Source organism: Pangasianodon hypophthalmus, chromosome 13 (assembly GCF_027358585.1).
Source record: "Pangasianodon hypophthalmus isolate fPanHyp1 chromosome 13, fPanHyp1.pri, whole genome shotgun sequence".
In the NCBI taxonomy this organism is placed as follows: Eukaryota; Metazoa; Chordata; class Actinopteri; order Siluriformes; family Pangasiidae; genus Pangasianodon; species Pangasianodon hypophthalmus.
Window position 1 is genome coordinate 8,318,351 of NC_069722.1, and position 72,089 is coordinate 8,390,439.

At 38.2% G+C, this 72,089-nt stretch overlaps 1 protein-coding gene across 1 annotated transcript; it reads left to right on the top strand.

Moving 5' to 3' along the window:
• The first annotated feature begins 1,944 nt into the window (after positions 1-1,944).
• On the top strand, positions 1,945-49,274 carry ngfra (nerve growth factor receptor a (TNFR superfamily, member 16)). Its single transcript, XM_026917167.3, has 6 exons — positions 1,945-2,218; positions 7,785-7,947; positions 18,767-19,135; positions 29,308-29,521; positions 30,398-30,606; positions 44,305-49,274. The coding sequence occupies exons 1-6, from the start codon at positions 2,183-2,185 to the stop codon at positions 44,355-44,357; spliced, it is 1,044 nt and encodes a 347-aa protein (XP_026772968.1). The 5' UTR covers positions 1,945-2,182; the 3' UTR covers positions 44,358-49,274.
• Positions 49,275-72,089: the final 22,815 nt, after the last annotated feature.

Genomic DNA, 72,089 nt, shown 5'->3' on the forward strand with positions numbered 1-72,089 from the left:
GGGAATTGCAGGGAGTGTGGGTGAGGGGTCAGATGAAAAATACAAAAAAAAATTTAATAATGTAATTAATGTAATATATGTATATATAAATATATGGTCAGGTATATATGGCCATATAGTGTATAAAAAACTTTTGTTTTCTATTATTATACTATTCAGTAATATAATATTCATTATTCTTTCAGAAATTTTACAAAAACACATTTCATTTTTATATTCACTTACAGCTTCATTCCAGTCTCCACTACACAACATGATCGCAATGGAAATGTATAGCCTGAAAAATATACATGAAAGCATATTGCCCAGAAGAAAAACATTTAGAAAAAATCATTTGTTGAAAATACAACAACAACAACAACAACAACTGTGGATCCAGGCCATGGATCCAGAGCCTCTTCCTGGCGTACTGGGCAACATGGAACCAAAAACCCTGCACATACACATTCATTCACAATTCAAAGTAATGGATATTATTCCTCTAAATAGTGTCAGAAGAGTAAGAAAAAAAAACTCATCCTCTTCATCTTTGGCTGGAGAGCTACCATGCGTCAGTTTTGAGTGTACTACATAAATGCACTACATTATTACTTTTCCTTTACATTATACTTCTTTTTTCAAATGCAATGGGAAGATGTTGGTATATGTTGCAGAACAAAATAAAAAGCAGTGACATGATGACATGTAGTGCATACAAGCTCTGAAGGGGTTAATGAACTGCAGTAGGCTGTATTATAAAAAAAAAATTATTTCAATACAGTATTTACACATGTCAGAGCATGTAAGTACTAGGACACACACACACACACAGACACACACACGCACGCACACACCGCTTCAGTGCCTCTGCGCGCCCCCTAGTGGTACTTTTTATTAGTACACATAAACCACACGCTTTCTAGGAGTCTCGTGACGTCATACCGATTACATTCATTCACTCTGCTTTTTTTTTCTAATTCGCCCAAGTTATTACCCCAGGTATTAACTTACAGGTGGTAAGACATATAAAAATATTAGACATTTTTCGATAATATGCACTGTGAAAGGTTCATGATATAATAACGCTGAAGCGGAACAAAGAAGCATAAACATTAACAAAGCTGTAAAAGGAGACAGAAAACAGAGAGATAGCATCAAGCATATGAAAGTGATATCAAGAATAAATATTATCTCACGCTAAAGTAGGCTATGTGCAGAAGAAATGAATTAAGATCTAATAAGGAGAAAGAGAGAAAACATTATATGCTGTGAAATGAATATTAGATGATGTCATTATTAAAGCCTGTGCCAATAGTCTGACGTTCAATTCAGTCATAAGCACGAAAAAAAGCAGAAGTATCTGTATGCAGAGAGGCAGATATAAAGATAGCAAAAATATAAGCTATATAAAACTGATATCAGAGAATAAACAATCTGACACTAAAACAGGCTACTTCACGCGCCAAAAAGAGAAGAAAGGATCGAAAGAGGTGTAAAAAGAGCAACAACAACAACAACAACAACAACAATAATAATAATAATAACAGCACCAGCAACAACAACAACAACAACAACAACAATAATAATAATAATAATAATAATAACAGCACCAGCAACAACAACAACAACAATAATAACAGCACCAGCAACAACAACAACAACAGCAATAATAACAGCAGCAGCAACAACAATAACAACAACGACAGCAGCATAATAATAATAATAATAATAATAATAATAATAATAATAACAAGCACTCCAAAACAGAAATATAAGCTAAAAAATAAGCAGAAGCAAGAATCTACGATCTAAGATTTGAATGTGAGAGAGCGAGAGAGAGAGAGAGAGAGAGAGAGAGAGGTGAGGATGAAGGTGATGTCGTGCCTCCTCCTCCTCTTCCTCCTCCTCCTCCTCCTCTTCTATCTGCTCCTCGTGCCCGTCTCTCAGCTCCGCAGTGCACTGGCGGACAGCACAGCGCGGGACAGGACACACACACACACACACACACACACACACACACAGGACGGGAGCGCGCACGGGCGCGCGCAGAAGGAGGAGAGCACTCCAGTGCTGAAGTCCCACGCACGGCACTGAGCTCGCCTCGTCTTCCACACGGGACTTACTATGAGCTGCTCACGCCTCGGTGACCGCTAGCTGCTGCGCCTTCAGAGAGGAACGAGGCAGGAGGAGAAGATTTTCAGTCATGGACACTCTAACGTGGATGGTGTTGTGCGCGGCGGTAAGTACCGGGACACTTGCAGCGCGATGCGCACGACGGGATGCAGTTAAAGTGTTTTCCAGCTTGCAGCACATGACAGCAACAGCATCCGTGAGTTTGCTTAATGGACAGGTCTGTCTTTCTGTCTTCAGGCTGGTCTGCAAACCCTGAGGCTGTTTATCCCATAACTAGAGCGAAAAAATGATAAAGGGAACATTTTATAGGCGAGGAGTGCAAGTGACGAACCTTTCACTGGTTCTTGGAATGGATGGATTAACACAGTATGGATGGATGCATGTACTATGTATTATCTGAGCATTAGGGAAAACTCATGCACACACACACACACACACACACACACACACAGTACAGCTTTAACTTTTCCAACCTCGAGCTCAGATCTGCGTTGCTTTCCAGTGATGCACCAGCAGTAAGTGCAGATGAACAGAGGAAGCAGAGTTCAGCCCTCAGGGAGCTGCACATTTCAGGCTTTGCAGATCTGCTGCGTTAATAAACACGCTGAAGAACTTGTTCTTCCATACCATGTATTCCCACGATTTCTTCACTCGTTTTAGTGTGCTGACACATTATTGCGTAATCCCAAGAACAGGTACTGTTTCTTTTTAAACCAACCTTCTTTCCTTCTTTGTTTAAAAAATACTTAGGTAGAAATAATTAAGTAAATTGTTTTTGCTAACATAAAACTGTCTGGATGAAAGAAATCATGTTCATCCCGGGAAAGTCAACAAGCACTTTATATGGGACCATGGCTCTGGCGACAGGTGCTTTAATCCCAATGGCAAAAAAAAAAAAATATATATATATATATATATATATATATATATTAATCGCTTCTTACATTTAACACTTAAAATGGACAGCCATGTTTTAAAAATTGATTCACTTTGAGTTGGACCTGGAGTCTAAGCATGCTTTTTTGCTCCATACTTCATTTGATGTCTTGTAGACTATCCGACCACAGAAGCCGTTTTTTCTTCCCATAGCAATAATTCATGTACACTTAATTTAACACTTATATTCATCTGGATCACACACACACACACACACACACAACACCAAAATCATGTCCATCCAGGGAAAGTAAACAAGCACTGTAAATGGGACCATGGCTCTGGGGACAGGTGCTTTAATCCCATTTTATAGTCAGATCATAAGAAACAAAACCCCCAAAACAAGGAATTAATCCATTCTCACAACTCACTTAAGACTGACCAAAAGACCTTGATATGTTTTTAGTTTTATACTGAGTTGGTCCTGGTGCCTCAGCATGCTTTCTGGGTCCATATTAAGTTGGAGGTCTTGTAGACTCTCCTACCAGACAAGTCGTTTCTTTCTTTCTTTTTTTTTCCTGCGTAAAGATGGTTTACACGTCGTTGTGCTCAATGCCAGTGCTGTTCATTGGGGTACAGTAGGGATGTGTGCGGAGGGTGGTGATATTTAACATTAGCAGGATGCTCTGGGATTGTAGAGCTGTCACTCTTAACAGAAACCAGCGCACGGATTTGAACCACGCGGCGCGCGCGCTGATTCCCCGCGTGGCGCGCGCGCTCCACATGACCCTCTCTGCCTCTTCTGAGACACGAATATATTCTGAGACCTGTTTCATCAGTTTATAACCCATCTAATGAAGTGATCCTAAGTCGTTAACAGGCACATGTTTTCACGTTTTTCCCTTCCAAAGTGTTAAGTGTGCTGCTTCAGGTGCGTGAAAGTGTGTATCACTCTTTGTACATCATGTGCACTCAGAAACGGATAAAAGTGGCTCTGAAACTCTTGTGCAGAGTTGGATTGGTTTTTATTCAGTCATTCACAATTTAAAAAGCTGTAGTGTGCTCAGCTCTGGATCAGCAAAACCTGATCTTACATGGTGTAACTGAAGAAGTCCCCACGGGTGGAAGTGTGTGTGTGTGTGTGTGTGTGTGGTGGGCTTTACTGCAAAATGGACAGCTTGGCAGGATAGAGTTGATCAGCAAAGGGTATTGATACACTCTCATTGTTTAGCGCAGTACTCACACCATGCATTTGCAGGTTTTTCACCCTTAGTCAGAACCAAATGCATTAATGCATGGAAATGTATCTATGAAGGCATTTGGCTGCATTCCATAAGAAAAGTGATGAATTCTATATATTTGCATGCTTATTTAAACACAGCATTTATTTGAAAACCCAAATCAGCCCAGTGATCAGTCTTTAGGGTGCTGAAGTGAAAGTTAGGCATTAGGTTTAGGTGTAAGCAGAGCATCACTGAGATACTGTAACTCAAAGTCAATAAAAGACTCTTAAGACAGTAAAACAATGTGTGTGTTCTGACACAAAGAGAGACAGACAATGGCAAGATACAGAAGAATATGTGCTTGATTAGTCATACATACATTAGACAAAGATTGGGAAGATATGTAACAAAACAAGGGCTTGTCAGCAACTGAACTGAAGTGAACTTAACTGAATCAAATTAAGAAGAGAGAAGCAGGAAAAGAGGGGGGCAAAGAAGAGAGTAAATGAGGGTGCTAAATTGGTCCCTGTGCCTGGGCATCTGCTTCTGAAAGAAAGTGGGGGTGGGAAGAGGAGTGTGGGGGCAAGAGAAGGGAGGGAGAGAGAGAAGTCTGAGAGTGGTGAGGTGCATGCATTCAAAAAGAGCTGAGAAAGAGAGAGAGAGAGAGAGAAAGAGAGAGAGAGAGAGAGAGAGAATGTAACAAAACATTTTTGATGGCAGAAAAGTCTAAATTATAGAAGCTTTTCTCTCTCATATGGTGTTGATAATTGCTTCCTTATTCCGGTTCTTATGCAATCAGCCTTGGTTCTCATGCCAGGGAGATATTTTGTTTGCATCAAAGGCAGTTTGTGTTTATATGAGTATCACTTTATATATTTTCCATATGTATGTAAATACGCACATACAGTAGATGGGTATATCTTCAAAGAATAAGAAGGAGGGAGTAATATGAATCAATTAAAAAATTCAAGCAAAGCTAAAAGGAAAGTTCAGAAAAATGTAAATGTGTATTTGTACTTTTTTTTTGTTAAACCTTAGGATTGTGTGTGTAAATGAAAGCATGTGTGTGTGTGGAGTGCCCTCAATCATCCAGCACCTGGTTGGTGGACACAATCTTAACTGTCAATCATGAACACACACTGTGCACAGTTGTCTTGAGCAAACGCTGGACTTTAACTAAAAGAGTTGAGGTGTTAGACACACACACACGCACACACACACACACACACATTCTGAGGAGCTTCTCAGTCCTGGAATTGCTCTAATTGAGGAGAGTGTTTCTGAGCGATTATGTTGGATTTACAAAAATATTCAAGTCACTGGACGATCATTTTCACGTGTATGTGCTAACAGCTGGGTTAAGAATGGTCTTGGGGACTATAATCATATACATGTAGAAAGTATCAGTGTGTGGCCTATTAAGGCTGCATTCTCTGACCAGTGCAGCGGAAACAGCTGCGAGCAAAACTGTGTACCATCCCTCCTGCACACACCCTGATTTATGGACCGAGTGTTGCAGTAAAGTCCACTCCATGGGCTCCATTTCGGCTCTTAAAAGCCTCTGTTCCCTCAAAGGAGTGAAAGGACTTACAGTCCACTTATTCTGTGGAGGAGTTAGGGTGTTTCTGCAAAATGAGAGGCCATGGGTGCTTACTTTTACGTATTTGTGTGTTAAAGTGCGATGTCTTTTTAATGCTGTCCTCTTATTACCTCTGATGTGTAATAAAAGCCTTGAGATAAATCACATCAATAAGTACAAGTTAAAGGAATACTTCATTGCTCCCGTCACCACATCTGTAGCATATTTGCAGTCACCACAGAGAGTAACTTCTATGTTTTCCTGTACTGTACTTTACTGTACTGAGTAAGGAAAGGAAACCAGTTTATGCACAATATGCTTGTAATGGAAGTCTAAAGGCAATTGTTAAACTTGAACAACAAACAATAAATATTTATTTGAAATGCAGATTTTTGTAGAATGTTTTCATGAATTCTTCACTCAAAGATTTAGATATTAAGTAAAAAAATGTAAATGTAAGCAAAATATATAAATATGTAAAATGTTCTGTAAGAGAGAGAATTACTTTTTTAGAGGGAAAAAACATTGTGCTTTCTAATGGAGCAAATGGAGTGCCTCAGTTTCCACCCGATCACACATAGACACCTTAGAGAGAAAAAGTGTGTGTAGCTGGAAGTACCTTTTACTATACTGCTTGAGTTGGAAAGTTGGATAAAACTACATAAAGAAAACAGCTTTGGGAAAAGTTTTGGTGCTTCATCCTAAGATCTTAACCCTATTTTCACACTAGCGAGCAACAAAGTGACACATGACCTGTCATTTCCTATGTACATGTGAAACACACAGCTGTGATGGTGCGACATAGCTCCTGAGTGGTGCAGCAGGAAAGTGTTCAATCTATCATCTGATGTAACAGCCATAAATGGCCAGAAGACAAGAGAGAAAATTGGCAGTGCTCGCTGGGTTGGAGGGATGGCACACAGTCTCTCTTCTGTCAATCACAGTCGCACTAGCCAATCACAGCTGTCTGTAAGCTTGAGTATGTGGAAGAGGGTAGACAGCGCTTTCCTCTGAGTGTCCTATGATCATCAGCTTGAAAAGATGTGGTTGACTGGCTCCACATGTCTTGGAGGAAGCACAGTGTAGCCTTCACCCTGCCTGATTGGTATGCTGTATGATAGGGTAGTTGGCTAATTGGTGAGAATTGGCATTGACCAAATTGGGGAAAAAAAGAATTGCGATTTTCATTAAACCAATCTTTTAACCAATTCATGTGGTCCAAAGTTTCTTCTGTTTCCCACTCACAACTCCTACCTGCAAATAGAGACATTATGAAGAAAAAAAAGACCTTGGAAGGAAGTAGCAGAGATTGTTGGGAGCTCGGAATGTATAGAGCTAGTTCAGTTTGCTTGCTCTGCTAATCTGTCAATGAAGCTAGCATGAAGCCTAGCATATAACATAAATCCAACAACCAGTTTTTACTCTGATTAGTGCATATTTTCTTTTGTGTGTAACTAGTTAGATTTTGAATCTATATATACAGTAACTACTACAGTCATTCATCAGAACTAAAATAAAATGCTGGACAGTGCATGGCCACAGGCGACAACAGTAGGGGTCAATACATGCCCACAAGAGAGAAAATACAAGCAATGCCTGTGACTTGTTGCTTGCTAATATGAACAGTGTAAAAATTGTGGTTTTAAATCTGCATTACATAACTTCATATTTTGAAAGTTTATTGATGGAATTCAACAGCTGCCTATAGACGTCCACTGTATAAGTGCCTTTGGAATTTTCTGTTCTTTCCTCCATACTGGAGGAAAATCTTGTCAAAATCTATGAGTCAAAATCTTGTTTGTGGTAATCACACATATGCTGGTATATGAGATACGTACAGTGGAGACAGATATTCCTTTAAATATCTATGTTAGTCAATTCTATCAGTGGTGCTGACATTAAGCAAAATGAGAAGAGCTTGATTGAATCAATGTGATGAAATGATAAACACTGTGTGTGTGTTTGTGTGTGTGTGTGTGTTTGTGTCTCCATAGGTGGCAGTAGTGTGTGGCTCTACACTAGAATTTCCTGTGGACGAGGCATGTGAGTCTGGTCAATACACCAGCAGCGGCGATTGCTGCATACAGTGTCCACCGGGGGAAGGGGTAATCACCCCGTGTGGAGATACGCAAACTGAGTGTGGCCAGTGCCTTGACAGTAAGTACATACTGCACACACACACACTCACACACACACACACACACACGCACACACACACACACACACACACACACACACACAGGGAGAAAGGCAGTCATTATGTGGCTTCATGCAGCCTCTTTGATGTGTGTGTGAGGCTGCAGTTAACAGCATACGTGGTGTCTGATTACTTTCATTAGGAGCATTTTTCTGGGTAGTGCACTGTGTCCTCTCCTACCTGATCCCTGATGCCTTAAGCTCTGTTTTTGTGTTGTTTATTTGATACAATGCTTGGAAAGATAAAACCAACGCTGGTGAGTTGGGATGCTTTCTATAGAAACTGCTGACACATTTACTGTGAAGTCAGTGTCAAGTAGTTTGGGCATGTTCTTCTATATTTACTCACTGTCATAAAAAAGAAATCTTCCCTTTGTCCTCTTCTGTAATAAATTCCTGATGTAATGCAAAGAGAAGGGCCAGGGACTAAATAGGCCTCTCTGTGCACCTGAAACAATTGGATCGATGAATAAGATAAAAACAGCACAAAGGCTTTGAATAGCAGTCCCAAGACAGCTCACTTGTTTTTTTTTTGCAGCACAATGGGTGTGGAGTGATTCATGCGAAGAAAGAAATATGACCATCTCAAGTGGTGGAGCTTTCAGCTTTGGGGTGGAGACACTTCTCCTAATACCCAATCCATAATATGATTACATTTTTATTCTAAACATTAATAATAAGAACATTTTTCCTCAGGATATTCTGTATTTGTAAAGTCATAAGGCTTTAGCATCAGATAGCTTCAAGGGGTTGATCTAAATTCCTAACAGAGCTATACTTTAACAGATGTGACAGCAAGAATGAGTCTTGATAGTTATCATCGTAAACTATCTGCTGCGTATACTTTGTATTTACCAAGGCAGCTATTTTGGTTCCTCAGAGTTATTATCATGCTGGCTGACATTAGAGATGAGGAATAAAGCTTTTGTTAGTTAGGCTTAGCTAATGTTTTCCCAAGTTCCTTGGCTCTTCGGTGAATGGGTCAATAACATGCCATTAGTGTGATTCCAGGCAGACATCTTTTTTGTACTTTTAGTAAAAAGGCATTTAAATATTTCTCTGAGAGTCATGGCTACATGAAAAGGGAACTCCTTTCTCTTAGCTGTAATGACATCCAACGCTGGGCCAGTATGGCTTAAATTGGGTTATAAAAAGATATTAGTGGTCTAGTTTTGGTCAGACCTGGATCTTCCCCCAAATATACAGTATACAGTCAGGTCCAGAAGTATTTGGACAGTGACACAATTTTCGTAATTTTGCCTCTGTACCCCAGCACAATGGATTTGAAATGAAGCAATCAAGATGTGATTTTAGTGTAGAGTTTCAGTTTTAATTCAAGAGGTTTAACAAAAATATTGCATTCATCGTTTAGGGTTGCATTCAACGTCTACAATCAAGAGACGCCTTCATGAACGTAAATACAGATGGTTCACCTCAAGATGCAAACCACTGGTAACACTGGTAACCACTGGTCCATATTAAGTTTGACAGCTTGTATAGAAGACATATTTTAAAATTTTAACTTTGGTCAAATCATCAAAGACTTTTTGCACATCTTTTAAACGTCCTTGTGCTCACTTCTCATCTCCTCAGAAGTTAGTCTTAGACAGCGTATGTACAGAGTTAAACAGAGTCACTTCCTGACTCTCCATTGCACTTAAGTGTTGAAGTCATTGCCCTTTTTTCCATCATGTAATGAGATGTCACACATTGTCAAGTCCGAACACTGTCAGAAAATTCCGGCTACCCAACTGGTAATTATAAGTTATGAGACAAACACGTGAACGCTTTGCAACTCGGAAGCTTGTAATTACCGTAATCCTGGCATGACGTGAATATGCTATACTTATCATAGAACTCAGTGACAACGGTGTTGTTATGGTTACAATATGTGAGACACTTTTTTTAGCAGCATAAAAGTGATCCAGGCAACACGCTCTATTCAAAAGCGCTCTATACTAGTGTGAATACAGACTTAGACAGAAGACTTGGGATAAATTACCTAGCGCTAACATTTTTATCTGCAGCTGTAGTGTTTTTTAGTTAAATCCAGGCTAACCATTCTGCTTGCATGGCAATCTAAGATGCCGTCTGTGCATGAGATGGAAATTATAGTTACATATGAGTTGTAAAACTAGTTAACTAGTTTTTATTCAAATGGTATAACAACCACAGGTCATCAGAACTTATATTAAAAGTTAAAACACTAGGATGCACTGAACTGATTCCAAGTCCAAACCTATGAGCATATCAGTTTCAGTGGTGATAATTCACAAAGCAGACTTAATGTAGGAAGCCATAAACAAGGCTTCCTTTAAGGCCTCTTGCATCTTCTTGCTTTCTACCTAAATAATATTAAACGTTGCTCTTCCCCAAAAAATAGTTGTAAGACATGCTGTTGTAATCATAGATGCTCATACTAAACATTCTTCCAACACATTTCATACTGTTTTAATTTTATAATATAAGAGTAATGATTTATAAGTGCACTATTTTGGGATCACCTGTCTGGTTCCTCACAAGGTTCCTTCCTCATGTCTTCTCAGGGAGTTTTTCTTTGCTAATGTTACCTCTGCCTTGCTCATTAGGGATCTAGATCTACAGTATATCCTGATTTCTGTAAAGCTGCTTTGTGACAATGTCTATTGTTACAAATGTTTTATAAACATAATTGAATTGAATAATAATATGTTGGGCCACTATGAGCTGCTAGAACAGCTTCAGTGTGTGTTGGCATAGATTCTACAATCCTCTGGAACTGTACTGGAGCAATGAACATCATTCTTCCAAAAGATATTCCCTCAGTTGGTGTTTTGATAATGGTGATGAAGAATGCTAACTGATTACTCCAAAATCTGCCATAGGTGTTCAATGGGTTGAAACCTGGTGATTGTGAAGGCCATAACATCAGGATAGAAATGTTTCAGCAGTTAGATCACTGATAGATTAGTCTCAGTTAGAGACTTCCCTCCAAGGGGACAGCAAAATTCTTCATATAGCATAACAGAGCTGTCGGTTTCATTCACCCTTCTGTATATCCAATATTACTATAATATATTATGTAGACGTACATATATGTATATGTCTATGTATGAGTGAGACACATATGGAAAGCAATATAAATGGTAATCTTGGTATTTTGAAAGATCGAGGTGATGCATTAATATTACAGAAAAGGTAGTTGGTTATAAAAAATCCAGGCTTTCTTTCACATGCATAGACACATACACACATGCCCTGTCCTCCCGCAACTATCAGCAGATAATAAAAAATTTATCTGTCCACTCTCTGTCTCTCTCTCCCTGTCTCTCTCACTCTGTTCCCTAAGCAGACACTCAATGTTCCCTAAGCACATATCATTATTGGCACATTTCACTCGTCTAAAGACTGAACAAAACCTCCTCCCAGTTGTGCTTGAGTCTGTGTTTACAGTCACACTTTGTACTCACCTAATGAAGTGGAAATGAAGGTGTTCAGTACCGCAGCTCTTTCACACCAACAAGGTCTTACAGTCTGGAACTCCAGCTGACTGGTAATGGTGAGAATTTGGCAAAAGCACCTTTATTTAATGAGGCATTTACAGACAGGTGAGAGATAAAACTGTGACCCGGGATGTTTGCCTGATACGTATTTTATTCATGTAAGCGAATAAGAGAGGGAGAGTTTTCATTAATCCATATGTTCGTTTCCAGTAAATGCTTAATCCTGCTCAGGTTCATGGTGAATCCATAGTCTATTCCAGGATCACTTGGCTTGATGTGGGAATACACTCTAGATGGGATGTTACTCTAGTGCAGGGCGCCATGCACCACATTCACACACTCGTTCACACCTAAATAGTAAGAAAATTTAAAATTTAAAAATTTTAAATAAATGTAATGCTTAACACAAATGGTCCTATATTGCATCAAACCATTTTCTAAATTTTTTTTATTAGTTTTCCAGCATGATGTTGTAAAGCTACACCTAGCCAGGGCAATTTTAGCTATTCTCAAACTCAAAAAGTAATTTCACATCAATATAGGTGTGGGCAGTCCCCAGTTATCATTGGATAATTAAGGGTTCTTAGCTAACAAAATATTTTTCTTTTCTGATAAGGAAACACTCTATGGTTCTACATGGAACCTTTAAGGGTTCCCCCAGAGTGACAGCCCTTAATACTGAGCTTTGATACCAATTATATTGTTACTCACACTAACAGCTTAGCAGACAATTTGTTGAAATATATTTTCTTTCTATCATTTTTGCTTCTTACCTCCTATTCCTGTTTAATTTTTTTTTTTATTTTTTCAGAATAATTGGACTTTCAGCTTTCACTCACTTTTTTTTTATGTGATACATGTGATTGCAAGTAAACTTGCCCAAGTGTACATAATTGCAAACAATTGCAATTGCAAATGCAAGCAGTTAAAATGTTTTTGGTTAAAATGACTTTGGTTATCTAGATCCTTCTGGTTCATGTTGCGCTGGGTCATAGGCCATAAGTCAGCCCATTAACTCTACTCATGAAAGCAATCTACTGCAATCAAAATAATAAAGGCAATTAACACACCATTTTACAATGTACACTCATTATCAGGGCTTGTAAAAATGGCTATATGTGCTGTTAGTCTCACTGTTTTGGCAGTGTGGCGGGAAGCAAACCAGGAAATTAGAATATGTAGTTCTAGCATTATTCTTAGTTGGATAGGAAGTGGAAAATACATCAACAATGACTTTAAATTATTTCTATTCCAGCACAAGAAATATGTGAATTTCTTTGAGCATGAAGTTTTGAACACAAGTGTGAGCACAAGTAGAACACAAGTAGAGTACTTGCACTATAAATGCATGCTATGTGTCATATGTAGGTCAGAGTGATAAAGTGAATACTAGTTTGTAGAGCTGAGAGTGCTGATCTGTCAGAACCCCAAAGCTGTAAGATGTTGTAGTGACCCATTCATAATTAATGAACGAGAGTGGGATACATGAAGAGAGAGAGATGGGTTGGGTGTGTTCTTAGCTGACTACACAGTTTTGTAACACACTAGAGCCTAGTTTTCCTTGTCCATATGCCAAGCAAGCAGACAGACCAGTTTGGTCTCAGCTTTAATTGGTCAGCACTAACTCTGAATATGTTTATGTGAGTGTGGGCAAAGTCTTTTCCCGCTAGCATGGTTCGAGGGCAGCTGGCATCACAAGCAGGACTTTCGGTATTGTAGCTATGTGTGACACATGATGAAAGGGCGTATTTGTTGTGCGTATCATTCCACACCCCCCTCTTATGTAGCAGCTTGTAGCCTTCTTGTTCATGGCATGTACAGATGTTTGGATGTAATGGCTACCATCAGTGTGTTGCCCTCGTTATTCAGTGTAAATAGGCACTTCCGGAGCTCTCACGTCGATGTGACGCATTTTAAACCTCCGGGTATAAATAGAGTTTTGCTAACAACCTGCCCGGATGTGTTTGTGTATTTGCATGTGTGATGTTGCTTCATAATAGCCTCCATTTACAAGCCATGGAATCATTTAGACATCGTGCATTAGTGAAATGAATACTAAAGAAGGCCTGTTTCAAATAAGAATCAGGCATTTTTCCCTAGCTAATCAAACAACACCAATGAAGGGGTTTATTGGTTTGTATGGTGCAGTCAGACTGACTCAATTCTGTTTCTCTGTGAATTTATACCAAATGCAATCTTGGACCTGACAAGGCATATTAAAATAGCTATTTCTTTATGAGTAATGGTTTAATTAGCAGTTAGAGAAGCATTCTGCATATAACAGTTATTATATTGTTTGGAATATGTACCTGTACTAAGTGATAGTTCAGAGTGAATAAAGATATGAATACCATGATAGTAGAATAGTAGGTTTTATTGGGAGTTGGGTGGGTAAATGTATCAGAATCAAAATCAGAAGTGGAGAGTATTTGTTTGGGGGCTGATATTATGATATTATGCTTAGAGTATCAAAAAGCCCACTACTATCCAGCATTCATTCAATCTTCTTGGTCATTTTATTTTGGTCAGGGTCACGGTAGATCAGGAGTCTATCCCAGGAACACTAGATATGAGGTAGGAATACAAGCTGATTGGGATGCCAGTTCACTGAAGGGCACCTGGGGTAAATTAGTGTAACCATGGCATGTTTTTGGGAGGTAGGAGAAAACCAGAGAACCCCGAGAAAACCCACATGGACATGGAGAGAATATTCAAAACTCCTTACAGACAGTAACCCAAGCTCAGGCCGCTGTACCAGCCTTCCAACCTGTACTACCCAGCATATATTACAGATATGTGTCATACAACTATGGGGGAATCCCTTCTGCAATCAACCAGTCCGAATGACTAGTGGCATAGCGCTTACTGTAATCACATTGCTCTTGGAAGAAGATACATTTTTTCTTCATTGAAGATATAACAATTGTCTTACAAATTGCTATTGGAATGCAGTGTGTCTGACTGTGAAAAATATGAAGAGGCAATATGTAAAGGTGATGCAAAAATGAACTAGCTGTCCATCTTTTACTTCAATACTTCAATGGCATTAGCTAATGAACCAGGCTGACCATTACAATTTGATTGTAGGCCATCAGTATTGACTTCCACCTTCCATCTTTATCATGAGAAGGGGCTTTCACAGTATTCCAACTAGAAAAAAAAACTTGCTGTATAATGTGCATAGACATGTTCACACCAATGGTATGGAGAGTTTAAGTACTTATTTTGGCCGAGGTGTCTGTTGAACATGGCAGCTGGCTATTTTTTTTTTACATTGTTTAATTCTGTAGAGGTCAGTATCTCATGACTTTTGTCCTCAATGTCAGTTGTGAAATCTGTTTTTACTTGGCTGAAATACAAATGTCTTGAGGGCGCCAGTTTTAGAACAGAAAAAAAAAACAGTTTCAGTCCATGTCATAGTGATGAAGTGCTCTTCAGGAGTAACAAACCTGTGGAAATATTCAACGTCAAAGCCAGAGAGATATACAGAGAAGGATGTATCTATGAATTACATGTACAAAGGTGTGTGTGTGATTGTTTTGGGTGGAGGAGTTTGGTGGTTCTGGGACTTTGCTTTAGGCTTTTTCACATCAGAAGTATTCACCTGCTAATTGGCAGACTGACTACCTTCTTGCAACGATTATTCTTTTGACTATGATCATTAAACATAAATACGTCTTACAGACAAAAAAATAGGAGATGGATGAAGTTCTGAGTGTGTGTTTACCAGACAAAACCAGTCTTGCTGCTGGAGTCCACTTGCACTGCACATTGTAGAATTTTTCCCTTTCTAACATATTTCACTCAGCTCATGAGCTTATGAACAAGGGTGTGGGTGTGTTAGAGAAGGGAAAACATTTGCAGTGCATCAGAACAAGACTTGGAAACACACATGGGTTTGTGCAAGATGCCAGGTGTAGGTCCTAGTGACCCTTTCAAACCCCAAAACAAGCCTCATGGTCAATCAGAACCTCCCAAACTTTAATTTACTTCAATTTTATCCATATAGGGCTTTTAACAATAGACAATGTTCCAAAGCAACTTTACAGAAATTAGACTCAGAAGATTTAGATTCCTAATGAGTGAGCCAGAGATGACAGTGGCAAGGAAAAACTCCCTGAGGAAGAAACATTGAGAGGAACCAGACTCAAAAGGGAACCCATCCTCTGGATGATACTGGATAATGGGATTATAAATCATTATGCATATACAGCTGTATACTATAAAGTCAAACAGTACTAATTTAGCTGAAGAATCTTCAGTATGCAAAGCAGTTCTTAGGTATCCATGTGATATTATCCCGTAACTGAAACTGAGACAAATTCTATATTAAACTCAAAATCATGACTACCGTTGCCAAATGTATTGTAAAAATGTACAGTGTTTTTAATAAAGCAGCCATAAATTCATGCAGTTTTCCTAAACGTCATCTTTAAATGGTCCTATATCATTACATACGGTATATTGTTATGAACAGAATAGTTCGCTGACACAGGACAAGCACATACATACACTATGTAGTGTAGTTTTTTATATGCTTTTTTTCTTTATTTATATGCATTTACCATAGTTACAATAGCTTATTTTTACTTATTCACCATTTTACCAATTAATTCAGTACATTTGAATCATAACCACAAACCACAAATATTGTAAACTATGCATTTACTGTTTGATTTAAATACATTTAAAAAAAAAGAGCTTATTTGGATTACAACACATTTTTAATGGTATGCAAAGCCTAAAAAAAAGAAGAAAAAAAAACCAAAACAGAAGGAGCCTGTGAAAAGAAGCCCAATTACACAGGGAAACCATGGACCTGGCAACCCTGCTGAATTCCTCAAAGTGAGTTACCTATTCTAAAATAGTTAAAACTATTCTTCCCTTAAACTTCTTTACCAGAGCCACTACAGATGCCCCCTGCAAAATCCTCTTTAGCCACTGACAAAGCTACTGACATAGACCTTGTGAATAATTTATTGACTTTCTAATTATATCTGAAAATAATGCTGCAAGAATGTGCAATATTAATGCTGTATTTTTGGAAGACCATACCAAACCTCCAGTTGGTGAAAAATAAACTGACAGTGTGGCCACTTTACACAATTATTAGCCTCATTTTAGCAGTCTTTTTTCTGTCACCAACATATATTTTTTTTTGTAATATCTAGCAGCAACACAAAATCCTTGCTTAGGCAAAGTAATTTACTCTTTCAAAATGAAAGTATGCTATTGTGTAACATTAGCTACCTATCACATTCAGAAAGACTTTGAAGAAATTTACGAACTAACAATCTTTTACATAACATTAGAGTTAGCTACTTCACCAACCCTTTAGCTGACTTGCTAGCTAAGTTGGTGAGGTGTTTCATGCTAGAAAGCTAGCCAATTTATTTATCCTTCGCTATCTAATAGATAGCCAACTTACTTATCATGAGCTAGCTAATCAAAAACTATAGTCATCTAACAACGGTTTGCTAGCTGTATGTAATATTTGATTACAGGATACAGGATATCAGGAAACTACACAGTAAGACTCATTTCAATTGAACATCAGATTTTTTTTTCACACAGGAGTAGAGTTTAACAGACAATTATATTTATAATTGTTGAATCTGATTGGTGTTTAATAATTATCTTTAATGACAGCTTTTACAGTAGTTCCAGCTGCAAGGCAAATCACAGGTTAATGCTTGCACTTTAAAACAATATTGTTTCTATAGTCATAGCTACTTCACCGGGACTTTCATGGTGGACACACAACATGTTATTATGTAACAAAGAAAATTGTTTAATCAATGATATGGTGAAGTTTTTAAAGAAGTCTCGAATGCTGGCGCTTTGTAACAGTCAGTAAATTTTCCTCCACAGCTGTCTTCAGGACAGGCGACTTTGCACTTTCCAGTTTCTGTGTAACATGTCAAGCTACATTTTTTTTGTCTTATTAACTTCGAGAGAAACAAAAGAGAGAGGCTGGTTTGTGAATGACTGTACAGTTTATAGCTACTATAACATAGGGGATAACAGGAACTAACTTGTCTTGTGGACATTCCAAAGCTTTAAATGTAACTATAACAGGATAAAGTTTAAGACTTGACATTTTTTATGATTAGCGTTGCCGTGGTATAAGAGGAGTAAAACAGGGCTTGTTGTTACAGGAAAATAATGAACTTTGTGTTGGTTTCCCGTCGTTAATAATTTTCCTACAACAGCACGCCCTGAAGTGTTTTCTTTCTTATGTATTTGTAACTGAAGTGTGGTGGAACTTGTTGATTATCTGAGTGTATCAGTGTATTCACGCAATGTGCTTAATGCAGTGCAACTGTACTTCACTCAGAGCTTTTAGATAATGCAGTGCAACTGTACTTCACTCTAAGTCCTTGTGTCTATACACAACGATCGATCCTTTAATGAGATAAACAAAAGCACCGTCCGCACAAACACACACAGAAAATCAGATCAATGTGGGCGACCTTTCCAGCGACGCCCAGGAAAACACTATTATCCACATTACTCCTCTTCCATCTTTTCCGGTATTTTTCTCCTCTGTTTTTCTCCCCCCTCACTCTCATCCTCTTGTCTTTCCTCTCCAGTTTCAGCATGTTCTCTTCTCGCCATCATCATCATCCATCTCTCTTTCCATTTCCTCCCTTCCTTTCTTTCTGGCTTCTCCTCAGGAAGTCTTTAAAAGCTTACTTGCTATTAATTGTTATTCATTCACTTAATTTTGTTTTTCACTTATGATTCTCTCTCTCTCTCTCTCTCTCTCTCTCTCTCTCTAGTTCACTCAATTTAATTTGTAAGTCATGCCTTATCTGAACCGGTCAATCATATGTTTCTCTTTTTTTTTAACCTTCACCTTCTAGAATCGAAGTATTTCCACCATGAATTCATTTATCCATCTTTCTTTCTTTCTTTCTTTCTTTCTTTCTTTCACTCAATTCAATTTATAGTGATTTATTAATTTGTGTATTTGTAAGCCATGCCTTATCTGAACTTGTCATTTTAACCTGTCATATATTTCCTATATCCTATATATCATGTTTTAAAAGCCTTTTAGCTTCTAGAAGCACTGTATTTCCACTGTGAAATGCACTTCAATATTGCTATTCATTCATTCATTCATCCATCCATCTTCAGTGGGTGATTTAGATTGCTTTGGAGGTGGGAGGAAATCGGTGAACACGCAGGAAACCCACTCGGATGCAAGGAAACATGGCGAACTCCACAGCCCATTATTATTATTTTATGAATGCATAAATCAAAATCTGCATAACTGTGTCTCTGTCTCTGTGCAGGTGAGACGTACTCGGACAATTACAGTCACACAGAAAAGTGTCATACCTGTACGGAGTGCACTGGGCTCATGCGCATGGAAACACCATGCACCGACTCAAATGATGCCGTGTGTGTGTGTGATTATGGCTACTACATGAGCGCAGTGACGGGTGGCTGTGAGCCATGCACAGTGTGTCCACGTGGTTATGGGGTCTACATGCGCTGCGAGCCTGACCACGACACGCTATGTGAGCCGTGTGAAGATGAAACCTACTCAGACCAGGAGAGCTCACTGGATCCCTGCATGCCCTGCACCATCTGCAACGACGGCTCAGACGAATTAGAAACACTGAGGGAGTGCACGTCCACAGCCGACGCCTTGTGTTACGGTGAGAGATTTATACTGTATTTTCCAGACTATAAGGACACTTCCACAGTGCAGTATGTAGTCTTTTTGAATCAAACGCTGGTGTGTTTACTCAGTTAGTGTGTTTTGTTTGGGCTACATCAATCTCACTCTAAGACAAGCTTAGTGACAGTCAATACAGAATATTTCAGCTTCAAGAGCATTTTGGAAATGCATAGAAATATTGAATTGAATTCAATTTTATTTGTATAGCGCTTTTGACAATGGACATTGTCACAAAGCAGCGTTACAGAAATGTATAAATTCAGGATATAAAATTAAATTAAATTTATCCCTAATGAGCAAGCCAGAGGTGATGGTGACAAGGAAAAACTCCCTGAGACGATATAAGCAAGAAACCTTGAGAGATACCAGACTCAAAAGGGAACCCATCCTCATCTGGGTGACACCGGATAGTGCGATTGTAAATAACTTCCCTTCTATAACTGTATATTATATAGTCAAAAAGTGCAATTGTGTACCCAACAACTTATGAGCTTATGAGCAACTTATGAATATAAGCATCAGAGTCATTTCTGAATTCATTATAGTTTTAAATTGAAGTCTATTTTGTTAAAGTTATCAACTCTTCAATGATGGAGACTTGAATGTTCGTAGCAATTGCAGTCCTAAGGCTAAATCTAATATCAGTGAACATCTCATGTGACCATATCTGCTGTAGAGCCGTGGTTCTCAGCTTCAGTTCGGGAGACCACACACAGAGTGTGGTGAAGAATGGATTGCTAATTTCCTGATGAGTCAGATGTTAGAGCAGAGAAAATACAAAGATGTACACCAGAGTGGTTCGAGTGGGCCAAGCCTAGCACTGAGAAGATTTGATTTAGAGATTTATGTGATTTGACTACAAAATATAAAGCAATGTTTTTATTTGGACTGACATTATGTTGCATAATTTTGCATACTATCAGTTTTAGTCTATCAAGCAACTGACAGCATGGTGTGATTATTTTCCTATAACAGCCAAGTATTTTATTTGTCTTATACCACAGCACTTTGCCAAAGATAACATTTCTTTAATTTATTAAACAACGATACATCACACTTACGTTATACAGCTATAAACTGTCTTTCCTTCATTTTCTCTTAAAGTTAATAAGACAAAAACACAGCTTGAAACCACAAAGTGCAACATCCTCTGTAGGCTTTCCTTTTTGCAGAAAAAGAACAGAAAAGGAACTGCTTTACCTCTGTTACAAAGCGCAGACACTGGAGACTCCTCACATTTATGGAAGGAGTCTCCAGTGTCTGCGCTTTGTAACAGAGGTAAAGCAATTAAAATTGTCCTTACAGAACTTGTCACCATATCAACGATTATACATTTCTTTACACCATTTTAATCCATTTGTTAGTAGTCTTAGATTATACAAATCCCTGTGAAATAGCTGTTACTATAGAAACAATGACGTATTAGAAGGAGTGCCTTAATATAAACCTGCACCCAGCACTGTAGTCAGAGCCGCTGTTATGGAAAATTAAATACCCTCTGACTAATCAGATTTGAAAATTCAACAGAACTGTCCTATAAACAATAAAATATCACATAGCAGTGTAAAGAGCAGTCAAAAACTGTCACCTCTGACTTGCTCATTAGGGATAAATTCACATATTTACAATATATTTTTGTGAATCCATTTATGTCCATTGTTAAAAGCGCTATACAAATAAAATTTAATTGAAATGAAAAAGCGCACTTGAGTAAATGTACTCTTGCTTAAAAAATGAAGTAAAAGTTAATGCAGGCTTTTCAATATATACAGAAAATGCTTCAGTGTAAAAGAACGGACACAAAATTATTTAAAGTAATCAAACCAACTTGATTAATTATTAAAATGCGTTATAAATGTTAATAAAAGTTCTGCTTGGTAAAATAATCCTGATGGAAGGCAGAGAGGTATACAGACTGAGATTTTAGATATACAAGGAAAAGTCAAATAAACTTCTACATAATCTCCATTTTGTGCAATGCAAGTGTTCCAGCACTTAATTATTGTCTGGATTCCTCGAGAAAAAAAAATTAGATTCAATTGTAATTTATGTTGTACTTTTAAGCTTTCATTCGACTGATCCTCATAGATTTAGTAGTTTTTTCGGTTACTGTTACGAGTCACTGTTTTCATCCATAAATTCATTACTCCCAGCAGCTGTCTACCTTATTGTGACATTGGATCATTGCAATATCAGGGTGAAGGAAGACCTGACTACAAATAAAGCAATTATCCATATAAATGAACTTGTAGTGAATTCAACACTACTCTTACAACTCTTACAGTTCATTCAGAAGGTAACTTTTCTAAAAGTAAACGAATAAACTAACGAACAAATAAGATATGATGTAAACAACCATGGGAGAACACTCTGTGTCCTAGGTTGGTGCCAGTACCAACATGTTTAGTGATGCAAAATAAAATAGCGTAATTACTTCTAAATGTAATTAAGCTAATGCATTCTTTGGTTTCCTCAGCTCCTTGCTCCTCTCAGTCACACACACACACACACACACACAAAAAACCCACCATAAATTCTCCTGACAGGGTTTGCTTTACTCCATGAGTTCAGGGGTTAAATAGGATCACTTCCTCATGAGTCTGTTCCAGAGTGACAGGTGAAGGGTCAAAGTTCAGATATGCAGTTAAGGCAAATGCAGTCAGTGAAGCAAGAAGGTTTAAGGAGGTCAAGTCCAAGTGCTGTTACTACTCTTTCATAAAATGATGCACAAGATGGCACACAGTACATCAGAGCCTGGAGTTTTATTCTCTCTCTCCTGCTCACACACACACAGACACACACACACGCTTATATACGCACATGAATTGAAAGGATGAATGTGCAAAAGGTTGTTTCCTGTGGCCATGCTTCACTGGCAAGTGAAATGATGGCCTAGCACACATGCACTTACCTATTCCACACACACACACACACACACTCCGTCCTCACACACACTTACTGACATGCTTGAAGTGATCAGACATTAGGACGTACCTCCTAAAGAGCAATGCACTAATCCGATAACACGGCCTATTACACACCCTGTCCACCCAGAGAAACCGCTTCCATTGGGTGGCCTTTACTTAGTTCCCAGTGTCCCCATTAACACGTGGCAATTTTGAGTGCTTTATTTGGCTGTTATAGCGAAATTGAGGTTAAATCCCATAAAGATAGTAATACAAGAAAATCTATACAGATAGTAAAACAGTACAAGATAATAATGTGTGTAGTGTGTGTGTGTGTGTGTGTGAGACCCATCTTGCTGGGACCAAATGTCCCTGAAAGGATAGTAGAATCAACAGTTTTGATCATGTGGAGACATTTGGCTGAGGAAAATAATTTTGCTGCATTAATAATTATGCCAATGGAAGGTCCTCACAAGGATAGTAAGACAAACCTGTGTGTGTGTGTTGGCATGATTACTCCTGCTAACTACCAGGCTGAATTTTATGCTTTGAGCTCAGGGATCCAGTTTGCGTCAGCTGCTGCTTCAGCTGTCAGTGCAGCTGACTGCGCTCTGAGCTCTATGAAGAGTAAATCAGAGCTGCTGTTTTTGCACTGGGGCTTTATTCTGGTGCAGGTGCAAGTGCAGCAATCTGTTGTGTAATACTGTTAATTTGGTTGGGGAAAAGCCAAATTTTTCCATTACTCATCTAGCTGCTAGTTTCAGCAGTAGAAATGAACGGACCTAAGCTGACGTGGGTGGGACATCCATAATCTGCTGATGTAATTATTTTTTTTTTCCGGGTACAATCTGGTCCAAAATTGGACTAATATTACTGCTGACTGGACTCTGTCTCAGCACAGGTGCCATTATCTTTGTTTTAGGCTATATGGAGAGGAAAACAAAAGCTGCTGTCTTGGCTTTGGCTTTTATGGGAAGGGACAGAAAGCTGCTGATTTATCCTTAGGCTCTGTGAAGAGGGACAAAGAGCTGCCTTTTTTGCTTTGGGTTTCATAATGACGGAAGAAGAACTGCAATTTTTGCTATGGACTCTATAACGAAGAATAAAGAGCTGTCATTTTTGCTTTGGGCTACATAATAAGAGACAATAAGCTGCCTTTATGGCTTCATTTTTTTTTTTTTTTTTTGTAGAGGGATATAGAGCTTCTGTTCTCACTTTATACAATACGAAGAGGAGCATAGAGCTGTGGTTTTTGATTTAAGTTTTTTTATGAAGAGGGACTGAGTTGTTGTTTTTCTTTTGAGCTGACTTTTGCTTTGAATTTTATAGAATGGGTCACAGAGTTGCTTTTTGCTTTGGGTTTTATAGAACAGAACATAGAGCTGCCTTTGGTTTTGGGTTTTATGGAGAGAGATATAGAGCTGCCAATTTAGCTTTAGGCTCTATGGAGAGAGACATACAGCTGACTTTTACTTTGGGTTTTATAGAACGGGACATAGAGCAGCCTTTTGCTTTGGGTTTTCTGAAGAGACATAGAGCTGCCTTTTGTGTTGGGTTTTACAGAAAGGGACGTAGAGCTGTTTTGGACTCTATAGAAAAGTGTGTAGAGTGACTATGTTTGTTTTGAAATTTATGGAGATAGACATACAGCTTCCATTTTTAGGCAGCTTTTTGTGTTTTGGGATATAGAGCTAGGACTGGGATACAATCAGCTGCTGATTTTAATTTGGCCTCTATGGAGAGGGATAGTGAGCCAGCTGGGAATTGTAGAAAATCACTGGGAACTGGCCAACAATTGTAGAAAAACCTGCTGATTTTGTTTATCCTCTTCTAAATTTAACTTACAGTGTATATTGCCATGAAGAAGAGTGCTTACATAGTGGTCTTTCACACTGCATTGAGAAGTTTCAGCACTTTTGACAGCAGAGGCAGCATTTGGTTTCAATAGTGAGTTTGGCTGTGAGCTTCAGTGCTGGATGAAGAGACTTCCTGGATTTAGCACTACTATTCCGGTACATTCCAGCAAGGGCTTGAATTGGATTTGCATTTGCTAGCTGTGCCACGTGGCTAGTGTGTGTGTGTGTGTGTGAGCATTTGGCCACTGCTTGTAGTGGAGATGTTAAGGGTTATCTGTGTACAGATGGAGGGCATAAATCAGGGACACTCTATAAGTGCAAGTCAATTTATTGAGGCTCAGTAAGGAACACACACACACACACACACACACACACTTCATTGGCAGCTGTTCATTTGCAAAAGGTTGCCTTTGATCGCATCAGTCCATATGTCTTGGTCCTAAGAGAGAAGAGACAATTATTGCAAGAGGAGACATTGAGAAATAGAGAAGAGAAGAAAAGAGAAGAGAAGAATTCTTTACACTACTGTATTCATCTTTATTAATTGCGTTTTGAGGTTTTCTTTTCTTTTTTTTTCTTTTTTTTTTTCTTTTCTTACCAATGACCATCCTAATAAAAATAGGTGTAATAAACAAACAACTTATTTGATCGGTTGATTAGTTTACAGAGTCCTGTAAAATTTGTATGAATTAAATGTTCTTTAATTTGAGCATAAACTTCCCAAAAGGTTCACACTTACTAATTAGTAGTGAATCGGGGAAACAATTAGGGCAAAATGATGTAATGAGTCAGGAGCGATCATAAGACCAGCATGAATCAGCTCAATCTACTATTTGTGTGCTTTCTGTAGTCTGCTCTGACTAATTTACAACCTTTTATAGTCCAGTACAATGAAGTGTTGTAATCCTGCTGTAAAACCCATATATACACGCCTGCACACACACACACACACACACAAACACACACATGTGGAGAGTCCCTGATGTTTTTGAACAGAAAACCACCCTGAATGATACATACAGTGGAACATCAGCAATGACCTCATAAGTGACATTTACAGTTGCTTTCATTCTTACTTCTCTCTGTTCTCTTCTTTTTTTCTTAAAATTACTCTCTTCTAGACACTCGCTCTCTCTCTTGCTGTCTGGGTTGCTGATCTGCATGCCCTTTATGTAGTAGTTAGTGACAGTGGATACACACACACACACACACGTGATGGACCTCAAAATGAATGATCATTCCCCTTCTCACAGAGGTGGTCTTATTTTCAGCTGCTGTGATTCACACTCTTATGTGTGTGTGTGTGTGTATATACATTAGCTCTTGGCCTTTAGTCCCACTGGCAGTCTCTCATCTATCTCCTCCTACATTCTCTTATTTAATTTAAAAGTTTAATTCCACTTTCCTGAACACAGTTATTGACTTCTGACTCACCCAAAGCTCTATTTCCTCTGTTTATTTTAACCCTACAGCTGACCACATATGCTAACGTAGTAGTAAAATAACCATTTTACAGTCAAATGCTTTTATTTTAACACACTATTCTCCATCTCCATCACATCATTTTCTTTAATTTGTTTTACATTTCCAGTAGGAGTCTGAAATTCCCAGTAGGACTGGTTTGATTCATTTCTTATATTACTGTGTGATTTATTTACTGTATTAATTAAGTACACATGACTATAGAAATTAAACTAAGTGATCTAAATTGACTATTAGATTTATGAACCTGGGGTGGGGTGTGAAAAAGAAGGCAAGAAAATGATTTAAGAGAGAGTGAATGAGAGAAAACCAGGAGAGAGACTTAAAAGAATACAGATAGATAGAGAGAAATAGAGAGAGATGTGCTGAGTTGTTCACTCTGCAGGGTCGATACAGCTGCTGGAGTTTCTCTCTTAGCATCAGGTTTCAATCTGTGACCTCTATCAGCGGCCATTACTGCCGCATACACACGTGCATGCACACACAAACACATACACACACAGACACACAGACACACATCTTACGTATAAACTTTCACTAGAGCTTTTTGAACTAACACAGAATAGAAAGATGCTACTTTTGAGCTCATGCTATTATTAGCATGTGTTTGTGTGAAATTTGCATCGGTCACTGTAGTGCAGTGTGGTGTTGTGAGTTTGCCTTTCAGCTATGCTCGTGACTGAACCCCTCATTTCTTTCTCTTTGCCTGTTTTAGTTTCATTCTACATTTGTCCACTCTATTTTTCTGACACTTCATATTTCTTCTGGCTCTGTTGTTTCCAGTGTTCGGTGAAGCACTCTCACTTCCTGTCTATCCCTCTTTCCATTGAGTGCTTCGTTCTTTTTGTCTTTTCTGTCTGTACTTCAGTCTCTCTTTCAGCCTAAGCAGACAGTGGGGCTGATGCATGAATCACTGAGACTTTGTGAGAGTCTACGTGTGTGTGTGTGTGTGTGTTGTGTGTGTGTGTTAAATGCCTGCTGCAGCGTAATTACTGCAGCTAATCAGAACACTTAACAGCAGCGCCTCTGTTCATTTACTCCTTCACCCGCTCCCCCTCCCTCTCTCCTCTCGCTCTATCCCCTTCATTACACTCTTATCACATTCACACACACACACACGCACTTACGCAGGGTGAGACAGAGTGAGAGGGACAGTGAGTCTGTGTGTGTGTGTGTGTGAGACGTGCAGAGATACAGGCCATCCTTTCTGGCAGATAAAGGGAGCATTATAAGGGTTGTGGCCCTCAGACCCCTCCTGGTAAGAAGAGCTGTAAGGATGTGAATATAAAGCCTACTCATTAAAGGGGACGCACGGTTAACAAGGGCTTAAAAAGTTGGCAATGAACCCTGAAAATGTCGAACTGAGGATAAAAGACGAAGAATGAAAAAAAGAATTTAATAGCTTTTCACTCAAACCACTCTGGCCTGGCCTTTTAAAAATGGAGGAGCTGTTTCATTTTGCGCATACCAAACTTTAAATTACCCATGGAAATTTTAATAATAAACTAGTTAAAAAATGATTGTGGAATTGTTTAATGGCTTTTTGTGTAATGCCAAAGAAAATTAAAAATGGCCTAGAAACACCGCTCCCAGGATATATGAATAAGTAAATTATAAAAGCCCACATGTCCATCCCAAACATGGTGGCTGGCTAGTAAACTGCTAGTAACCTAGCTCACCCTAGCTTACATGTGTCACAGGTATACAATATGGCCAAAAGTTTGTGGACACATGACCATCACATCCATATGTTGGCCTTCCCCAAACTGTTGCCACAAAGTATACAATTGTATAGGATGTCATTGTATGCTGTAGCATTACCATTTCCCTTCAGTGTCCACAAACTTTTGGCTGTATTGTGTATTTATATTCTTATAGTCCTGTACGCCTGCATTTTTATTCACCTGTGATATTTCTTAATGAAGTTATTTGGCTCTATTTGCTAGTATTTTAAACCACAACAACACTGAGAAGGATAAATCATTTAATAAAGACAATGGAATAAATGATTGAATGCATCATGGAGCGACTCATGGTGCCCAGTATGCTCACATGTTCAATCAATGTGGTCTTTGTCCTGCAAGCTTCATATCTGACAGGCTACATGGGAGTAGAAACTGCCTGTTCCTGTAACACAATCCCAAAAGCTCATCATTTACAGATATATTTGAACATGAAAATGGGAGTCAGCTTGCTCACGTATAAATCTGACAGACTTATAAACACAAACGGCAATGTCAATATACATATGATTTTGCTACATATTTATATTCATATAGTAAAATATTCAAGCAGCTTGGCCGGTATTTGTATATTACATTATCTTTATAGATTATGCTCAATTTATTTATGGAACTTGTATGTGTATTTGTGTGGTTGTGCACATGAAAGCTTTTGCTACTGCTTTATATTTAGAGCTTTAACTGCTAGTAAACTAGCTCGCGTTTGTTACAGGACATCACAGTAGCCAAATCTGGCAGAGTATACTACAATTCTACAATACCTAAGATTGCGTTTATCTCTAACCTTAGCTAAAATAGCCAGCTGGCTAATTAACGGCTAGTCAACTTGCCTGAAAAAAACAAAAACAAACCAATCTGGGACAGAAAAGAAACAATTTTAGCTGATAACCATTTGACCCCAGGATAACACAAGTAGGATTTCAATACCTGAGGCTTAAATCAGTTTTTTTTGCATACAGTAAGTAGTGAAAAACTTTGAGTGCAAAAAAAAAAATACAAAATTTAGCTTTGTGTTATGAAATTTGACCCAAACACCAATCTGTATAACCAGAATCCACCACTGAAAAGGCCATTTAAAATCAGGCCTTTTTAGTTACAATAAAGGGGTTATAAAGGGTTACTATAAAAAACGGCTCAGTTGAAGAACCCTTTGAAGCCCTCTATTCTATAATAAGGTACCTCCCTGAACATTTATACTGCTCAGAAATGTAATTCAAATGCAATTATAGTGCAGTATAATGTAATATTGCACAGTAATTGGGTTGAGTTCAAATTCTATCACTGCGCTGCTTTAAAAAAATTCCCCCTTACCCTCATATTATGAGTGGAATTTGGAAGGTATGCAGTTTCTAGATCAAATGATTCAAAATACTTAATGAGGTAAGTAAAGGGGCAAAAGAAAGAGAGAGGAACAGAGAAGGAGGGGGCAAGAAAGAGAAAAAAGAGAGACTGATGGCAGGTAACAGGGAGAAGCAGAGTGAGAAAGAGCGATAAGGAGAGACAGACAGTGCGCTGCTGACAAAACGGTGGCTCTTGGTGGCGTGTGGTCGATACACTTTGACTTAAGATGGCTGGCATGTCGAGTGGTTTTCTTGAGATAAGGAGACGTGTGTGTGTGTGTGAAAATGTGTATAAAGAGGCAAAGGCCTAAAATAGATTTCAGCTACTGCCTTTGGAAGACTTTTCTCATCTGTGACTAAATGTACTGTACACCATGAAACTTTCCAAACCGCTGTGCTGTGTAAAATCATCTCTGCTTGTAGGTGATTACACCACGTTCTAGAGTCTCGCTGAAGGCATAGTTGTCTTCTGAGAAAAACCTCTGCAGTCTTTGCAAGGAAATGTTCCAGAATGTTCTTTCACATAGGAAACAACACAGACAAGTGCATGTGTAGGTGTATATGTAAGATAAGATAAAAGAGAGGACAGGATGTATGATGTCTGCCCTTGTATTAATTATGCATCAAATCAATAAAGATAGGAAGTCAGAAAATGTCAGTGACAAGAAAGGATTTAGCCTGGACCGACAGCACCATTTATAAAACAAATCATGACTGTTGTACAATTAATTCACACACTCAAAGTTCAAACCTGCAGCTAGATACGGGTCCGAGTGTGTATTTGAATCTGACTCCCTATTTTTCCTCTCTTCTCCTTCCACAGATCCGCTGGCTCCCACCATGTCATCTCCCAGCTCTCCTCCTGAGTTGTCGAAGGAAGATCTGGGAAGCCCTGGCCCGGATAAGGAGAGCACCACGGCCAAGCCAAGCTCACCGCGCTTCATCGGCAGTGGTCTCAATGAGAACCTCATCCCCATCTACTGCTCCACCCTGGCAGCCGTGCTTATCGGCCTGCTCGCATATATCGTCTTCAAGAGGTGAGGGAAGGATAAGAAAATGAAGGAGACACAGAAGGAGAAAGAGGGAATAGTAGACCACTAATACATCTATAGATGCTTTTATGATTTCATTTTTACAGATTCACAGACTGACCTTCAACAACTATAATTATAATAATACGTAATAATAACAATAATTCCAAATTATATGAAAAATTATAGCCATGTATACCTTTGTATAGCCATTATATAGATGTTATTTATGTGTCAAAGACAAGGTATGTCTTTTGTCATGATGCATGTTATGCAATTCTTCTTTATTGCCATATGTAGGTGTTTAGTGGAAATTTTTCATATAAAAGGTATAAACCTTCCACACCACAAAACTGCAAACAAACAAACAAACAAACAAATGAACTAAAAAATGCCACTATAGAAGGAGAAACTAATTTCTGTGACATATGTATAAGAATAATAAGGAAGTAAAATTAAAAGTTACACAAAAAACTAATAAATAAATACATACAGATATGCACAAACCAATAACCTGTCACAAAATATAAACTTCAGGTGTTTATAGGAATATTTACATATAAAGGTAAAAAATATAGTTCCCATATCACAAACAAAAATAAAAGTCACAATAAAAGTATAAATTAATGTCTGTCATATTCATGTAAGTATAAATTAATGTCTGTCAATACTGTACGTATAAGAATCATTCGTTTAAAAAAAAAGTGTTAAAAAGTACAAATGAACTAAAAATAATGAAATATTCCCAAATCCGAAGTAAATACTGGTAAGAAAACTAAATAAGGAGCTAAACTGACACTTAAAACTAAGTATTAAAATTAATTCACTCAATTTATCATAATTTTTCTTTTTCCATTTTTTTATATGTGTGATGTATCTCAGATGGAACAGCTGCAAACAGAACAAACAGGCGGCCAACAACCGAGCAGCCACAGCCAATCAGACATCTCCATCTCCAGAAGGAGAGAAGCTCCACAGCGACAGTGGCATCTCTGTAGACAGCCAGAGCCTTCAGGAGCAGCAGCAGCTGCAGACACAGGCTGAGGCTCATACACAGACCCAAACCCAGCTCCACGTGCCTGAACAGATCGGTAAGATCCGCCTAGGAGCTGCCTTTTCACCTCAACGTGCTCATAGATGTTTTCCTCTGAGCTTGTATACAGGTTTCATAAGTTCATCTGCTCTATTAAGGGTCTGACTATAAATCTTCTGAAATCATAATAGACAAAACAGCAAGTTGTCATGTTTTTATAACCTAGAGAAGGCTAAGAGGATCATCTTAACAATCCATTTATAAAAATCTAGTAGTGTCTATAACCAAATAATTTAATACTCACTGCAGTGTTATATATCATTTATTGTCATCTCCTGACAATGTAAGACAATACTGTGATATACTGAAACAATGATATTAGGCTATATGGTTATCAATCCATGAATTTTTCATATGTTCCATCCCTAAATCGTATTATTAGCATAGCACAGGATGATATAACAGTTGTGGTTTGGAGTCCATAGCAAGACCATTTGCAGATGCTGGTTGCATAATCTGAACTGTCTTGATCTTAAACAATATGGTGAAGCGAAATTTAGAGAAATTAGGGAGGAAATTGTTTGGAGACAAGAAGCCGGAAGAATTGATAAAGTGGGTGAGATAAGCGTCTGCTTAAACACTTGCAGTAAACATTTGAATAAGCCATTCAACGTCATCAACTTACGAGCATTAGCATCACAAGGGACAAAGACATTTACTGACATTCATTATTGGACCAACATGGCTGGAGTGCAGTCGGCCTGCAACACGACATTGTTATTAATCAAATTTGAGACAATTCCAATCTGCCGTCATCTTTAAATACACTATATAGCCAAACGTTTGTGGACACCTGACCATCACACTTATATGTGTTTGTTGAAAATCCTATTCCAGATTTAGTCCCTTTGCTGTTATAATAACCTCCACTCTTCTGGGAAGGCTTTCCACTAGATTTTGGAGTGTGGCTGTGGGGATTTGTGCTCATGCAGGCACAAGAGCATTAGTGAGGTCAGGCACTGATGTTGTTTGAGGAGGTCTGGTGTGAGGTCAACATTCCAGTTGATTCCAAAGATGTTCAGTGGGGTTGGGATCAGGACTCTGTATTCGAGTTCTTCCACCCCAACCTTGGCAAACCGTATCTTCATGGACCTTGCTTTGTGCACAAGGATATTGTCATGCTGGAACATGTTTAAGCTGGACCCCTTAGTTTCTGGGAAGGGAAACTGTAATGCCACAGCATACAAAGACATTCTATACAATTGTGGGCTTTCAACTTTGTGGTAACAGTTTGGGGAAAAAACACATATGAGAGTAATGGTCAGGTGTACACAAACATTTGGCCATATAATGTGCATATTAATTTTAAATTGGACCAAAAAAGGATGCACATTATATGGCCAAAAATTTGTGGACACCTGACCATTACACCCATATATGGTTCTTCCCCATACCACAACAGTTGTCATTTCTACATTGTTAACCATTTGAAAGGCGATTTAACCTGCAGACAGACTGAATAATTTTGTTCTGTATCATCACAGAATAAACCTGTTAGAAGCTAATAAAATGTACCTACAATTTTAACATTTCTGAACAGGGCATTCTGATTGGTTATGGTACAGCCAACCAGAGACAACAGATTCAAAATCATGTCTTAATTGAAAACCATGACCTGCAACAATGTTGAAAGAAAAGTGGTTTCTTTACAAAACAATAGAGCAAGAAATGTGCCAGTAATATTGACAGACTGAGGATAGCTTGTTAGCCTGATATCTGTAATTAGCATGATAACTTCATCCCTCTCACTCAAAAGTTTAAGGATTACCAACACTGGGCTCCCAAATGATGCAACAAAAAAGCATTTGATAGCTAGTGAGTGGGAATTGGCATGTGACCAAAATTGGGAGAAATCTGGGTAAAAAAAAAGGAATTAGCAACACTGAAAGACAAAAGGGATTTCATCACGCTGAAGCGATGGCTGAGTTAAAAATAAAAATTTAATTTCAGCCAGTATCTAAACATCTCATTAATGTCTGGCAAACATGCCTTTTTCATGTCTTTATGTTCAGTGGAAGGCTTCCTCAGAAAGCTGGACTAAATTAATATTGCTTGGACACATTGAAGCACAATCCAAGTCATTCGTCTTGAAAATGTTTGTAAACAACAGTACTTGCAATCGACCGTTTCTTGTGTCTCCTCTCCTGCTCTCTTTCATTATTCAGCTTCTTCATCTTTCAGTGCTTTCTTAGTCCATCTTTTATCCTGCTCTTAACCTCTCATTTAACCCTTCTGTATGCCCTGCTCTCTCTGTCCTTCATCACTCAATTGTTTCTCTCCCTCTTCATTACACGGCCCTGAGAGGCAGCGTATGTACATGGTCAGGCCGGAGGTCAAGGAGACCACAGGTGTTGGGAAACACACAAACACACACGCGCCCATATGTCTCGGCACGAGCCACCTGACTTCTCGTATGAGTAACGGAAGAATCCAGTCAGAACTGTGTAATAATATTTAACGAGTAAATGCAACAGTGACATGATGTGGCCTTGAGGTGCGCCCACGCAGCACACACACACACACACACATACACACACACGGCCATGGACAACAGACAGAGAGTCGCAAAACAGAGTGAGCATGTTGATACTATCTATCAGAGTAGAGAGGAACATTTCAAGCATCACCCTTCCAGGCTGTGCAATAATGTGTAAACCCTGTCTCTACAGCCACAAGTGTGTTAATTAAATGGACACAAACATCACACACTCACTGCTAGGAGTGGGCAAAATGAGAAATATGTTATAGAACGATACTTATTTAGGTTTGCTAACAAAGTGCCAGCTAAACAGCGTGCCAGAAAAGTTGTAACACTTTTATTCAAATATCTACAATAATAAATGATTCATCAGAGAAATGGAGGGGTTAAATTAAACATCTGGGACCAAAAGCTCAGCTCTTTGTTAGTAATTCACTGGATCTACTGGAGAAAGAAATTATCGTACCAATTTGTGTGAATCAGCTAATCACAATTTAATTATACCATTGTCAGATTAACATATTTAGATTATGTACTACTAATATGATTATAAAACTGACTTAAATTGAATATAAACCTATCTTGATATTCACTTCAAGGCTGATTTATTGAGCGTACGCAAAAATGTGAAAATGAAAAATAATCCACGCTGGGATGGTGTGATGTGGCCCGATGTAAAATAAAATTATTTTCCTATAACAGAGTGGGCCGAAATGTGTTATTCCATTTACACCATAGCAATTTGCCAGTGATACATTTAATGTTATGGAATGTCTGTGAGACAAGACTTCAACAAAACAAGGATGGAGATAAGGAAAATGCAGACTCCTCTGTCCTGAAGACTGTCCCGTGTCGGGAAACTAACTGACACCCGAAACTCTTTCCATAATTGTCACAGACACATCTCCGAACAGAAAGCCTCACCACATCAACGATTACACGAATGAGCTTTTACTGTAGAAATGATGATCTATTAGAACGAGTGCATCAATATAAAGCTATCATTTATTTTACAGCTGGAACTACTGTCAGAGTTGTGCTGTTATAAAAAATTAATTCACACCTTCTGACCAGGTTTGAGAATTCAACAGCACTGTAGCATAATGTTCAGTAATGCAGAATAATACATGCTCGAAGTAAAGGGATACTCCATCACTTTTCAAATCTAATCTCCACCCACTTCATCTTTACTGTAGGTGTGAATAGCAGGGACAGGAAGTACTCTTTACTAAACCTGTTTAACCAAAATTGCCTTATACTAGAAGTCTAAGGGCGATGATATCCCATAAGGTCTTATTGGTTATGCTAAGCACAGATGCACATTGCAGACGTTCAAGTAGTAGCAATAATAGAATTCTCTAATAGTGTTACCAATCAATCAGGATTGTGTAATATATTTGTATGTATACATTATAATGTCTTATTTTTGAACTCCATTACATTCAGTATTGCAGTGTGTATTGTAGTAGACTGTTAAGTTGTCTTGCACTACCTTCAGTGTTATGCCTACACTGTCCTGTCACTTACATTGTACTGTTGCATTTCTACTGTTTGGTTGCACTGGAGAGAGCAGTGAGAAAAGCTTTTTGTTATACTGTAAGGTATAATGACAAAAAAGATGAATTGAATTGAACTGAATTGAAGCCCTCAGATCCTGAGTTCTGACCTGCGTGGGTGAGTGGATCAGGCTCTACAACATTCACAGTTTGAAGACTCTTGGGCTTTGTCCCAAACCACATGTCACTATACCAAACAGTGTGCCAAAATAGTATACCAAATATATAATAGTGGTGGTCTATTATTTATACAGAGGTGCCAACATTTCTAGCAAGAAAATCCTATCAGGCAGAAAGAAAAAAAAACAGAATTCTACCCTAGTGTATGTGTTGGCTTGTTGAAGTTTTTTCTAGACATTAAAAACAGTAAGAAAACAGCGAAGGAAAGGTTGCTGGGTGTAATCACTACTTAATAGTTGTTTTGGTTGAGAAACCAACTGCCCCAAAGTTTTTCTGTTCTTTTTTCAGTACACGGAAATGTGTTGGAATTTTGGTCTGTGGTAATACATACACTACAGATGTGGAGAAAAATAAAGTTGCAAAAATGCTGAAGTATTTCTTTAAAGAAAGAGCCCAATCTGACCTTCCTGGTCTCTTGTCTTTGTGTGTGTTTGTGTGTGTGCCAATCGCTTGCCTATAAAAGGCACTGTGGATAAAAGCACCTGATTAATGAATAAATAAAAAGGACTGATATGTGGTTACTTAAAGTAAATGCTTACCCAGGCCACTGGGAGTTGGGAAGGCAGAAAATCATTAAAATGTACAATGCGTCAGCACAGATATACGCAATACACATGTGCAAGAGGACTGGTTGGCACGCTTTCCATCTTTCAGCCTTATCTACACAATGACCTACTTTGGCCAACTGTGACAGTTGTGCAAAAGAGATCAGTGGTGTCGACAGCAATGACAAAGCTCTGATAAAGTAAGATAGAGTAGGTGGCTATATTATCGTGTTCAAACTTTCCACAGTGTAATATTAAAATAACAAGAAGAACCTGATGTAAATATGTTTCAGTCTGTCAACTGATATGGAGGGAAGTGAATGGAAAGATGGAAAGTTTTTGGGATCGAGATTTCACATTCACATTCCCAAGAGGGCACAGCAATGCATGATGGGAGAGTATGCAGGAGGATTCGGATCCATCGGGCATGAGAGTAGAAGCCCAAGTAGCCCATATAAGAAAAACAGAGAGAGAGAGAGAGAGAGAGAGAGAGAGAGAGAGAGAGAGAGAGAGAGAGATGAACCTTAGTAATTTTTAATTTTCAGGACCTAGAACCGTCCTTTATAACATCTACACAGCTGTCTAGACAGTGTCCATCTATCCATTCACCCTGTTGTTTCTGTTCCTTGAATTCAACACCCTATTGTGTTGTTTTCTTAAATCTTCCTTTGTTTCTTGCTGTCATCTTGACAGTAAAGTATCTCGCACAGAATCTCTGCAACAGCAGAAGCTTTCTCTAGAAATGCACATACAAATACAGTATACAGGGACACACATGCACACAACAAGCTGTAATGTCTTTACACGTGCATCATATCCCATTAGGTTTTTTTGGTTATGCTAAACACAGATGTACATTGCAGACGTTCAAGTGCCAGTTTACCTGTAGTCAGGCAGTAATAGAATTCTCTAATATTGTTAACAATCAATCAGGATTGTGCAATATATTTATATTTATCATTATGCAATGGTTAAAGCTTGCTATAATGTCTTATTTTTGCACTCCCTTACATTCAGTATTGCAGTGTGTATTGTAGTAGACTGTTAAGTTGTCTTGCTGTACTTTTAGTGTTATTTCTACACTGTACTATCTCTTACTTTACACTGTTGCATTTCTACTGTTTGGTTGCACTGGAGAGAACAGTGAGAAAATCTTTTTGTTATGATATAAGGTATAATGACAGTAAAGTTGAACTGAATTGAACTGAAGCCTGCAGATTCAAGTTCTGACCTGCACAGGTGAGCGGATCAGGCTCTAAACCATTGACAGTTTGGTGACTCTTGGGCTGTGTTACTATACCAAACAGTGTGCTAAAATAGTATACCAAATATATAATAGTGGTGGTAAAATTTTACAGAGGTCCCAACATTGCTAGCAAGAAAATCCGGCAAAAAAAAAAAAACAGAATTCTACCCTAGTGTATGTGTTGGCTTGTTTTTTTTTTTGTTTTTTTTGATCACTACTTAATAATTGCCATTAACTCTATTTACTCTTATCTTTGGCTGATCGCAAGTTTGAATCCAAACCATGTCACAGTCATCCATGGCCAGGAGTCCAAGAGAGTGGCCTAGGATGGCATATTCTCACTCTCTCACTCCTGTCAATCAGAGCAACACTAACCAATCATGGGCTTCTGTTAGCTTGTGTATGCAGAAGAGGGCAGATAATACTTTCCTCCAAGTGTTTAGCTGTCCTGTTATTTAATAAGAACAGCAGTTAGACAAGATTCATGTGTCTTGGACAAAGCACATGCTAGCCTTCACCTTTCCTGTTTGGTAGCTGTTGTGTGATAGGAGAAAGCTAGCTGGTGGGTGGGAATTGGCAAATGAATAAATATTATTTCTCTTGTGTACATGCAAAAAGATAAGCAGCCATATAAATATAATATAAACTAATTGGATTGACTGGTAAAGCCATTTGAGAGCTTGCAAGTCAGGGAAAATCACACAAGGTGAGCGCTGTTAGTACTCAGCTAGGAAATGAGTACAAGAGAAACTCTTCTTAGTTCACTAAGAAAAGCCCTGGCAGTCCTGAACTTAGTCTTAGAACCCCGATTCTATACATAACCTACTGTTTTCAGATGAGCTTGGAATTAAATCTGTGGTGAAATTGAGTTATCATGGATTGATTGGTATGTCTTGTTTGGTGTCCTGATTGCTTGAGACTGTTTTTTGGAGAAGAAAAAGCATGATGATTAAAAGAGAGCAGAACAGCTGTGCTCAATATTCAGACAATAAAAAATTCTAAAAGAACATGTTCGTGTTTGTGAAGTCTGATCACAGATGTCCACAGCACTGCCTCCACTCCAAACAAATATTAAACTAGCCTAAAGTAGCACTGTGGTATGTAAAGTAACCACTCCAGCAATAAAACCGTCATAGAGAATTTCATCATAACAGCTGTGAAGTTGATATGAGAAGTGAGACTGATGTCTGTATTTATGGTAGATTTTATTGCCTCTGAAAAGTAATAATTTTTGGCTTCCACTGTGATTTCCTTATTTCTCAGATCTAAACATGTTCTGAGCTAATCATTACTTATCATGTGTAAGTCACTGACTATACCCAAGTTGCCCTGACATTTCCTCAGCTGTCTCAGCTTGTATTTTTACCCAGCAGATTGTTTGCTTTATTGGCTCATTAGCAGGTATGTGGTGATGGATTGCAGTGCTCACTACACCATGCTAGCTCTTCTGGGGGCAGCTTAAAATTTGCTGCAACACCAGTGTTTAATGGCTACTAATTAGAATTACCAAAAAAAATGGCTTGTGCTGCTATATCGGAAGCCATTAAAACTGGTGTCTCTAGACGCTTTCTGTGATTGTGTATTGTGTATAGGCAACTCATTAAAGGAAGTGGAAAAACTCAATAAATCAGCAAAATTAGCATTTCCTTCTAACCCTTGACTGAGGTCTTGATCTTTTTATCTCTCCTTCATTTCAGAATCGCTCTGGGGTGTCACAGGGACCTAGATGAGTTTATTTAACAGAAACCAGAGGGTTTAGGAAGTTGAAGTACTAAAGTATAGCTGTGTCTGATTAAAAAAAGAGCTTGCTTTGAATCTAGTCCCCTAAAGTCAGTGTTGCCATGTCCAGAGTTTTGGGCTAATCTTATACTGTTGTTGCAAGTTATTATTATTATTTTTTTTTTGTGGGCCTTTTGAATACATCATATTAATTATTTCTCTACCTATTAAAACATACACTAAAGGTCATGCAAGCTGTGTTCATTATTTTGTAAATGCATTATATTGTGCATCACTGAATTGGTCTATTTTTTCTCAAAGCTTTTTTTTTTCTTAATGTATAGCCAATTCCAATTTAACAATACAAGACCATTTTATGACCTTGGCAAAAGAACTAATTTGGATCATTGCATGATTTTAATATTGGCTGTTTATTGGTTTTGTTTTATTGACCATTATTCTGGTTTTCATGCTGGTTAGGAACAGCTATTAGGCTGCTTTTTTCACTCAGACCTGGCAATCTGAAGACCTTTTTAGCGTCTCATTTCATCAGTCTAGTTTCTTTTCCTCTGAACAATGATGTAGTGGGTCTTAAGAATTTAACAAACAGGGTTGCTACTGTAGCCAGTAAAAGCAAGTCTCATGAGTCCAGTAATCACTATCTTATCTGTATAGATTAGTCAGCCATAAATGTATAGTATTAATACAGTATAATATATTACAATACACACATCAGTGGGATACTTGATGCTTTTCAGAGAAAACCAAATCCAAATAGTATAACTCTAATGCATTTTTATTATGATAGAATTGAGCAAAATGGATGTTTCATATATTTGGAACAGCAACTGTACCACCATTTGTCACACAAGTGTCAGCAGATGCATGTATATCACAAAATGCTCCTGGTATCGCTCACTACTTGCTAGCTAAGGGAAGCAAGATTGAAATTTGGCTAGCTAGACTCCTCACATGCATTTTGACGTGCATTTTAACGATGAGTCAGTCAGTGAGCGAAAACACCTCTTCTAGGCCGGCACTCGAGGCAGTCTGGCACAAAAGCTCATTGAATTTACTTAATTCAATTGTGTACATCAGTTCCACTTGAATGAATTGCGTTACATTAACACAACTTGTTTTCATACATCCAACATGATTTGATCTTGTATTTTCAAAGCCCTAAATAAAAATCGCCCAAGTGTAGGACTGAACCTGGGTCACTGGAGTATGAGGCAACAACATTTATCACTGCATTATTCAACAACACATACTTTAATCATGCTAGTTTAATACTATAGTTATTTATTCCCATCAGTACGAATATCCTCATGAGATTTTATAACATGATTGGATCATGCTAATACTAAACGAATTGATCACACTCACTGTACATAATTCAAACTAGTAATTAGAAACTCGTTTAAATTAAATTTAGTAAACACAATGAAATCAAATTTTGATTTATATTTTTATGTAAACTATATGTAATGTATTCCCTTAAATCTGATGAACCACATATTCCCTTTTTCAGTGTAACTAGACATTTGGATGAAAATGAAACTCTATAAGCAAATACAGAGCCAATAGTTCAGGCAATCAACAAACAGGTTGGAACAAGCAAAGCAAACATGACTGCTAAACAAGAAGAGCCAAAACCAGAATAGCATGCACACACTAATAAAAACTTGGCACCATCACTAGTGATACATTAGGTGTAATGCTTCACAAGGAACACAACTTTGAGATGTGTATATGTAGTAAGCTACTCATAGGGAACAGGTGTGTGTGATTAGAAGTCTGAGGCATGAGCACGAGGTAATGAGTCATTTGACAGATCATGTGATAAGTTTTGTAGTTTGTTGTACAGAGGATTCTGGAAAATGGAGTTCGTGGTTGCAGGAGGCACCAACATGACACCTACTATGAAAAAATAATTTGGGGTGACTTGCATTTTGCAACACAGTATAATTGGTGCTTTGTCATAGTAAATAATTTTCTTGCAGTTACTACAGTGCTAATTGCTATAGGTTGAAAATATGATGCTATCATCATGGCAATGTCTTGTATTGAGGAATGGAATGACTTTTATTATTATTATTATTATTATTATTACAGTGCCTTAGAATTCATTGGGAAATTATTTTTATACCTCTTTAACCAAAGTATTGTGATCTTTTGGCTAGGCTACCACAGCTGAAAACACACAGAAATACACAGAAGTGGTTTAAAGGACTAGAACATTTCTAGTTGCAGTGCAAGTTGTATCCATTTTAAAACAAATATAGGAACATTTTTGGCTGCAATTTCATGAGTCACAGGTCAGAGGTTAGAACCACTGATCTATGATGTGGCCCAGATAATGACAACAGTGATTATAGGCAACGCTGGGCACTGGATTACAAATCAATATCAGTTTCAAATAGAATTTTGCTAAACACCCTCTGGCTGTCCACATACACACAAAACACTACCATGACTGAGTCAAGGCGCAGAAAGACTCCGCACTGTCTGATGTAGACTCAGACTGGGAGAGATTTCCCTCAGGTAAACTTTACCATCCCACTTCAGCCTTGCTCAACAAGATCAACAGTAATCACTCTTCCTTCCTCTCTCTCTCTCTCCCGCTTCCCTCCATCCTCTGCAGCTCTATCTGACCCATGGGGAATGGAGCGATGGATGAATGGATGTCAGACATGGGAATGGGTTGTTTAAATTTTAACTGTTCCATCTAGTGCTCTCCTTCTCTGCTTTTAGTCTCTTATATGTCCCACAAACCTCTTTATTTCTGTCTTCATTTCTCTTTGTTTCCCTTCTTTGTTTCTTTTCTTACTGACAATTGCAGCATCACAAACTCAAGATTTTCAGCATCATTCTGTCCACCTACCTCTCTAATGTGGCTATTACTCTTCTACTCTCTTTCCAATTATTTACATCTTTGTTGTTCTTTCTCAATGGAAATTAATGTGTAAACAGGGATTAAAACAGCCATGGACCACTAAAGGTGTACAATAGAGCACTAAGTTTCATACACATAGACATTAGACAAATGCTCTCTTAGCTGTAATACAGTGTAAGCATTCTGCGTTCTCCTCAATGGGTGATAAATTTTGAAACCATCCCACCATAAAGAGACCCATAAACTGCTTCAGTTCCTAATGGGGTCTTGCACAAACTGTGCCAAAAGACATAACTGAACATCATAGATGGCTGCTATCTGTTGATCCTACAAAAAGGCATCTGTCACTATAGAATATTAAGTTCCTGAGTAACTCAAGTGGTAGTTGTATTTGGTTTGTAATTTGGATAGGTAGCAAATGACCCTAATTATTCAGAATAATTAGATAATGTGTTTTAAAAAAGGATACAAATAAAGATATGAATAGGGGACTTTTTTCCCACCTGAAAGCTTGCCAGGAAGATTTACAAGACATCAGGTTGAGAGTTGAGGTATGCATTGGGACTTGGATCCTGTGGGACACCACAGAAAAGTTGCATGGGACATGAACATGTGGCATTATGCATTTATATCATCTTCAGTTAGGACTTGATCAGAGTCATTATGGAGGTAATGTCTCTAGTGAAGAAGCCTGTTGTTTGCAATCTCAACAAAAGGCAAAATGGTTAACATTTCTGCTATGAGCTGTGGTGTTGCCTTATCGTGGGTAAAGATGGTTTGAGTCCAGCTAATGTCTTTATTTTCACTCTATGAAGTGTTTAAATGTGAGGTGACTGTGTTATGCAAGAGATATATAGCACTTTTGTGCTGCACTTTACTGTATTTTGCTCAGTTTTGTCACGGTTTCCACATCCCTTCGTATTCTGATTCTGGAAAATTAGCATCCATTTGAGTTAATTAATTTTCCTTGTAAAAAATAGCTTCTACCAACAACCAGACTGTATCCTCCTTTCATGTGTGTAGTGCTATACAACAGGTGGCATGATTTGGAAAAGATTAGCACACAACACAGCATCAGCACAAGTTGATTTGTGCCACAGAAAAATATAAGAAACAAATGGTGTAATGAAAAATGCAAAAGTCAATAGGCAGTAGAGTTTTTTCCTTTTCTTCCTGCTGGATCAGTGAAGTAAGAGTAAAAAGTTATATCAAAAGCCTACTCAACCTGCTTGTCTGCCGGGCAACTGTGAATGAAAAAGTGATAGCCAGGATTCATAATCTTGTCCCAGGCACCCGGGCTAGTGATTTGTCCACCTAGACTAAAATAGAGCCCTAGGAGTGGAAATGCCTTTATAAACTTCTTGGAGACAACCAAAGTCAAACAAGTTACACAAGTCTTAATGCACCAGTCATTTCAACCTTCCCAGTTGTAATGCATCAGCCATTTGAACCCACAAAACAAGTAAAACCTCAAAACAGGATGTGCTACATTTGCATTTAACAAACTAGCTGGACAGATATGTTAATGCACAGCCTGAGTTGCACAGGCAAACTGAGAATTAGCACTTGTTTCTCACATTAGGGGAAAGATGCAATGAAGATACTTATGATGTCACTCCGACAGCCCAAAAAAAAGGATAAATAAACAGGCGTTGTATGGCTGAACGCTGTTGTACCATTGGATCGGCATGGCGCGTCCGCGATTCAGACACAAAAATGGAACCAAGGAATTCAAAGAGCGCTCTCTGGCATTCTGGAATCGTTTCCATGGCTCCCCACAATTGACAGCAGATTGAAGGGTTTAGTGGGAAAATGGGGCATTTGTGTGTCGTACTGAATGTAGTAATGATTGCAGTTAAAGAGTATGGGGGATGGTGAAGAGGCCACGGTGAGCATCCAGCTCGAGAGAGCCCCCATTAGGTGAAAGCTGAATAGACTGTTAAGCTTAAAATCACGAGATATTCTTCTATGGCACTCTCATTAAATACAAATTGAAATAAAAAAGGAACATTGTTGCTCGTTAGTATATGTCATCAGGATTCATCAATATTGATCACAGAATTCTAAATGCAATTCCTACCTCTAAACAGATTCTGAATTTTGACTATCACCATGTATTTGTGAGTGTGGAAAAAATAATATTAACCTGTAAGAGCAGTCCTTCACACAGGGTTGCCAGGATCGTGGGTTTTACACCAAATTGCACTTGTGTTGTGGGTGGAAAAAGCAAGCCTGTGGGTGGCAATTTTTGGACAAGTTTAAGCAGCTTGTTTTAAAGCAAATGATTAGAATTAAATCTAATCAGTTTCTGCAAACATAGGCTATATGACAAAGAGATAAATAAATAAAGACAAAGTGTAAGTGCAGATAGTGTATCTGTGATTTGCAGAAGAATTTCTGATTTAAGCTATATTGTAAAGTTTTTTTAAAGTGTAAAGGGATTGACTAATTGCCTACCAGGCAATTAAAAAAAGCCTCTGGTAAACACTGCATATCAGAAATGAGTGTGCATCATGGTGAACTTGTTTGCCATACAAAGAAGAAAAATGTGTCTTCTTTTCCAATGGCCATTTTTTCTGAACTAGTTTAAGGTCTTTTGTGCAGTTTTTTTAGAAGTAGTTGGGCTGTAAATTTACTAAAAATGGATAAATCTAAAACCCTAAAGATTTCTTTGATCTGTCTCTTTGTCAGTCCCTTAAAATGTCTATGCATAATGTCTATGTCTATGTTTTGGGCGAACTCCTGCTTTTTACACAAACCCAATGTGAGAAAAACAAATTCCAGCCATACATAATTGCCCACACAAATCCTGTGTTATTGGAACTATGTCACATTATAAAGAAAAATGCAATATCATTTCCACTTCAGGTATACGAAAAAAGGTCTGATGTGGAAGTTGATGGGGTATGATGTGGAAGCTAGACTTCAAAAACTATAACCTGTGAAGTATGTTATTATGATAATGGTATAAGAGTGATGCTTGTATAATACAACAAAGTATACTAAGATTGCAGAACCTTTCATCTTGGTCAAAAACAAAAATAAATCTCTTTCTTTCCCACTCTTTTTACCCAGTGGTGAGGGTGGATGGAGGGGCTCAGTCAGACTCTCCGCCATCACAGGCATGAAGGGAGCAGCCGAAGGAGGTGACACCATCAAGCAGATGAAGGAGAAGAAGTTCCAGTGAGAGCAGAGGGGTGGGAAGAGCGAGGAGGAGAGTGGCATGTTGTTCTGGTGGTCATTAGCTAACTATGGCCATCAGCCATCTTATTAAACCCAGTATGGACATTTCCCTGATGCACTGGGTCCTGTGGGCTTGGAGAACTTCAGCAACTCAGATATTCTGGGCCACAATCTTCACATCTACAGAAATGCCCTTATATTATCCACATACTCCAAGGTCAAAACCTTACAGGCTGAAACCCAGTTCAGATCATACCAGCAGTTGTCATCTGTAATGACACTTTGATCTAAATTGGGCTTCATAATACCACTGGCATCTAACAAAACAGCTCATTTAACACCACCAACCAAATCTAAATGGCCTTATAACATTCTTCAATGTATTATGAATGATGTATACTCCAAAATATATGTATGTAAACCATGCATTTGTTCCCCTAACAAACTAATCCATAAAGTAGTCAACTCAAACCAACTGAAGATCACCAACCCAAGCAAAGCCACTTCATGTTTTAAAGACACTCTTAGAGCTCAGAAAGCAGGTCTGTTTTTCAGACTGATTGCAGCCATTGCCTCCTGCTCCTGATGATCTGATCCCACCAAACTCTCAGATGAATAAGAGATCTAGAGCTGGACCTATGACACATATAGGCCATATACGGACTCCACAAGAATGCCTCAATCGCACTAACCTCCTTTGCTTTGTTCTTAATATTCTTTATTCTTACCCCTGCCTAGAAAATAGGATTAAAAAGCATGTCTTTGAGGTGTTGGTCAGATTCCTTCCTTCAAAGTAGTGTACAGAGATTTGAAAGGTTGCCCTTTAAGTCCAGGCCTGTTAGTGGTGCTGTTTTCACCCCTAATGGTGGTTCATGAAGTGAAGCTCATTCTGTATCAGCGAGTGTAGGCGACATCTTGAAAAGGTGACATTTACTGACCTTTATGTTTGTAATGACTTGCATCTATACTTAGCACGCCCTCTCTCTCTCTCTCTCTCTCTCTCTCTCTAAGCAGCTATCTTTTTCTGATATACCCACATACAATCTCCGTTTCCTCCACACATACATACTGTAAGTGCATTGTATTCCCTCTGCTATTACCTCACTTCCACCCAGGTTTATGTTACAGTGCTGAGTTGTATGGTTCTCATTTCACTGAGAGCAAACTATAGCGGGTCAGTTGGATGCAATTCTGCAATTCTGCACAGCAGAGGGAGTCGGCTTAATACATTACCCTCTCCTTTCATACACATACACATCACCAGTGTAATTCCCAGACTCAATATTCAATGATTCATCTTCAGACTTCTGTTCGCCATTTACCTCTCTGAGTTTCACCCCAAGGCTGACTAACTCAGCTTTGAGAACCATGGGTAAATGATTCATGCCGTGGTTGGTGAGTGGCCCACATGTGGTAAACTGGGGTCCATTAGATGCTCTAATGTGGTTGCGTTCCATAGCCAGCTCAGCATCATTGGACTATGAGTGGTTATGACTGGCTGTAAGTGCTGTATCACTGTCCTGGTGGTAATGCTGTTAAAAAATGGGTCTAACCAGCACGCTTAAAGGTTCTTCGGTTTGTCCCTTTTGGGGCCCCCCAAATGTTCTGTGTAGAGCACTGCAACAGAAGGTTTCTCTGGAGAAACCATCAGGTATTATGTAGAACCCTGTCTACATAGTGTTTTCCTATCAGACAAATTCCAGTTAGACTAACTCTCTAATTGGTGGATTGATTATAAGTAAAATCTACTAGCCAATCACAGCAAAGAAAGTGAGAATGGCGCAAATGCAGAACTTTCTTTTATAGTACCCATGGGAAAAGCTAACGTTGCAACAGAGTACCTTGCTTCTTCTTCTTCTTCAAGTGTACTGATGAATTACTGGTCCATGTTTTAGATGTATAGCGCCACCTTGTGTGTGGATGTCCCAAACAACTAATTTAATTTCATGTGTATTTCAACAGTAGCTTAGCAGTCGGTGAGTAAGTGAGTGAATAAAAAAGTCTACACATACTTATCAAATCACTTCAAGGTGACCTGGGGGTGCACCAAGAAGTTACAGGAAAGAAAGAGTTCAGCAATCAAGAATGAGTAGTGTGAATGTGGGCAAACACTCACATACCATCCAACACCACAGCAGAACAACCAAAACCAACCAATTTCATCTGCTTCCCCCCCCCAAGGACTACATCCTTCCTTCATTAACCTAATGAGCGGTAGTGGCATAGAAATACATTGAGCACACACGCACACGTATAGCTTTACTGTGTCTGCTGCATGGCTTTGTAGTTTACTACACAATCCAGAATGGGAGCTTGTAATCTAGCGCATCACTCTCAGGTGACTGGGCACAAACTGAGGAATGGCAGCGGGATTCAAACTGCAATAAATAACCACTATAGTATTGATCAAACTTTGTTTAACGAGCACAGTATTGACACTTTTTTCTATTTTACTCAGGCTTATCTAATGTAAATAGCTGACATTAAAGGTATTGCATACTGAAACGACTGTACATTTACTTATTTCTGTAGCATTGGGCTTGGAGCAGCTGAAAGATGCCCTCATGGTTGGATATTAGTTTGACAGAACCTGGCATGTACCATTGCCTTATTGCTTTGCTCCTTTGTTTCGCTTCACTTGGCTAATACGAGCTTCAGCTTGGCGTGATAAGCTGAAGTCAGTATTCTCCTCCTTCTGGCAGAGCAATAGAGAGTCTGTTCTTGCGCATTATAGTTCAGAGCCGTCCTCCTCACTCAGCTGGGTGCTTTCCATTAAATCATTCTATGGAGCGTATCATTGGCCTCTGCAGCTAGCCGCTGTGTTGGAGTTTAATGCATTTTATGGCTCCATCGCCTCACTCATTGAGCTCTACTCCACCATTTTGCTGAAAGCACTTACAGGTGAAAAAGAAAGACAAGTCGCTTTATTGTTTTTTTTTTCTCTTGATTGCTTTCTCTGCAAACACATAAGGCAACAGAAGACAGCTGTCATCTTTGCATGAACAGAGAAATGAAAGAGAAGCTCTCAGTTTTGCAGGACATGATGTTCCTTCAGTTTAGTCTCCAGAGTACTGATATTTTCATACCATTAAAAAGGAATACAAGTGATTGAGTGGATAATAAAGTGTTCCTAGTATCACAGTACAGTGAACAGAAGCTAACATGGATTTTCTTCTATGAACTGCTCCGACAGCACAATGAAGCACTTCTATATTCAGCATCTCTGTGTCAAGTCTTCACTCAATAACCAGCTTTTACTTCCATTTATCACCCAAGGACGAGTATAGAATGTACACAAGCCTAGTGATTAATAGTCATATGCAAAATGTGTTGCGCTAGCTAACTTTGTCCTCTTGTGTTCAGTTCTATTTTTATCCAGTCCTATTCTTTTATAGAAAACATGGTTTCGTTTCTTGATAGAATTACCTTTTCAGAGCAGAATTTTATAAAGACAGTTTACTTTTGTAGCACTTAAACTGATTGAATTAGTACACTCAAAGAGTATCCAGCACCACAAAGTGCCTGTGGACTACGTCAGGTGTCTTTGAGCTACATTCATAAAGTTCAATTTTGCATCGCTTTGCTCTATTTTTTCTTTATGTCTGATCTGTATAAAATGTAAGTTGTATGTATGCTTTCTACATTGTATTGGGTCTTTAGTCTAGAGAAGATGGTCATGATGGTTACAGGACATTACATCATAATCCAAATAAATTTACATCCAGGTTAAAGTTTAACAGAAGTGGGCTTGAACATTCACAAGCTACATATGCTATATATTCTTAGTATCATGAAGTAAGATGCAGAAACTATCATCTACTGTCACTTTCTTGTGTTATTATTATACCATTCTATGCATTTACAGGATAATACAACAAAAATCTAGTCTTGACTGCATATCAAATCAGTGACAAGTGACAAAACTTGATGAGAGTTTGTGTTTGGCAAGCCAAAACTATGGACACATCCATTAAAACCCGGCTTTAGATGGACACAGAGACACTCTTAAGAGGCCATATGCTTAGATGAAGATGTCAACGGTGATTCTCAAGGGAGAATTCACTCTATCAGTCCCTGCTCCCCTAATGGGGATGAATGTTAATTGTACTTAGCCCATATTCCCCAATGCATTGTGTAAATGTGACAAATTTCATATAGTTGTTATGACAGTACACTTATGTAAATGACAAATGAAACAAATTAGTTATCTAATAGAATAAAACCAAATATGATTGCTTCTGTCTTATCTGATTCTTCTTCTTCTTCTTTTTTTTTTAACTCACTAATGAAACTGTAAAAAAAATGGTCATGCATTTAGGCTGAATAATAAGCTTTGCTACATGTTAGATCACCAGTTAGACAATAATGTTTACTGATTACTTAAATGAAATAAAGGCAAACAATCCACTGTTGATGTAGAATACATATGCCATCATCTTTTCCTATGTACACATGTACAGTGAAAACCTCATATATTATAACAGCAATTCATTCAAACTTCTTGTTCTCAAAGTGCTGATATATACTTACAATATTTAGAGAAATGAGAAAAGGAAACATTCAGGCCATTTACAGCCTATGGGTGAACTGTTCCTTTGATTGAGCATATTAGCATGTCCCTAAGAGGTTCTACATAGATCTCTGCAGCAGAGGATTCCTTATCAAAGACAGTTCTAAGTAGAACTATCATTGGACCATTAACTGTCCAAACCTTCAAGCAGAAACAAGAATGCTTATCTACCCTCATTTGTATATAAAACTAAGAACCCTTAGCTATCCAATGATCCAAGCAGAAGCTAAGAATCCTTAACTAACCAAAGTTTCTGATAGAAACTAAGAACCATTAGCTACCCAATGTTTCAAGTAGAAACTAAGAACTTCCATGTACTCTCATTTCTATACAAAACTAAGAACCCTTCAATAATCAATAAAGTATCGAAAGTTTCAAGTAGAAACTAAGAAACTTTAGCTACATAGTGTTTCAAGTAGAAGCTAAGAACCCTTAACTATCCAAGGTTTCAGGTACAAAACTAAGAACCCTTAACTATCCAAGGTTCCAAAGGTAACTAAGAACTCTTATCGACCCTCATTTCTATACAAAACTAAGAACCCTTAACTATCCAAGGTTTCAGGTACAAAACTAAGAACCCTTAACTATCCAAGGTTTCAGGTACAAAACTAAGAACCCTTAACTATCCAAGGTTCCAAAGGTAACTAAGAACTCTTATCGACCCTCATTTCTATACAAAACTAAGAACCCTTAGCTATCCAATGTTGCAAACAAAAAGCTAAGAACCCTAAATAATCAAAGTTTCAGGTAGAAACTAAGAACCTGTAACTATCCAATGTTGCAAGCATAAGCTAAGAAACCTTTCCAAAGTTACAATTAGTAATAAAAAAAACCCTCAATTATTCAACATTTCAAATAGACATTAAGAACCCTTAACTATCCAGAGTTTCATGTAAATATTAAGAACACTTAGCCGTCTAAAGTTTCAAGTAAAAGCTAAGCACCCTTAGCTATTCATGGTTTCAAGTAGAACCTTAAAATCCTTAACTGTCCAAAATTCTTAACTTCCCCAATTTACATACAGAAAATAAGAACCCTTAACTATTCAAAACTCTAAGTAAAAATTATCCTAAATTCTAAGCAATAGCTAAGAACCTTTAACTGTTAAAAGTTCTGTTAATAGATTTCAGCAGAAGCTAAGAATTCATATTTACCTACTGTTTCAAGCAGACACTAAGAACCCTTAACTACCCCAAACCCTTTGAGGAACCATACAGTACAGTCAAGAGATGCGACAACAAAAATTACTTAAACAAGCAAACAGATTTTTTTTTCTCTAAACAGTACATAAGGCACAAAGTAGCAAATCTCCAGACAGCAGCACAGCATAAAATCCCACACAATATGTGGTAACCAGTATTGCTGACATCAACTATCCGCAAACCGTTAACTATTATAGTAAATAAACATTGTCCATGAGGGAAAGCTACTGGCAATTCAGTTGCTACTTGGTATTGCTGTAGCGTGTGAGAAGTGTGGGAAACAGCGGCTGGACGAGGACCAACCTCCCACTCTGAGACTAAGGGCTTTTCAACTGAAAGGAGCACTGACATGAAAATATTCTTGTAATATCAGCTTCCAAATCCAATTCTCAGCCACTGTACGCTAATGCAAATATGCTGTAAGTTTTGCCTCTTAAAACAAGTGTCAAATTCCTCACCTTAAAATCCAGGGCATTCTGAAAACCACCAAGCATGTAAAGGTTCAGAAAGAGCCTGTGACAGATTTTACAAGTTTGAAGTTGTTTTAATGACTTGAAAGGACATCAATTGATCAGTGGGAAGCTATTTTTTTTCAGTCATTGTCAATCAAAGACACAATTAAAGACAAAGAAAAACAAGAATAGAATAATCTGTTTTGACCCACTGTGTTATGACTGAATGAAAATCACTATTACTATGACTGGGCAACTAGTAACTAGCCCTTAATTGGCAAACCTCAGTTTCTCTGTAGGGGATATAAGAACTGTTTTCAATTCTTTTAGGAACGTCGGAGTAGGTAGAGAGAGAAAAACCACAGAGTACTGCTGGGTAAAGTATTTGCCAAACCACATAGCAAAACACATCCATATGCTTCATTAGAGCTTGGCCCCTGACCCACTGCAATCCATGCGCCACTTAGCTTCTCATAGATCTGCCCAATAAAAGTGCACTTTTATTACATATGCATTTAAAAAAATCACTTATTTCACCAAGAGCTTTCAAAAAGAAAAAAGAAAATCATAAGTGCCTTCACTTTATGGCTGTGAGAAGGTAAAGCAGTCTCCACATATCCAGTGTGGCTATTACTGACTGCTGATCTCCCAAGTGTAAGTGTTTAATTTTAACCTGGCTCAGACACACACACACACACACACACACACACATTCCTAAAGCAAGCACTGTCCTGAAAGTTTAGGAAAAATCCACTCAGATCCAGATGTGGATCAGTCAGGTGGCACATAATAGATAAGCTGTCACAGTCTGTGCCTTCAATTAAATTAGCCAGTCAAACTAAACACCATAGCAAAATGGAGCTGCTAATCAAATAATAAGCCCTTCATCAATTTAATCAGCCGAAACAGTGTGATAGTGGGTGGTGCGGGGAGACTGCAAGATAAAACGCAGTCGTCAAAAAGGCCATTTCTGGTGTATAACTGAACCTTAATGGATAAATGATGCCAATGCAAAAGCTGTGCACATGAATATGTTTACCAAAAAGACACAAACACACCAAGTGAGACACAAGCAGAGAACAGAGAGGGGAAACCCTTGTGTTTTTCAATCTAACCTCTAACTACCACATCGATAATGCATGTGAAATTACCAAATACAAGAATGGAAGACCTGTTTACTCCTATCTCACTTATAATGAAAATACAAGGGCATCTGCTGAGTTCTGTCAATAATCCTATATGTGAAACATGGATTTTTTTGTAGAAATGATCAGTCAGAGGTATTTGCAAATTAAGCTCTAAAATCTAGATAATTGACAGCAGCGAGTAGTGCTGCTGCTTTACAGCTCCAGGGTACCCGGTTTAATCCTGAGCTCGGATTGCTGTCTGTGTGAGTTCTGAATGTTTTCCCCTTGTGGGTTTCCTCTGGGATGTCTGGCTTCTTCCCTTCTCCAAAAAACATGCCAGTAGATGCATTGGCTATGCTAAATTGTCACTGTGTGCTAATGAATGTGTGAATATGTGTGTGCATAGTGCCCTGTGATCCAGGGTGTATTCCTTGCTCATGCCCATTGTTCCTGGGATTGGCTCCGGATGCATTCTGACCCTGACCAGGATAAAGTGCTTACTGCAGACGAATGAATGAATCTGGATCTTTCATATTTTTAGGAATGGGACTCCTTTAACATAGGTTTATATGCATAGTCAGCATAGCTCAAAGTAACTATGGAAGTGCCTCAGTTTTAACTTAATTATGCAAAATAAGCTTAAAACATACAGTAACACCTTTGGTAAGTCTTTCTCCTAGAACTTTATTTAGAGTGTAATGGTTAGTTTTGAATTCCCATAACATATTTCAAACATTAATTGACAAAGTTCAGCAACTGCACTTAGACTTCCATTATAAGTGAGGTTGTAGAAAATGGGTTTTCCATTCTTTTCTCAGTATGGGAAAATGTGTTAAAAGTTTTTTTTCCTGTGGTAATCACACCTACGCTACAAATGCAGTGGATAGCAATTAGGTTGAAAAACACTGAAGCATTCCCTTAAGAATGTATCAGAGAGGTATAGAAAAGTTTTCGGCTTTACAGTGATGAACTCATTGCTAACTCTGAATAAACAAGAACTGAATACCACACAGTGTCAAAAACACAAATTCACATGGTTACAATCTCTACTATAGTGTATATTGTGAAAACTATTGAACTGAAACATATTTCTCTTTTGCATGTATCTCAACCACAAGTAAAGTCACGTGTTTTTTAAAATCTGGCTACCCCAAAAGTGAAAATGTTTTTAAAGATTCCATTTGAATTCCACTGAAAGACACAGACACAGCTAGCTATTTATTTTAGTGCACAATTAATAAGATATACAAATTGTAATATTTTAGATGAGTGCATCATTCATCTCATTTTCTCTAGTCTTATCACCTGAAGTAAAATTCAAAAGTCATTGATGGGAAATTTATCACTGATTAATTCAGTGAGTTCTGTTCTGCTGCCTAAATTTCTCATATATTCATTAAGCCATTTAAACATTTCAAATCCTTGTCTTCTGTCATCTGTACAGAATATGTAAGCACTCTTTGTTTTGATGATGATGGTGCAGGAGCATCACAAACATTTTTACAGTCAGCATTTAATTTGTGCCTGGTTCGCTATGGCATCTAGCAATGCACAAACCGTGACATTCATTGTGTGACGAAATCGCACTTAGCTAGCAAGTTTTTTTAGACGTCTTTAAGCAGACTGACTGTTTTTACCACCATGTTTATTAAACTGGACCACTACACATATGAAGAATAATGTGAAGACCTAGCAAATGTCTAGACCTAGAGCACTGACTAATATACTATTTAACTAAAGAAAAAATATGGAAGGAGCTTTCAAAATGAAGTGAAAAATCCTTTAAATCATGACCATGTTGTTGTTTTTTCATGGATTACATCATCATGGGATATTAATCTCATTATACAAAAGGTTAGTTTTATTACCAGTGGATAGTAATGCAAGATGTGCAGTACTCTTTATTAGGCTTCGCAGATTAATGACTGCAGCATCACTGCTATTGTTTCACTATGAAATGCTGGAACTGCATTTTACTTCACAAATTTATGAAGAAACAAAGGCTTTTAAATATAACTGTGGTGGCTTATTGCTCACATGGACACCTTCAAGTCTTTTAAAGGAATACTCCAGCATTTTAAAACCTGATCTCTACACAGTGAGTCTGATGCACAATTAAACTTGACAAAAGTTTGCATGCACTTACAATATAAAAACAAATACAAATAAATGCAATTTATAGCAATGAGATTTAATGTGTTAAGTTTCACAGATATTCCTTCATTATCACACATAACAAAAATTGCAAAATAGTGTATATTAAAGTTTGTAAGATATTAATAGTAAAAAATCTAAATATCAGTTCAAAAGTTTGCACCAACTTTCTGAAGGTGATATAAAATATTCTTCACAAAATTGTATGTCTTTTGTATTTATTATCACCCTTATACTTGGAACAGCATCGAATCTGTTCAGCTGTAATATTCACCCCCCCCCCCCCCCCCCCCCCCCCAACACACACACACACACACACACACACACACACACACACACACACACACACACATACACATCTTCCCTCTTCCTGATATATCTGTATCTGTTGTATCTCACTCACTTTCTCTCTGACTTTCAGTAATCGCTTTATCCCAGGTCAGGGTCATGGTGGATCCAAAGCCTATCCTGGGAACACTGGGTGTGAGGCGGGAATACATCCTGGATGGGACGCCTGTCCATTGCAGATCTGTTGTATCTCCCAGATGTCAGACATTGCCTTCTTCAAATCAGGTGTGGAGATTGAGAAGATCATGGCAAAACTGTGAATTTGCATTTTGCATTTATTTCCTTGAGAATTTTTTCTGTTTATAAAACCAAAATTTTCTCATGCTTTATATAAACCTATGTATATTTAATATTTACCAAATTGAAATTAATTTTATTTGTAGACAAAGTGTAGTGAAAATCCCCCCCCCTTCCCCCAAATCCACACCCACTAGCTAACTCTCCCCATCACATGACAGTTACCAGTCATGGAAGGTGGGGCAAACACGTACTTCCTCTGAGTCAGGTGAAGTCAACCGAATGCATCGAACTGCTGCTCATGCTGCATCACTTGGAGGAAAGTGCTATCTACCCTCTTCCACATGAATTCAGAGAAACTCACGATTGGCTAGGGCAGAGAGACCATTCCATCCCTTCCATCCTGAGAACTCTGCGGGTATTTGCCCTCGTGACTCCTGGCCGTGGATGGCTATGACATTGTCAAGATTTAATTCATTTAAAATCTACAACCATTACACTTGTTGGATGAGCCAGACATGACAGAAAGTCTGAACAAAGCTGTTCTTATGTATTTCCAACTTTTCAATGGACAGTTCTGTAAAAGAGTATGGAAAAAGCTGTTTTTACCCAACTTTCTAGAGCAACACAGTAAAAAATGTTATGTTTTTCTGCATAATCACTCAAATACTTTCTTATTTATCTTAAGCTACATTGACTATGTTGGTAAAACATAACCACATGTTCTTACCTTTAAAAATGTTCTAAAAGTATGAATTACATAGATTTGGAACTTCATTTAAATATACCTTTGATGAAAGTGTTCTACAAAATGTGTTTTGCATAATCTTTTATTATTGAACAACTGCCTTTACACTTATATTATACAACATTTGAGTAAACTGTTGAAATTCTTGTCAGTGGTAATCACATATACTATACTGTGCAGTAGACAGAGATGAGCAGGAGAAATGGTGAAGTATTTCCTTAATTTGAACCTAACAAGTATGCGCACACACACACACACACACACACACCTGCTGCTGCCCCCAAAAAGTCTAAGGACCACCCAAATGATGAAAACGGATAGGCAAAGAAAGAAGGAAATAGAGAGAGTGAGAGAGAGAGAAATCTGATCAGACACTCAGAGACATGTTGCATGCATTTCTATTCAAGTCTGCAGTATATATTCATGACATACCTATTTATTTACATATTTATTGCAGTATGACACATACCTGTACATACGTGTATCCTCGCTGTCACTCGCACACACACACATACATACACACACACAACACACACACACAACACACACATTAAACTCTGTCACTGTATCAATTACAGTGTTTCATCGGTGCTGTGTTAAACAGAGACTGCCATGACACTGTCTGGCCATCTGTTCATCTGTAACTATCATCAACAAAACACCACACACACATGCACGCACGAACACAAGCACACACATGCACACATTCGCACACACATGCTTAATGCCATATGCTTTAACAACTCACATTGCAGCTTTAAACTGTAATTCTATCAGATATGCTGAGCTGTTGGGTTTCTTTCATTAATTCTGTTCACGCTGTATTCATACAGTACTTATAATTGTGTATGTGTGTGTGTGTGTGTGTGTGTGTGTGTGTGTGTGTGTTTTGCCAGTTAGCTTTGCTGCAGTGCTCCTCTATGGCTCAGTGCCACACGAATACCAAACACCATCAGCTAGAGAGTAAGTCGCCATACTTCTTTCCTGTTTGTGTGTGTGTGTGTGTGTGTGTTTTGCCAGTTAGCTTTGCTGCAGTGCTCCTCTGTGGCTCAGTGCCACACGAATACCAAACACCATCAGTTAGAGAGTAAGTCTCCATACTTCTTTCCTGTTTGTGTGTGTCTGTGTGGTTTAGAGGACGAAGGGAACTTTGAGTGTTGATATATAAATTTGAAATTGTTAGACTACTTTATATTATAATAGTGTGTATTAGAACCTCTATATGTCTTTGCATTTAAAAGTGGCTAGTGGCAGATGTACACGTGTGTGTGTTTCTCTGTGTGTATTTCGGCACCACATGGAGCACACTGCTCAGAGCTGCTGCGTGTAAACAGACCTGCGGCAACTCATCTGTGCATCCTCACTCCTGCATAATAAGATGCGACAATTTATAATAACCATTCATTCATTATTTCACCCCATCTCTGCATGTGCATTCAGAGCTGAGGCCCATTAAAATGAAAGGCTTTGAAACAAGTCCTTCTATCCATTTGTTCTCTGTTTGTTTACCTCTTTATGCATTTTCTTCAGTCCTATTATGATAAATAGTGCTGCAAGGGCAGATGTGGCGGGAGTAATGGAATAACTGATCGAGCTGGAGTCTCAGCTTCATTCATAAATCTGTATTTATTTCATGCATGCTAGAACTGTCAGAAAAATTTTTACTTTTCGAAGACGATTGAAGCTCTCATAACATTAATGCATTTGAAGGCAAAAACTATCCACAGTGAAATATTTTAAACCCCATGTTCAACTTTTGGTTTCCTAACGTAACTCTATTGACACACCTGTACCTTGGTGTAGGAAAAGGAGCTTTGATTTTTGAAATGCATATCTCTTTACATATATTTCTTTCAATTATATATAAGGAATGAAACATGATGGGGCATGCTGTTATAGGAAAATTATCAACTACGAGTTAATATTACCACCCCAAGGTTGATTATTTTGCAATAACAATGCATCCTGCAGTCTTTTATTCCTCTTATACCATAGTAATTTGACAACATTTACTGTTTTATACTACACATCATACATTTTATCTGCTTATAGTTAGATCTAATGTTGTGGAACATCCACAAAACAAGTTAGTTCCTTTTGTCACAAATGACATTACAGCAGCTACCAGTCTCTCTTATTTTCTTTCGCTTAAACTTAATAAGACAAAAACAAAAAAAAATGCAGCTTGTCATGTTACAGCCTTCTTTCTTGAAGACTTTGCTATGGCAAGAAACCTAAAGAAACAGCTTTAGGGGCTCCAGAGCGATCCAACAGATCTACATGGTATGTATGGATGCAGTGGCAGTTTGAAAAGATGCAGTTGCTGGCTTCATGTTTTTGTTTTTTGTTTTTTTGAGGTAGCACGTGTTAGCGTTCTCCCTCCCTTGTTAGTCGTTGTTGTATGGGGAGAGCTGGCTGGTGGGTGCCATTTGGTAAATTGGTAAATATTTTTAATCCTTTTATGTGGAAAGTCCACCATACACGTCCCTGTGTAAGTTGTTACTACAGAAGAAATCACATATTAGAAAAAGCTTTTACAATCTGCTCACAAGCTGAATTTTAAAAAAGCAGAGCTAGAGGAAACATGTGCCAGTTATTATTTTTTTTTTTATCTTGATCCACATGCCCCTTTATAACTTTGAGCACCTGTTTCTCTCCTGCCCGAGAGAACAAGCCTGTCTGGAACTGCATGTTAAATCCCACCACATGCTAATGCACAATCGCATAGGTGAAAAAAATAATGATATAAAACCCCATATCAAAGCCATAATGGTGCGTCCTGTGGTACAAAGCACAGTCATGCAAATTGCGAATTACATTTAAAGCTGAAAGCATTTAGGTTTTAATAAACAAATCTAAACAATAATCACAGAGAAGTCTCTGCTTGTGTCCTTAGAGAGAGGAGAGCATGACCCTCTAAGTACCTCTGAAGTCTATTAAGTGTTTTCTAATTGCTCAGGCCTCTGTGCTTATTGTTTTATAAATATTTAAAAGGGAAATATTCTTCCTTCTCAGACAAAGCATCCCCATTTGCTCTCTCTCACTCTCAGTCTGTTTTTCTCTCCTTCTTTCTGTCTTCCTGTGTGTGTGTGTGTGTGTGTGTGTGTGTGTGTGTGTGTGTGTGTGTGTGCCTCAAGGGTAAAAGCAGCAGCGACATTTACAAGTGTCATTAAACAAATTAAAAATCCACAAGCATGTACTGGGACAAAATGGGCTACATTTAGAACTAAGTACATTAGCTGTGAGAACAGTCACCGAATATCAATCGAGTGTGAGACGAGGCAGTCGCTAAAGTCTCACACTTTCCCCCTAACCCATGTTTAAACAAGACAACAGTTACTCTAAACAATTTTGTGAGCTTTGCTGGAGCTCAGCTCCAGGGTCTCCTGTTCAATCCTGAGCTTGGGTTACTGTATATGCTGAGTGTTTGTGCATGTTCTCCTCGTAGGTTTCCTCCGGGTTCTCCGGTTTCTTCCCACCTCCCAAAAACATGCCAGTCGGTAGATTGGCTAGGTGTGAATGTGTGTGGGAATGGTGCCCTACGATGGACTGTTCTCCCATTCAGGGTGTGTCACTGCCTTGTGCCCAGTGTTCCTGAAGTAGGACCAAGATCCAGGTTAAAGCATTTACTGAAGATGAATGAATGAATGAATGAATGAATGACACTTTTACCCTCATCAACAAATCCAGGATCTTGAAGTATTCAAATCTGAAACACATTTGCATTTTGAAACATGATTGGCTCTTATATTTTATGATGCAAAAACCCTTGCCTGTTACGTGGTCAGTACTATTTCAGGATTTGTAATGACATTTTTATCTCCTCATTGGTTCTTAAATGAATCGCTCAAAATAATGCCCCTGAAGCTTAGCATAAAATTTGTTTACTTTTGACAAGAATTTGATATGATAACAACAGCATTGAGTCTCCGTCTGTACTGTCTACCAACGTCAGGGACACCTGTACTTTTTTATATTCTTAGGTTGTGCATGTGGACTTCCCTTTTCGATTCAGACCACAGGTTTTCAGAAGAGTTCAAATCTGGAGATGGAGATGTTCATTGCAAAATACTGATTTTGTGTCCTGTACCCATTTCTGTTTTTATTTGGATGTTTGTGTGGGGTCTTCTTTTTTCAAAAAGATCCAGGTCAGGTCTGAACCTCTTGGGAGAGGCAACCAGGTTTTGGGCTGAAATACCCTGAATTACCCAGAATTAATGATGCCACCTGGATCCCCAGCCACAAAACAGCCCCAAGGCATCAATGATCCACATCCATAGTGAATTTAGGGGCATTTCCTTCTGTGTAGTCTTCATTTTATTCCAAGCATGCTGATAGTATGCACTGCCAGAATGTTCGATTTTGATCTTATCTGACTACAAAGCCCAAATTCAGTTCCAGTGATGCTTGGCAAAGTTCAGAAGCTGGATTTTGTGGGTAGCTCCCAGGAAAGGCTTCTTCCCAAACAGCAGTTGTTTTGAGATGGCATCTAAAGGTCAAATTAGAGTGGACACAGTTTTGAAGTGTGTTTCTCTCACACACTACAGATATCCTTTTCGATTTAACAAGGGTTTCAATTTTCACCAACTCACGTGAGCCCACGTGTCCTGCCAAGCTTGTTGTTGTTTTATCTCTATTTTCACATGAGCGTATAAGTGAAGCCTATTGAAATCCCACACTTTTACTTTATATTCTGTGAACTTTATTTAATAGCAGGATCTACAATGATGTCATGACCATATAACCTGTAGTTGCATAGCAAAGTGTTTTTTGGTATAATACTCATGTGTGGTAGAAAGAACAGCCATATGCTGTTCCTTCATTGTTTCATTGTCTCATGGCACGATTTTAAGATTCAGCTATCCCCATTTCCCATGTTTTTTGGACACAGCTATACATATGGACATTGGTTTTCATGATAGAAATGTTCGCTCTCACACCAGCAGCACATGAAGCAAGTGGTGTGGGTTAAAAAGGTTATTGCTAAACTGTGCAATTATGAAACTAATATTTTTTTTTTCTCAGTCTTTGCTTCACCACTGTGCAGGGGGGTCACTATGCACATTTCTCTAATTCTAATCCCACCTGATTGTACTTAATAGTAATTTTACACAGTAATTTTTGCTCTTTCTTGAAGGGAGTTAAAAATTCTGGACTTTATGTGAATAATTCTATGTGTGTAGAAAAGCCAAGCCAGGTCCCAACATAATGAAGGACACGCCTTTAAGTCTGGTCAAGAACAGAAAGCAAGTGAAGGCACTCTTATGTTCAGCTGCTGTCTGTCTTGCGAGCCTCTGACTTCTGCAAATGTTTTATAAACATGGCCTCCAACGTTGATCTTAAACGATCTTCATGTGTACCGCCACGCTATCAAAAAAGTCGAACAGGCAATATTCTTGCTGATTGCGCATCTGCAAACCTAAACACTACAAACAAAACGAGAAAAACATCAAAGTGACTGGACAAGATGGCCTGCTTCTAATGAATACACCAGAGATATGCGGCAAACTCAAAATACAAACACCATGTACAGCTTTACTGCCAAACAGAAATCTGGGAAAACAAACCCAGAACTGTTGCAACAATTAGAAATGCCTCTAAATCCATGTCATAAGATTAGCCTTTGATTTATTCTAATAGTAATAGAGCTGATAGTTGGGAAACATCATTAGGCTTTGTGCATATGTACCAGCACTCTGACCCAAAGCTCTTTAGAATCATTTAGGCTGATGGAAAATAATGTTCAAATCAGATTTGCAGGCCAGAGCAGACCACATCTGCCCAAGGCATTTGAACTGTATGATCATCAAAAGAAGCACTGAGATGTTTCTCAGAAATGATTTGTCTTGATGTCCAATTAGGAACATTCTAAGCATAGATAGGCAATGTATGACTGAGGGGTTCAGACCAGCAAGCAGTTTGTGACCATTGGCTGGAAAATTGGTCTACATCAGAAGATCAGGGCTCTAAATGTTCCAAGGTAAACAGAAAGCAAGGTCAGAGTCAATAACCAGTCGAAATCTAGACTGTGGAGGTGAAAGGCTGAGAACTCTCTGAGTGCCAATACTTACTCTTCTCTTCAAGCTGGACTATAACACTGTGATTCTGTCTTCCTGTGAGAGCACTGCACGCACAATCTGCTCACCATGTGTGTGTATGTGTGTGTGTGATAGGAAAACTAGGGACACATGGAGCTGGAAATAGAGACAATACATGGATTGTAGCCTAAAAAAAGATAAAGTGCAGATATTCAGACAACCAGAACAAGTATACTGGATAAAGACAAGGTTAAACTAGTTCTTGATCAGTAGGGAAGAAAACGTGACAGGAAAATAGGCAAAAGTTAAATGGAAACAGTATGGAGTGTAAAAGAGTAAGAGGACAGTAAATGAGAGCAAGGAACGGAGGGAAGAAAAGAGACGGATATTTGGTACTGGGAGATTTGTAGGGAGGACAGGGTTTCACACAAGTAGCAGTTGGGTAAAGTCCACACAGGGTGTCATGTTAATTCCCCTATGAAGTCATCAATCAGCGCCACTCGGGGAAGGAGTCTGACAGCTACAAGAAAGAGTTACTAGAAGGGTTTATGTGTGTATGTGTGAGAGAGAGAGTGACTGAAAGAGAGACGACAACTTTGTTCAAATAGGCAGCTCAAATCTGATTTGTTGGCATATCCAATTTGAACAACAAAGATTGTCTTTTGCCACATTTAGGATTCCAAATCTGATTACAGTCAAACCTCACTGACATGCAGCTCAGTTTGACCAGTTAAATTGGATTTCATGTGTTCACGTGCTCACTGTGTGGCATTTCTTGAGCTAAAAAATTGGAACAAGAACAACAACATCAACAAAAACCAACATCAGCTTCTTAAGATTTTAGCACTCTTCTCTGCAATGAACCAATTCAAAACCGTGACTGGACATTATCTTCTTCATGTAAAAACAAACACCACAGTGAAATATGTTGGACACTAGCTAGCTAACTTAATCTCACTCCATGCAACCTAGTATAGGAACACCTGATTAATTACTTTAACAAAGAAATGGGAGCACATGTCTGAAAGAATAGCAATGTGGACACTCAGGTGCTGATTTACTAAGGGCCCCAAATAATCATTGCAAATTTTTAGCATTCATTTGGATACATTTTGTATGTAGTGTATGCCAGGTTATATGAAAAATAAAGAAGAAAAAAAAAAAGAATACAACAATTGCATGAATGACATCGTGTAAAGTTGGAGAAAAAAAAACAGTATGCGAGTAATGGTTTTTGTATGTTCAGTTTGTTCTCAAAAGCTGAGGGAATTTAGGAAGAGTCAAAATGAAACTTAACAGCCATTAAAAGGGATGAGATGCATAACAAAACTGATAAAAATACAGAGATAAGAATAAAATAAGAATGCAGGCATTAGTATATATTTTGTTAAAGTTAAATGTGAATGAATTGTTTCAAAAGCTCTGTTAAAATGGTTTCTGCATTGCAGCTGCGAACAGGCATTGAATATCTAACACGAAACTGTGGCAATAATAAATAATTGTGAGGAAAAAAATTATTTTGAGACACGAAGTAAATTGTATCATTTATCTTCCAAAAATTTAATACATGCTTTTCACTCATACTAATTTGCGGTCACAATTACCATTCCCACAGTGATTTTCAGGCTTAATAAATCGCTCTGCAGGTGCAAAATGAATCAATTTGCTCTGACACTGTCCTATATTTTGCACCGTAGGGTAGAAATGTCCCAAATTGTATATTCATTAGGGCAAAAGAGACAACACTTGCTATTTTGCTCATGTGAAAGATGCAATCGTTTCTACCTGAAAGTACAAATTCAGTTTGCACATGCAAAAAATCAGGACCTAACGAATCAGATTTACTCTTGGAATGCCAGAAGGAGTTGTGGGAGTCTGTTGGTGAAGTTCATGGAAATTTACAAAGGAAAATAAACCATGGGTCAATTAATGAATGCTTTTTTTTTTTTTTAACAAAAATGACTGAAGAGCATCTTTCCCCCTATTATGCATGCAAATTGGAAATCTCATCGTCATTCCAAATAGCTAGCTGCCTAGCTAACTGCTAGTATATCAGCTGAAAATGATCAGAGGTAGAAAGGACATGAGTGGGATTTCAGTATCTCGATTTGCATTGTCATATTCTTAGGGATGTATTTAACACTAGCCAAAGCTCTTACTACAAAACAATCACAATCCTGATTTTGTTCATCTACAACATTAACTAGCTTGTGGCAGAGATGGCTCAGTGGTCAGGACTCTGTGTTACTAATTGGAAAGTTGAGAGTTCAAATCCCAACACCACCATGCTGCCACCCTTTGCCCTCTCTGCTCCAGGGGTTCTGTACCCATGACTGACCCTGAACTCTACTTTGCTGTTTTAAATGGAAAAAATGTGAATTTAGCACTGTGATAACAAATTCGACCCAAATACCTGAGGACTAGATATCAGGTACCTGATAAGTGTCACATCAAAAATATCACATTTCTGAGTTCAGGGGTATGTTAATGTGTGTGTGTGTGTGTGTGTGTGTGTGTGTGTGTGTGTGTGTAAGAGTAAGGATGATACAGACAGAATGATGCCTCTCATAGTATTCACCCCTCTCTGGTTTTCATTTCTTTGCCTGCTTTTTTTCATTGCTCTCTCTCTCTCTCTCTCTCTCTCTCAACATCTTTGCTTCTTATGTCTCTCTCTTACTAATCACTATTCAGACCGCCCCCCTCTCTCTCTTTCCCCCTTTTCCCACTCCTCTCATCTGCTTGTCTTCACAGCTGTCTTGGGGTGTTATGCTTCCCATCTATTTCCAGCTGGTGTTTTGCTAACGTGTTACAGGATCTTAGCGGCCTAGCCTCTGGGCCCTCTCGGACGCCCCTATGCTGCCTGCATGAAAAAAAAACTCTGACCTGTGAAACCAAAGACTTCTGGGTGGATGTTACATCTGCCTCAGCCTCTGAGGTGTTAACCCAAAAGCAGCACTGATCACTTTCAGAGCCTGGACTAACGACTAACGAGTTGTGGGGCTAACGAGCTGTTAATGGCTTAACAAGCCGTGACTGGCAGCCTAAAGGTGGAATTCCTTAGTGCCCCAGAGTGTTACAGGATGTGTCAGATTCTATGAAAATGCAGTATAACATTACTGTTAAAATACGGGTCATTAACCATGGTAAAGCGTACACTTACATACAGTACATACCAGTGTTCTTCATAATGTGATTAGTACATGGGGGGGTCTTTCATTATTTGGCTTCAAGTTACTGTAATCCAACCCAAGTCCTTTGATTGTAATTATATTAACGTCCAACATTAATGATCAAAGACCTCCAGGTCTGATATTTTGCTTTTATCCAAACTAGCCTGTTGTGTTTACATAAGTGTTGCAAACTTGAGGACTTTTTCACTAGATTTGGTGACATTTTAGACCCTTTATTTTAAAAAGAGCCTAGTGACAAATATAGTGATTTTTCAGAAGATATTAGCAACTGTCCTGCCCTTGATACAGCTCTCCAGCTCACAACTCTCTTCTTAGCTAGATTTATGTAATAAAAGTGAGCTACTCTAGCCCTAACCGTTTCCTGCATATCTATTCTACTCCTTTAAAAACACTGCTTCTTTCTGTCTGCATTCTTGATAGAAACTATAGCATTTTGTAAATATGTAAATAGTTGGTTTGTTGTGCCATGACCGACAACTTATCCATTCTATAAGAAATATATTATAAATATAAAAGATCTGATATAACTCTGTTATATTCTATTCTATTTTCTGGTGTCTTCAGAAAATCTTCCTTCTTCATGTAACACATTTTAATATGCAAATGATCAAAATGATCCAAAGAATATGCAAATTAGTCCGTGGTATCACTTGGCGACTTCTAGTGACTTTTTGAGTGTGCTTTACATACTTTACCCCGAAAAGGTTTCAACATTGGTTTACACAGTAATTAACCAGATGAGTTATCAGATCATTGAGCAATATACTTGAACAGCTCACTGTTTTACTACTTCAGAAGTCAAAATTTGGAGGAACCCATGGAGGCTCATTTGCTGCCTCAGTAATCAACATAACAGTAATCAAGAGTAATCACAGTGTAATTTTAGTCATACTAAGTCTTTTCTTAGAAATAAATCAACACGTCTGAGAGAAATGTCAATATGCATTTACTTTACATTAGATAAATTGTTAGCCTGAGTTATTAGCTACCATATGCTCTCTTTAACCACTTTGCCTTTCAACTATGTGTTGAAAACACAAACTCACCACTTCCTTTCCACCAGCATTATAATAAAATACTAGTTCACTTTACAATGTTCTTGGAAGGTTAAACAAAAAACAATATGATGGAAATATTTTTGAAATTCCAACAAACTGCTTTAAGTAATGGAATGCTTCTATGGTAATGTTAAAAATCTAAAACACCTAGAAATCTTGAGTGATGAATTGAATGAAAAGCAAATTGAATGTACTAGGACAGAAACCATAGTGTTCCATAGAACTATAATGTTCAAGAAATTTTCCGCTGACCTAAAATTGTAGCTGGGTTTTTCCTTTTTTAAAAGCCATATGAACATTCCACCGACGTTAAAACAAAATTTTATTATCGTTTACTTGTAATGAGCCAGAATAATTTTATATTTAAAGTAAGCTAAATCTTTGTGGTTAAGGTTAGCAAAATTGGTGTGTGTGTGTGTGTGTGTGTGTTTGTGTTGGGGGTGTGGAGTGGGGTGGGGCATGTTTTTATATAGTGGAGATCAAACAGGGGCAAGGGTAGGGATATACTGGAATATATGACAGATCTGACCTTGTGGGGACCAGACAAATGTCAGGACTGTCAAAACTGCTTTTTTACTATCTATCTATTTATTTATTTATTTATTTATGCAACTTTTATTTAAAAAAAATAAAAGAGTTTCCTTTTGGTTACTGATATTAAGGTTTGGCTTCGATTTAGGAGTAGCACAGCATTAATTAGCTGCATTAATGAAAGGTCCCCACAAGGATAATAAGACAAATGTGTGTGTGTTTGTGTGTCCCTATAACCTCGTAACCCTGTTATTGAATTACAGAGAGGTTGATGGCCTGTGGAGAGAAGCACTGCCCCTATGGCCAACCTCAATAATGATTCTACAGGTTTCAAACACAGCAATTTTCACAGCATTGCTCACATCCCACTCACACAAAGATTACTGTTCCAGATCTCTCTCTCTCTCTCTCTCTCTCTCTCTCTCTCTCTCTCTCTCACATACACATACACACCCACACTCACACTTTGTAGTGCGGTAATGAGATCTCTGGCTTTCTTTATTCTGCACTTACTTTAAATTGCATTGATTTAAAGGCTGTCATCACCTACGGCGGGCATGTGTGTGCCATTGTGGCCTCCACTAAATATTTTGAGGTTGTTGAGTTTTATAAGGTATGCAATGTAGAGAAGTTTTAAAATCCAGCTAAATGGACCACATCTCCATTTAGAGACCATCAGCCAATTTGGATAAGCATGCATGATGACGGATATTTTTATTGCATGACTGTAATGTCTGCAATACCCTAACCTAATGGCCATAGTCACCCTGGCATATCAACATTGCAGAATTCAACTAATCTGAACTCCATCGTCAAAAAACAGTCTTTTTACAGGCTTGGGAGAAATAAATGTCATTCTGTTTGTCTGGAAGCCACAGCAGTGCATATAGGGCTTAGTTTAAGGTGGGATTGAGTAATAAAATAAAGATAAGATATTGCCCTCTTGCAAAACTGCCACCACTTATATATCATTTATACTGATGTTTTCCATTTATATGTAGCCTTATTTACACAACATGTAGCCTTGTACATATAATGAGTTCTTCATATCAAACCAACAAAGTTCATGGCATGGCATATACAGCTGCTGAGGTGGTGGCTCTAACCACCACGGATGGTGAATATCACCTGGATAGCTTCTTGTCCACATGCCAAGACCTTTCAACAAAGTCACAAGGATGATGTAGTATGTGCAATAAATACTCTTGTCATACAGCCATCATTCTTTTTCTTGCCTGTACACCTCATGTACACCATATGGAGTTATCTGCATAACAGCTTTTTTGTTTGGAGCTACAGGTATCTCATCCTCCAAAGCTGGCCATAAAGACCTATCATATCCCATAAGTTCTTTGCATGTGATGAGTGTAATTTTCATACTTCCACTTGGAGCTTGTGGTTACTAGCTTAAGTTAAGTTTGGTTCCCTTGTTAATTTTCTAGTCTAGCTATCACTGACCATGCTGTCTTTTGAACTGGACTCTGCTAACAAGCATAAGGGGCCGGAGTGTGTTTCCCTTCGTTTCCCCTCATATTTCTGCCTAGTGGGGTCTCCGTCTGTGCTTTGACTCACTCACACAGCCCCTGCAGTCTCCTTACCATGAGGCCTGTGCCACAGCAAACACTTTGTTCTTCCTTACTATCCCTTATTCGCTGTTGAGCCTGCTATGTTAGCTAGATAACTAATGCACAACAGCTTTCCTCTTAACTCCCATATCCACCACCAACTCAGTAAATAGCTTCCCAACACCAAAACAAGCCTCACAATTCATTGCTGTTTAGCTAGATTCATTGAGACACAGTGACAGGGAACACTGGATAAACATATCAATCTGGCACATGCACAAGAAGATATCTAGGTGGTTAGAGACTCGCTGCTTCTTTTATTAAGAGTAATGCATTTTGGTTCCTGTTAAAAACTAGAGACATTAGGTTTACTAATGAGGCCCAATTAGTGAATGTAGAAAAATGTTCTTCTCTTTAGAATATGGTTGATTTTGTCAAGGAAACATATATATAAAACATATAGCTTTCTCTATAGTTTTGTGTAATGATCAGTTTTCACCTCCCATTTGTGTTGTGGCTATTTATTATAGTGTGTAGAAGTGTTTAGTGAGTGACATCTCATTAACTGAGATGGTAATGAATATGGCAAGTTGAATAAATTTATAATATTGTATTAATGTTGTCCATCCATCCATTTTCTGTATCACTTATCCTACACATGGTTGCAGGGAGCCTGGAGCCTATCCCAGGGGACACGGGACACCCTGCCAACCCATCGCAGGGCACAAACACATGCCTGTTCACACACTACAGACAATTTAGAGATGCCAATCGGCCTAAGACGCATGTCTTTGGACTGGGGGAGGAAACCCCTGGAGCATAGGGAGAACATGCAAACCCCCCCAATCTCAATCCCCAACCATTAATAGGCTACCTACCTGGTTTAACTAATGACTGTACAGTGCAGAGTTTTCTGGTTTGATTCAATTAAATATATTATTTAATAGTATTTGCATAGAGCTTTTTCATAATAGATGCCAAAAGAAAATGTAGTAGTCACAGTAACAAAGATTCAAAATTTCATGGGAAGGCAATAGGAAGAAACATCAAGAATAACTGAGACTTATCGGCTAATACCATTCTTCAAGCCATAAATTGAGTATAGAGTCAGTCTATTTATACTCAGTATTACAATAATCAAATTGGCATTTCAGTGTGGGACCTGATCCCAGTACATCTGCTCCCTGGCAGTGATACAAACTACAAAAAGTGCAGGACACTGGATGAATTTTTTTGGGATTGTCAGTCTTTAAGCATTTGGCAGGTTTAAGTACTCAACTGGGACATTTCTGTTCATTTTGGGCTTTTATACTCAGCCTCCAAAAATTCAGCCTCTTTTCTTAACCTAATGCACTAGTCAGGCATAAAGCTGCTAGAGGCATTGAGCTAAGTGCCTGACCCAATTACTGCTAACAAAGGCCTCATGCCAAGGGCACTGTCATGCATAAAACTCACATTAAACTAAATTATTGAAATGTACAGGTAGGCAAACTTGTACATTAATACCTATAATAGGGAGACAGCACAACCCTAAGGATAAAAGAAATGTTATTAAAAATCATCAACTGCAAATTAATGCATGGCTTTATTTCTGCTCAATCTTTTTGCATTCAAGGATCAGCAAAAACACCATATGCTCTACTCTTAACCTTCTATTTATATACCAGATATAAATCATTTTATTTATATCTGGTATATAAATAGACTGAAATCAAAGCTGTGGCATAACATTTAAGAACACCATTTCATTAAAAAACACAATTTCATGTTGCACTTTATTTGAGATTGACATGAAATGAACAGAAAACCTTTTTACTTCACTGTTTACTTCATTTATAATGTAAGTTTAAAGGCAGTCATAGAATGCAGAAAATAAATACTCAAAACATACAACTACATGACATAATTAAAAAAATTCAACCATTACCCGCTGATAGTAAAGGCCATAGAATGAGGCAGGTATGAGAGGCTTACAAAGCTGTTCTTATGGAGTTTTATCTACTAACTTTCTAAAATATTTTCAGTTACTTACACTTTCCAGAAGTGGCATCAGCTAACTAGATAATAGATAGTAGATAATGTATAACCACAGAAGCTTTTCTTTGAAAAGTTGTCCAATCTCTGAAAGGACAAATTATACAGAAGCAGTGCTAAAGGATCAAGAAAATACCTTCTACAGAAATATATTTTGACAACCGCCAAAAGATATTTAGCATGCAGGACAGCAAGCGGATAAATCAATATATGTCATTTAATTTATCTACAGCACTTTGTAGTGGTCCAGTCAAGAAGAGGTGAGCAGAGACGTGTTTGATTTAGTTAACAAAGCAGGCAACAGGTATAATTACACATCAGTGGGAACAGCACAAGAGATGACAAGGACCAATGCAACACCAGTGCCAATGACCAAGCAACACCAGTTGCTTTTAAGCAAAAAAAAAAAAAGAGAGAGAGAGAACAGTCAATTTATTTTTGGCACTAATGGAACCTGTGTGTTTGGTTTTTAGTTGTGACTCTGTCTGTTCTTCATACAACATATGTTGTTCTTATATCTGTTAACCTGGTGGAAACTCAGTCTTGTGTCACCGTCAGCTCCTTTAACAGCTATATGTTTGGATAGCATTCAGAACAACTGAGCAAATGTAAATGTAACGTAATATATGTGATCCTTTCCAACATCCAGCTCATCTTGTGATGTTATACAGTGAGTGATATATGTGATATATGTGAGGGGATTTCATGAATGCCAATGCAGAGTATGTTAGGATTAAGGTCATAGGTCTCTGTGTGCTATACTAACCAGAATAGGGTCATGATGCATCAAAATGAAGATGATGTAATTCTTAAAAATCCCAACCTTCTTCATATTACTTAAACTGATCCAATTAATCTTCTAAAAATACAAGTTTCATATTTCACAATTGTGCGCTGTAGAGATGCTCATTGAACTTTCGCACAAATACACACACAATGGTATTCTAGACAAAGCAGGATTTCAAAGCAGTGAATGAGTTTGTGCTGATGTGTTTATCACAGGGAATTTCATATTGCTTTGAGGTGTGATGAATGTGTCCGGACCTCTCATTAGAAACTAGAGGTGTGTATGTGTTGGACAAGGTTAAAGGTTAAAAACTCACACCTGCTGTGGATTAGCTAAGGCCATTGATCAAATGGCTTCAGTTCTGACTGTATGGGTGTGTGTGTGTGTCTGTGTGTGTGTGTGTCAGGTGTTGTGATGGTATATTTGGTGTGATAGTATAGGTGTGCACATCTGCCATCTGCCATGAGCTGAGCTGGTCTCTGTTCTCAAGCTTCCGTTTTTTAACAAAGGGATAATGAACAAAGGCTGACAGGATGTGTGTGTGTGTGTGTAGGCATGGTTTTATATCTTGGTGAGAACCAAATATCTGACAGTTTTGAGCTTGTGGGCTGGTCATTTGGCTGCCTACTTTTAACCAAAAACTGCAAAACTGCAGCTTTTATTTAAAAAGTAAAAGGGCCCCATAGTTTTTTTGGTAACTGAGGTTAAGGCTGGGGTTAGATTTAAAAGTAGCATAGCATGAATTCACTGCATTAATAATTAGGTCACTGTTTTTCTGCTTGCACGTAACATATCTCAAAGCAATTTTTTTATTTTCATAAAATAAAAATAAAATTATTAATATGAATAAGCATTAACATTATAGAATTTTACTCTTCCTTCTTACATGTCATGAGAGAAGTAAAAGTGTAAAGTTCACCATTGTCATTCATAGTAACCATAAATAACCGTCCACTTTACACATTTAGCATCAAGTATTTATTAATATATAAAAAGTCATTGGTGGGACAGTGGCGCCATGAGTAGCGGCGCCGCCTAACAGGTTCAATCCTGAGCTCATGACACGGTCTGTGCGAGTTTCTGTGCATGTTCTCCAATGCTCCTGGTTCTCCAGTTTCCTCCCACTGTCTGAAAACATGCTAATATGTGGACTGGATATGGTATTTTATCCATTATATATTAATTCTTTCTTATTTTCTTGTAGGCAGGCTGAATTTGTGCACCATTACAAATGGGAATATCACTTTAGATCACTAGGTATATTTAATCATTATGAAAGCACTTCAGGATATGTTTGGATCTAACTGGAAAGCCATCAAAGCTGTCTAGAATCAGCACATTTAGAACCAATCACCTGTTAAACCATCAAGACAATTTACACTGTAATATGCAAAACACAAAATATCATTATTAACCATCACAAGCCAGGAACCAATAGAATCCTGTAAATCTGTACTCACACATTGTACCAAAGCAAGGCATTATAGTTTGTATGAAGTATATCATGTACAATACATGTTTATACAGAGCACATAAACCCTAACAACAAACTTGTAAAGTTTCATGAGATCGGTTAAACCAGGTATGTTTAAGGTTCAGCTCTCGAAGGATAAACCAAGGTCTAAGATCACCTCT

Coding starts and splice junctions, on each gene's coding strand:
- ngfra (XM_026917167.3), top strand. CDS start 2,183: ATGGACACTCTAACGTGGATGGTGTTGTGCGCGGCG. Junction 19,136..29,307: donor AGCCGACGCCTTGTGTTACG/GTGAGAGATTTA, acceptor CTCCTTCCACAG/ATCCGCTGGCTCCCACCATG. Junction 30,607..44,304: donor CCACGTGCCTGAACAGATCG/GTAAGATCCGCC, acceptor CTTTTTACCCAG/TGGTGAGGGTGGATGGAGGG.